We start from the raw sequence: 63,885 nt of genomic DNA on the forward strand, positions 1-63,885 counted from the left end.
CAAGAAAAAAATTTTTTACCATACATTTCAGACGTTTGACATACAAATTCAACTTGTGACCTTTGACATACAAATTTAACTAGTCAGGCCAATCATGAATAGACTAAATATAATCGTCATAACATGGTTATTACATACCAATTAGTAGTACAAACAGTAATTGGTTAATACAGAATTTACACTGAAAGTGTTATGATTGAATATATATCAGATATTTGTATAATTTTTTATTTCATTTTGTCTGTGTGAACCCGGAGATGGGGGTGGGGAGAGGTGGCATTCATCCAGTTCCTGCTTCTAGCAACAGAGCAGAGAGAAAGAGAAGATCTTGCATTCTGCATGGGACTACAATCTATCCTTGTAGCCAATTGTTGTGCAGAATGTCTTGCGCCATTTAGTCCACACTGCGTCTATTCAGACTTAAGCAAGAGTGAATTAGCCAGTGCTGAGAGTCGAAGGAAGCTATCGACAAGCAGGACTACGCTGGAATAAACTCACCCATGCTTCCACCCGAAAACTTCTCAAGCAGGTTTACACTGTATCCACTGCTCTTTTGACGTTATCATATTTTTCCTGCAAAGACATGAACCGAACAATGGAACTTTATTGCCTCGAGCCGAACAAAGTCGTGAGAGCCCAAATTGACCACACCATTCTATTTGATGAAAGAGTATTGCAAAGTCTGCTGAACATTGAAGACAGGTTTCTACCGCAGTGTTCGTATTTTAAATGTGTCCAGAAGGATATTCAGCCATATATGAGACGTATGGTTGCAGAGTGGATGCACGAGGTTTGTGAGCCTTTTTAATTTTTACAAATGCATTGGTTAGGCATATGCATGTTTGTAAGAGTGCAATTCAATCTACTGAAAATGGTATGCATACTAAGATTATATTTAAAACCAAAGTAGCCCGTTGTTGTGTAGCCTACGTGGTTCTGTGTTAACTTTGCAATATGCTCATATGGAGCATGTTCAAAAGCCTAACTAATGTTTGGTTTATTTAGATAGTTTTTAAAAGTAATGGCGTGTATTTTCTTTTAGCTGACATGCGAACATTTTGAAAATTCAATAGATTATACGAAATGACTCATTCAAGGCGTGTGGGCCCTAGGAAGTTCCACCATGCTAGCTAAACTCATTACCATGTATGCTTTTTTAGTTCGGTAAATGTCAACATACTGTATTTTACTGGTTCTGGAACTTGTGAAATAAAAGAAGACATTTTAAGCTTTTTTTTCATGTTAAATGTATCAGTTTTGTCCGTTCTGAATATTTATGATAAATTTTCGAAAATATTTTTTTTAGTTTCCACATCCACATTCGGTTTACACAATGGCTACTTTCGTTTATGTAATTTTAGAGGTTTATGAAAGACATTTTAATCTTGCAATTGTCGGGAATGGTTAATGAATGGCTAATGGACATTACGCATAAAGTTACCCTATAGCAGATGTATTCATATATTTTTATTTTCTTGAAAATATGACGAACATGACGAAATGAGCAGCGTGGGTGTTGTTTTTTGCTTGACTTCCTACTTAGGCTTGATTGTGAGTTAGCTTTGATATTAAAGCTTTAAAAATATGCGGGGCCACGGAATATTCACAATACATTACTTATTTTTTGCCTTCCTGAAAATGTGCTATTTCACTTCTTTATTGTAGATAAATAATGTCAATATTTATAACCGACATAGGTTTCTGTTTCTCTGCCACCAGGTTTGTGAAGTGGAGAAGTGTGAGGAAGATGTTTTCCCCCTGGCTATTAATTATTTGGATAGATTTTTAGCAATACAGCACACCAAAAAGAGTGTTTTGCAACTTCTGGGAGCTGTGTGTATGTTCCTTGCATCAAAACTAAAGGGGAGTTTTCCATTAACTGTAGAAAAGCTGTGCATGTACACAGACAACACCTTCACACCAAGGGAGCTGCTGGTAAGAAACACGTTTTTTCTTTGCCTATGAAAAGGTTTACAATTACATTTAAGACATTATATAGTATTTTATTCTAATTGAACTCTTATATTCATTAATGTAGTTCTGGAGCCCAGTGACATTATATTTTTTATTCAATAAAGTTTAGTGATATGCTAAGGAATTTCTAGAGGTTTATTTGGTTGTCCCAATATGGGAAATATTTGTTGGTTCCTGATATAAGCCTATTGGGTTTTATTCAGAGCACTGTTCTCAAAGGGTTAAACAGAGAACCCAAAAAGGCTGTTGGAATCTTTTGGTTCCTTGTAACAACCCATTTGTTTTCCTTGTAGAATTCAGATTTTGCCTGGATCCCAAAATAACTTAACATGGAACCAAAATAAACATTTCCCAATGAGTTTTTGATCTTAGCTAGCTAACACAGCTGTTTCCCTACATATCGAAATCAATGCTATCTTGATTAGAACTCACCCTACTTATTTGTCACTTGAACATTGGCTGCAGTATGTATGTGAGAGTGCCTGATCAAGTTTGAACTGAAGTGGCCTGTGTTGCCATCTAGTGGCAATTATTCATAAGGATTTCAACATATTATGATTTTGTCATAATGATTAATCAGGAGTTAAGTGAAGACCTGATCGAAGGCAGTGATTCTGGTGCATTGTGGACAATTTCAACTTGACAAGTATAGAGCCATGTAGACTTACATTAAGTAGAACTGAAGTAAAAGCACACTTGTAAGGCATAGCAACACAAACCTCACTTCTATTCATGAGAATCAGAATAAACGTCTCAATGGGAGGCGTTTCCTCACCCAGTCTTTTTGAGAATACGCCGCCTTTGAATTTTGCGAGTGAAGTTGACTTCTCATGTTTCCTTGGAATTCTGCCTACTTTACAAGATCTTTGTCAAACATCTTTCTTAATCAGTTTGTAGCGACTGCTATTTGAGTGTAATAAAAACCTGATAAAACGTCAGAATGTCACCCCCTTGTATCAGATAAGATATTCTTCTCTGCCATAAATGAATGTTTCTGGAGTACACTGCATGTTCCACCCTTGTTGCTCAAGAGGCAATAAATGAGTCATTAACCATTAAAGAGCTACACAAATGTGTCCTTTTTGTCTGTTACCACATTTTGTGATTTTTTTGTTGTTGCTTTATATAAAATCTAAAGCTGTTGTTCACATATGGCTATTTGGCTTAAAGTATACATTTTCAAGCAGATTTCCTTCAATGCTACTAATTCCGGGTCCTGGCTGGGGTTGCGTCATCACACAACCCTTGGGTCGAAAATTTCCTCGGAAAAAAGTAAAGGGTACTTGAAGGAAAAGACTAGTCTGTTTCAAATGTGCTCGGGCCTCCTTGCCAATTTTGTCATAGTCCTGCCAAGTCATGCAAGACTGCAGGAACGGACCTGGTGCCGAGCCGAGTGGAGACATGGTGTCAGCCGGGTTGGAGAGGGGAACTCAGGGGGTTCCTGCACAGGGCAGCTGTCCAGGAAGTGAGCGCAGCAGTGATAACGGAACACAGATCTCCCCCCTGCACTCTATGTTCTCCCTGGGTTTATCGTTGTGTCAACAGTTGTATGTGTGGCTCTTGCGCTGCTAACATGCACTATTAGTGGATGAATGTGTAGCCGACACTTTCCCTTCCCTGCCCGTGTTACCTGAGTGAGAGGGAGGGAGAGTGTCACATGGGGCTGCCCCTGTCTCCACTGACAGAGGGGTTTCTGTGAATGCGGGCGTTAACAGCTAGCTTGGGTTGACACATCATCTCAAAAGGAAATTGTCAGGGGGGACCAGCTAAATTAGTCACACTGGCTGTTTTCTCTCTTCCTCTTAGGCTGTGGCTTGCTTTTAATATGAAAGCTCCCAGCAGCTTGCTAACCAACTGGGTGCAGATCAGAGACGTTAGGCTTGTTGCTGGCTTTCTGGCTGGGGCTGCAATCAGGGGCGAGGCACAGCACGCTATATGGAAGATGAATGAGAGAAGCGAGCAGACAAATCTTCAAAGGGAAAGTGTGAGAAAAAGAAGAAAATTTTGATCTGTTATGGAATGGTATCCACTCTGAAATGAGACAGATGTGTACAGAAAGTATCTCAAGGCAAACGAAGAGTGACTGGATCACCAATCCTCAATTATTTCCTAAATTCCAAGTGTCAGCAGTTTATTGATCCTGCTCACAGATTCTAATATAGAGGTGAATGATTTGTAATGGCTCACAAGTCATTACAATTATTTTTCTACTTCTACTACTGTTTTATTCTTTCCATCTCTATCTTCCAGGAGTGGGAGCTGGTGGTCCTAGGGAAGTTGAAGTGGAACATGGCAGCGGTCATTCCCAATGACTTTGTAGATCACATCCTACGCAGACTGGCCCTGCCCAAAGAGAAGCTATCTGTGGTTCGCAAACACACGCAAACATTCATCGCCCTGTGTGCCACAGGTAATAACAGGAAATAACCACAGACCTTCTGCTTCCTGAAAGGACAGTCTCCAGTCTCACTTCTTCACTCCTGCTATTTTCTGTCACTAACTTTGTCATGTTTTAGGCCTGAAAGCACAAACACACATCTACTGGCTGCTGTCCTGAATCCCACTCTGGCACCGGAACAGTGCTCTTAGCCTCATCTTTACATTAGCACAGCCGCTGAAAGCAGATGCAAGCTGTATCAGGGCCCTTTGAGTGTGCACGTGATTACTAGTATGGTCAAAGAAGGCTGGGAGAATCTCCCTAGTGCTGATAGTGTTTAGTTTGGCCATTGCCTGTAATGACAGTGGGTGGATGAGCCTCCTCACCTGCTGTTAGGCTCACAAACCACCTCCTCTGCTGTGAATGAGGATGACTCAGATGTAGCAGCTGGGGTACTTTTGCTCTCTCTCTCTCTCTCTCTCTCACTCTCTGTACTGTTTTTGACAGAGGCTTTTCCAGGTTTTATTAGTCAGAACTGGCAGCCAGGGGTCTTCCTTCCTCATATCCTTCCCTCAAATCAACTCTAAAATAAACAATGCCAGGATTTTTACCTTCTGTCTCTTCGATTTTATCTGGCCCATATGTCAATTTTTACAGCAATATGGTATTGGTGCCATAGGCTGTTTCAATGTCTGTGGCTGTTTAGCGCCATTGTCGTGTTGCATTTTTATTTGGGTGTGTTTCAGCGGTCTACCCACTATTCATAAGCAGCCTGTTTATGTCCCAAGTGGAAAACTGACGCAATAAAAAGTCAGATGTGGTTTAGCATTTTTTATTTTTTTTATGTACTGCTCTAAATGTTGTTCCCGTGACTGAGCAGTTCTTTAGCTTGTGGACAGCTGGCCTCTTGAGGAGGAGAGTGTACGTTGGTTTGGACATCTTCTAGGCCGAGTATCTGCCTATTTAGCTTACATTCCGCTCCCTGTAGTCCGTGTCACATGCCAAAGAGTAGGACAATTACCCTCCAATCACGACAACTATGTAAATAGTGGATAATATTGCCATGCCTTGATAACAGGTGCCTGTCTGTTTTTGACTTGTTGCTTATAATTCCTATTATATTTTCATATGTTGTCACAGAAAGTTTTTTCCCAACAAACATTGAGCAACTCTGCTGAAAAATTCACGTGTTGAATTTTGAGATTGTCGAATGTCCAGGCTCTTTGGAAATGTGTGAGGAAGAAAGTGAATATTAGCTAGAGAGATTACTCTCTTGAGTTGAAAATATGTAAAAAATATATATAATAATAATGTTTTTCAGACGTAGTTCCAAAGTATGCAAAATTACATTGGAAATTCATTGTTTTACTACTCCATTACTGTATTGTACTGTACTCTTGTATTGTACTTTACTCTACTCCTGTATTGTACTGTTCTCTACTACTGTATTTGACTTTACTCCTGTGTTGTGCTGGACTTTTCTGGTCAAACAGGTGTCTGAAATCAAAGTAGTGTATAATTGGTTCTGATTTGGTCATGTCCAGACTGGGCTATGAATGGTCCAGATCAGTCTCCATAAATGGTGGTCTTCAGGACCAAACATGGACATGTCCTTCAGTAAATGAGTCGCATCCTCATTTTGTGAATAGAGAGAAGCCACTTGGGCTTTGCTGGACTGTTTTCTGGGGCTGTGTTGGAACTAGAGCTGGAGCTAAAGCTCGTCATTTGGGACATTTCCTTTCCTCCAGGCCTGTTCCCTCCAGCCAGCCGGCAGGGCTGTTGTCGCTCAGAGCTCTGGGCCTGCTTGATGGAGGACCAAAGGGAGTAGTTCCTGGAACTCATTGCTCACTGAGTAGGAGGATTCCTACTCTGTTTTCCTAATCATAGCTGAGGCAGAGTAAGGGAAACCACACAGGTTCCACAACGGCCATGCTGGACATGTTAGACTGTGGGAAAGTTGGGTTAAGCTCTGTAAGAGCTAAGAGAAGAGATTATCAAGATGCCTGAACATCTTCAAATGCTCCACTCCCATACTTTCTTAGGCCTGGACACCTGGACTTGATAGTGCAACTTGAAAATGTTTGTTCTTTAGTCAGTGAGAAGTTATTCTACACTCATTTCATAAGGATCTAACCCTCTTCCTCCCACGCTGCGTTTGGAATACACATTGACTATAATAGGAAAGAAACATTCTTGTTATTCACGTCTTGCTTGACTTTTGCTGAGTTCAGCGAGTTTTGTGAACTCGCTGATGTCCAACAGGGGACTGATCTGGTTGTCTGTTGTCCTCAGATTTCAGCTTGGCCATGAACCCCCCCTCCATGATCGCCACAGGCAGTGTGGGGGCAGCTGTCTGTGGCCTACAGCTGGACCAATCAGACCCGGCCCTGAGTCGAGACCATCTGACTGACCTGCTGGCCAAGATCACTAGCACTGAGGTGGTAAGTGAGGTCTGAAGCCTGATCCCAGATCTGTTAGTGTTGTTTGGACTGTTCTTTGTTTTGGTGCTGAATGACAAGGAGTTGGCAAGACATCTGAAGTCAGGTGGTATACCGCAGACATTTTAAGAGCACAATCAGGTCATGTTGAAGAGCTGGTGATATCAGTGTTTGTTGTGCATATGGCACAAAACGCTAGATGTGTTCCAACATTGGGCACTGACATTCTCTTAACCCTTCGGTCAGACGTAGGTTTTTCATCACCATTTTCTAGGCCGGGCGCATCAGAAACAGTCCTAGTAATACCAAAACTATGCCTCCAGTAGTTGCACATTGAAACTATTTACTTTCATGGAGAGTGGGAGCCTGTGGGTCTTGGCTCCGGATCCAGACTGTAGCTATAAAGAGCAGCGACGAGGGAATGTCTTCTTAGAACCCAGGGCCCACATTCTTGTGGTAGGACACAGGCAGGCAGTTCCTTAGCATGGCTCTCAGTAATGCTCCCAGTAAAATGTGTTTCTAATGCTTAACAGAGACACCATCTTTCCAGTGGAAAGGGCAGCACAGAAACCAGCACCGATTTACTATCTCTTTTAGATGACATAAATCAAAGAATCATTAGATACAAAGAGTCAATCATTTTACGTGAGATTAAATCGCGGATTGTAGACGAAGATCTTTGTCAGTCTGAGACTTTGCCCTTGGCTTGCCACAAAGGAACCTGAGGCCAGTTCAGAAGCACTCAGGGACTCGGGGGACACTGTCAGTCTGAGTCTACAATCAACCCAGCAGCTCTCCATAGACTTGTGGTTATTATGCAGCCATGACAACGTGGGCACCAAGAAGCCGTCACAACAGGCGCTCAGACTGCGGCCCATCAGGTTTTAATTATGCGTACATTTCAAAGGAATGTTGGCCTCTTTGCGAGCTGTGTGCATTCTTTGGGGCCCTCACTTTCGGCCCCGTAGAGTCAGACCTCCCACATCAGTCGTCTCCTTTGGACCTGCGGAGGGGAATGAGGAGAGAATACCTTTTTTCACGTAAGGTCTGCAGGGCATCTTTAGAAACGTCAATAACATTTCGCGCCCCCAGTAGGATAGATCAAAGCTGCTTCCTCTGTGCCCCAATGGATCTGGCCAGAGGTCTGATAATAGTCCACAATCTTACTCTAGAAGTGGGTTACATGTCACAATGGGTGAAACTACAAACTAATTCCCTCAGTTCCCTTATGTCTTCTTAAAACGTCAGAGAAAAGCAAGAAGACCATTCATTGAGACAGGCTAAGAAGACGAGCTTCCCTCTGAACACGAGGAGGACTCAAAGAGAAAGGAATCAAGGAAATAACTTTTGCAACAGTTTCTTCTGAATTTAAGAGAAAGGACCGGAAATTAAGGGAAAGGTTTCTCTGATCTTAAAGCTGCGGTGTTCCGCTCAGCAATCTTTCGAGCCCAGATTGAGAAAGTGCGCTATTAAAGGAAAATGTTGCCATTTGTCTCAGCGAGTCCATCCAACCTGTTATTCACTTTAGGACTGTTAGGAATGTTTTCTCCACAGCCCATGTGTGTTCCAGAGTGTTCAAGTGCCTGTTCAATCACCTCACTCTCTGCCTGGTCTCCTGTTGTTCTAGTGATAAGGTCATAAAACCGACTGGACCACCCATCACATGACTCATAATCCCCACCCGGTCCGACCTGTCAAGCATGTGACCATAACTGTGAAATATTGAACACGTAACTGTGTTGGTCGGTTTACCGTTTGGTCTGCAGGTTTCTGAGGTAAAGCGGGAGTGTGTGTTGGTTGGTGTATTGACGTGACCGTGTGTTGCAGGACTGCCTGAAGGAGTGTCAGGAGCAGATAGAGAGGGTGTTGATCAGTAGCCTGCGGCAGGGGCAGCATCAGCAGGAGGCCGGAGGCAGGGCAGGCAGCAAGGCCACAGAGCAGCAAGACCAGTCAAGCACCCCGACAGACGTGTCCAGCACCCCGACAGATGTTCGCGAAGTCAACCTATGAGCTTTCCACCACCACCATCTACAAGACTGACGTCAACCAGCAAGCTCCAATTACTCACCTCGCTCCCATCTACAGGGTCTGACCGCGTTTGCGGCGTGATTCGTTAAGCTGCCACAGCACATACGGAGTCGGTTAATGAGACCCCGCCAGTTAATGCCATGCCAACCTATGAATTGCCACCCTGGGGTGTAAAGTCAACCCATGAGGTCAGGATGACAATCTATGAGCTGCCAACAGAGTCAAGCTGGAATTATCAAATGATAAGATCTTTTAGAGTTAATTTAGAGAGTAGGTAAATAACTGTTGTTTCAGGTTTTGTTTTCGACCCCTGTCTACGTTAAGCATGTCACATATTGACATATGTGCCATAATAAATCTATTTTAGAAGCAAATCGATTTTAAAACTTGATAGTGCCTAAGGTTTGCAGAAAGAAATAGATTTGCGTACTTGAATTATGAAATTTTTTGAAATATTCATTTTTACTTGATACAAATAAAATATAGTTTTAAAGACAAAGCTAGCAAAAACATTTGGTTATAATTCATATATTTGTATTCTAAATATTATTATTGTATTTGTATACTTATTTCAAATATACCGTAATAGCATTTCATGATAGTTACAATTGTTATTACCATAATTATTAAGCATGTATTAATTTCACAGTAAGTGGGTATGTCTCATAGTTGTGACCATCTATTCTGTTTCTGATACAGGAAGCCCATATAATACTGTGTGTGTGTTACATTACATGCTGGTTTTGTTCTGCACAGTGTTTATACACTTACATTATGGAGAAGCTACAACAGGTTGAGGAGAACTGCTTCTCCTACCTGCTGTAGTGTGCACCTGTAGCACTGCTTCTTATTTATGCTTGTATATTCTAGCCAGGAGAGGGCTGGGCCCACTCACAGAACAGAGAGAGGGGGTGGAGAGACAGCTAAGCCCCAATGCTGTATTTTTACTGCCCCCTAAGGTTGAGAGTGTGGAGGACAGAACAACTATCAGCTGTTGCGGTCTTTAATCGATTGCCAAGTTAATGCCTAGCCAATATTTACTTTTTGAAATGAACAAGGTCGATATGTGATTTTGTTGTATGTTATGTTATTGGATCGAGATTGAGGATAATAGTTTTTATAGAGGGTACTGTTGTAGTTTGTTAGGAAAGTTGACTTAAAGACAAGTTTTTGTTTTGTATCAGCCAAGCCAATACTAGTGAAAGGAGACATGTGCATGTTGGTAGAAAGTTTATAGCCTAGAGAGGAGCAAGATTTGTTTGGTTAGTGTCAAATGGATTAGTAAAATGTTTCGAAAAGGTGGAGTAGTCTATTGGAGAATGAGAGGAGATGGTAAATTGAAGGTTTTGAGAATGGAATGAGGGGAGACATGGTGCTATAAAATTAAGTACTGCTGTTAGTTAAAATGACAGGAAAATGGATGAAGGTGCATCATAATTTGGTAGCTGATGGGTAAAATACCTTCCAGTCATTGTAAGATCTGTCAAGGGTCTATGTTTGATTAAAGGAACAAAACGTAGCCCAAATGCTCTCCAGAGGGTCACCAGAACAAGACCATTTCTTTAATAAAAATAGTACAGTCAGTTGTCATTGTTGATAATGAGGGAGGAGTTTGGTATGCTGGAATATTTCTTTAAAGGCCTCCTTTTGTTAAATCTTTACTAGATATTTAAGTAATGGTCAAAGACTTTGTCAAGGTCGTGGATTAACCTAAATGCACTTTTTGAACATGTTCCTCAAAAGTTGAAAGGGATGGTAATTAAATAGGGTAAGTGGGGTTGTAGGTTTTTTTTTAATTTTTTTTAAGTTATTTCATCTTCTCTGGGCTGGATTCCCACTTTCAATGCATGTTGTGGTGATGCACGTTGACAACAAAGCATTTTCTGACCAGTGAATAAGACGTAGGGTTTAGGAACATGGAACTATGGAATTAATTGCTATGCAAACCTAGGAAAGGAAAAGAAAAAGAATAATCACATCTAGACTTGATTCATTGATTGATTATATCCATTTAACTTGAAGTGAAATTTGGCCTGCGTCATAATGAAATCCATTGGATGGTCCTAAGATAGGGTTCCATAGCATATATTTTTTTTTCATCTAATTCATTTATTTAGCATTTTGTTCAGCTTGTTTGTCAGGAAGAAAAAAGGTATCTTTCTATGGTAAGTCATGTCTTTAAACCTAAGGACCAAAACTTTGCTCTTCACTTTTGAACAGATATTTAACAATGCAGATCAAATGAAGAAACTTTTTGCCCCCCCCCCTCCCCCACATGACAAGTAAGCCTTTATTTGCTATAAACTGATAAATTATGTGGGTAAACATTAGTTTTGTTTGTTTGTTAATTAAATTAATTTCTTCATTATAAAAGCCAAAATAGATCTGTTTTTGTTTGAAATCTTTCTGTTGCTGCTATTAAGCTTTTTGTTTTTCAGTCTTATAATATTGATATTCAGTGTGCTGCTATATTATGGACTTTAAAGTATAATGTTATTGTTTCCTTGCTTTTTCCTTTTTGTATGTATAGTTGAGAAATTAGTTAAGGAGAGAGTGAAAGTATTGTACTGGAAATACCTTGTGCATTTTTCTCAAATAGCATGTTCTACGCTCTTCTTACAATTTATTTTGTGTTCTGCCATTTTCTTACTGCATTCTTCCATTTTAATGTTTGTGTACCTCAGGTTCATTGGACAATACCTCACAACTCAGCAGCATTTCAGGGAGTTAGTGGAAAAAACTCTGACTCTGTATTTTGACATGTTACAGGTCATTTTCTGGATGAGAGTCAGGAGAACCAATATTCCACCCCTCTCTTTGGACAGCAAAATGTCATTCCATTCCATAATATTCCATTGATTTATGGTGAAGGACCATCTGTGTTGTATCATTCCAGGTGCTGAATATGGAACAGGGCTCTATAAAATATATATTTGAAAAACAAGAACCATTATGCATTTCTAACCTTTTTTTCCCTACTTATAATTTAGAATTGTATTGGCTCATTTAGGATCAGGTGAATACATATTGTGAGGTACCATTCGTTTTTTATATGAAAAAAAAAAATGTAACTGTTAAATTGTGGAAAACTTTGTTTTCAATCAATTCTGACCACCCCCCATCCCCGCTGTTAACCAGATTGTGTGGCTCAGAAGTGTCTAATCCACATCTTCTGTTCAATAAATTCAACCAAAACAATGTTTTTTCAGTCTGGTTAATGGGACATGAAATGTGTGCAGTAATTGTGAAGCAACTTGATTTTGACCAGTTTTATACGTATTTCCTGAGAGTCAACTGAATAATGTGACAGGTGAATTTAATAGTTACAGAGAGTATACAGTTACAAGTATCCCAGAAAGACGTTCTTAAGAGATTTGAGATTTTGCCAGAGCGAATAGACATGCAGAGATGAGGCAAGAGAGAGCCTTTCCACTACCTGCTCTGGATTATATCATCAAACTAAAGTTGTGGGGGTTAATTAAATATAGGTTATTTACAAACTATTGACCAACTTTTATTTTGATAATGTCTTAAATCTATTGACCCGGAAGGGTTTTTTGTTTGACTGACACATACTTTGGGTGCGTTCCGCAGTGGAGTTTTAACGAGTTTAAAGCTATAAGCGTCATGAAGCCAACACTAGCGATTTGGGAGCAACAGTAAGAATTCCAGTTTCCGTATTCTGCCTTCAAAATAAAAACAGCAGTAAAACGATATATATAATTAATATTTTTGCAGCTCTGCATGGTGCATATTGGGGAAACATAGATAAATAAAAATATGAAGGAGGCCAATGGTATGGGTGATGTAAAAAGCCAGCTACATTTCAATAACACAGTGCCCAATGATTTGGTGCCATATTTTGACTCTGAACACTCTCCTGAGTATTTCCTAGTATACCTTTACTATGAAAAAGATCATTGTTTTTGCGCATTGAGCAAGTATGTATCCCATGTGCAGTGTATTGTGTTGTGGGCTAAGAAGATGTTGGAGAATATAGTGCTGCTGCATGTAATGCAAGTGTCAAAGTGTAACCTTTATTTTGAAATGTTCCAACATTCCGGAAGTGCCTTTTTAATGTTGCTCACATAACGTGGATCTGTCAGGTGCTTTCAAGACAACTGGCGGTGCTCTCGTGACAACTCAGCAGGAAAAACCGGAGGTCAAATCATGTCAGCGATCTGGTTCGAAAGTTGGTGCTTTAAGATCATCCTCAAGTTTCCGACTTCAGATGGCGGTTCAAATATATTTTTCCCTGTCTGATCTTTTCCAGTCTACATCTTCATCATTGATGCTGGTCTAAAATGCTTACATTTACCTTGACACTTGTTAGACAGTAAGTAAATGTCATCGCTTCTTTGTAAACTGTTTTTGATTATTTACTGTAATGTAATATTTCTTAAAATATGCATTGGCTATTACATGTCAGTTTGAACCGATTAGAGAGGCCAAGTTGCCCCTGCTAAGGCTTCTTCTGACTGCTAAGGCAATTGTCAAACTAAAGCACATATTTATTTTTCTGTTATATTAAAACAGTGTCACATATGCTAGCCGATTCTCTACCGTTAGCGCTTTTTGACATGGCTACCTTCTTTCCCAGGGTATTATAGTTTCAAGACCTAACGCTTGGTCTGAATGCACGGTTGGTAAGGACATTGGAAAATGTTGTCGACTGCAACCGTGATGAGGCCAAATAAAAAGTATGGGCCTACAGTAGTACTACGTTATAATCCAGCTATGTTTTACATTTGAGAAAATATTGTGATATTCTAGATCCACATCGATTGACGTTTAGGTGGCGTTTTTGGCTGTTGTGGCTCCCAGAGCCTGGCCATCTCTGAAATAATGTTTTGTCTTTAAACAGCCAGTCCAATACTGAACACATTATGGGAGAAAAGTAGTGGAGACAAATATCAGAACATGGCTGCTTATACGATGATAAAATCTTTAGGGACTAATTGTTAGCATTCTTTACAGATATGTGCATGCATTAAGTATTTTTTTTGTCACTTTTGTAGTGGGGAGACACAATACAACAAGGACAAGCTCCTACAAGGTATGTTCTAAAAGTATTTGAAATGTTGTAAAAATTTGAAAAATTACCAATATTGACATTGCACTTTAACCTTTTTAGCAATGAATAGAAACAATGGCATAAAACGTTACTTGAGTGAAAATGATACAAAAAGACACATTTTTAAGGTAAGCCAACTACAGACAGAACTTAAATAATTCATGCTGGTTCATCTGCAACAGCCGAAAGTTGGAGTGTGCTGTTGTTTTCTTAAAATTAGGCACATTAACATGGCAGTGTGGTCATTATTCATAAAAGCGTTTATTTATTATGTAAAAAAAAAAAAATCTCTAACCCCCATACCACACACAGCCTGAAATTGTGTGTAAACATGATGAATTTGTGAGAACGGTCTCCAATATCAGTAGATGATTGGTGGACAGGCTTCCTACCAAAATGTGCATGACTTCTGCAGCGTTGTTTTGCTGCATTTAACCACTGAAAATGCTGTTATCAAGATTATTTCCTTGTTAGTCATGGTCATAGGTCAGCACGTGGGAGGTACCAAATCTCAGTAAAGGTTGTCAAGTTTCCTACCAGTAATTACTATTTGGAGGGGTGTGGATATATCTGTGTTCCGTATGTTGTAAATACCACACTTGGTTACAAACACAGGATAAGTATGTGTTTCTGTCTTTTCAGGTCAGGGGGTAGACACTCCTCTGTCAGAGCCGGGGCAGCTGCAGGCACAGGCAGCAGGACTGTACCTTAGAGATATCAGGTTCTCCAATGTGTTTGTCAGTAACCTGCAGCGTGCAAGACAGGTAAGTTCTACTGAGTGACCACGGGCTACTGTTGACTGGGTGTACGGTTCTAACTGCTGGACGGACAGACTGACACCTAGGCTACAAATTCAGTAATCATTTTATGAGCCAAACAGCAGGATTGGTAGGGGAATCTTATTTACCATAAATTCCAAAAGGTCAAAATCTATTTTACTAGGGTAAAGCGGCCCAGTCAAACCTGTGTTATACTCATTCGATATGTTCTAGCTACTTTTCAGAGATGCATAATAATGATACATCATAATAATGCATTAACCATTACAAAAAATCCACAATTGTCACTGCCCTAGTGATTTGGTTTCTATTAATCTTGCCCAACCCGGTCGAGTCTGTTGTGATGTAGCCTAGCAATTAGGTGTGGTGACACCCACAGAGTCTTATTGGTTTGCACCTCACATGGTTGTGTTGTTGGCATGGCCACAAACATTCTGTACAACGCTGCAGACTTTGAACAAGGGCTTACACTGTCTAAATTAAACTGTAAGGGCTTGGAAATACAACAACATAGTTTTCTTCTTAACATTAACTTTAACAATGTTGCCATTATCTTCATATTGTTCTTCCCCTAAATTAACAAGCTAATTAACGTTATACAGCATCTAAAATCAGTTTGGTGCCATCACAATGATGAAAAACTATTTAGCTATTATTAGGGATCTTTAGAAACACATTGTTTTGTAACCTTATTTGGTTTTTCAAGCCTTAGCAATGGATTTTAAACCAAATATTCATCAGCTTGCATTGAGTATGCATTGAGTAGAATGCTCAGGTGGACATCAGCCCTAAAACAGATTTTCAAAAAAGTATTGTGAAGAAATGAAAGTCAAATTCTATCTTATTGTTTTTGGTGGGAAACACTCAGATAGGACATTGAAATTAGAACTAGACGTGCTGGGGCAGTACTACGCTCGTGATAGTCTATCAGCTGGTTTACTTCTGGCTGCAGATATTAAACCAGGGGTGTCAATGTATACAAATCCTTATTTTGTTTTTATCAGACTGCAGAAATAATTATGAGGAACAATATTCACTCCTCGGAGGTTGAGATGGTCTTCGATCCCTTACTCAGAGAGAGGGTAAGTCATACATACAGTATGTTTCCTCTTGTATACAGCCTTTTTTATCACAATAATAGTTTCAGATTCAAACACAGTTAATATAACGCTCATCTTAGTGATTCAACGATCTTGCAGGGTTTTGGGATCGCAGAGGGACGACCCAAGGAGGATCTGAAGAACATGGCCAACGCATCTGGACAGTCGTGTCGAGACTATACTCCCCCTGGAGGCGAGACCTTGGAACAGGTCAGTTTGGTCCTGCTGTTTGATTCATGCTCTGCTCAGAAAGTGGTGCTGGATTCTCTGTCCAACAGCGCCATGCTGTGGTTTAACTTAGAACTTCTGGCCGAAAGCTTAACACTTTGCTAACTCCTTTAAGGAGTTACATATTTTATCAGCCCTTCGGTATTTTAAATGTGTGTGTCTGTGTATCTATTTGCAGGTAAGGCTGCGATGCAAGAAGTTTCTAAAGGCCCTTTACCAGCGCATGGTAGACGACCACTGCAGCTCTGGGCAGGGTCATGCTGCTGTGGGAACAGAAGCCGGGGCGGGCGCAGCCGTGTCTGAGACAGATGTGCCCCCGGCTGGCCTGCCGGATGACGGGATGGAGGGCATCCATCTCCACGCCCTGGTGGTAAGCCACGGGGCCTACATCCGCGTAGCTGTGAGACATTTTGTGGAGGACCTGCAGTGTACTCTGCCCCAGGTGCAGAGGATGTCCCAAGTGTTTTCAGCCTGCCCCAACACGGGCATCAGCCGCTTCATCCTAACGCTGTCGCCCGGTGAGTCTGGCCCGGTGCCCTCGGCTGTCCGCTGTGTCTTCACTAACAGGAGGGATCACCTGACCTCTCGTGACATATGTTACATAAAACATTGAAGGGACATTTCACTTAATGGTGAATGTTTGTCAGATGGTTTCAGATCGTCCCCGAACTTAGGATGGGCAGATGTAGAACTATGTGTGTCAGTCCTAAATGAATGTAGACATTGAGTACTGTCTAATTTAAAGGCTGAACACTGTATTAGCTATCATAGATGTATACCTGAATCTGGTTTAATATGGACATTAGACGTCAGTGGTCTGAAAATGGGAAAATTATTCACCAATTGATATTTATACGCAAGCTAAACAAAGCATTTTTTGCACTGTTCAATTTTGCACTCTATGTTATTTACTCAGTCTGTTGTTAGATTTATTTTTTTGTTCATTATCTTAACTTAGACTGAAATTGTTACATTAATTTAAACATTCATTAGTAAGTAAATAAGATTGCAATGGTCCTGGCGGTTGTCAACTTCAGAGTAACTCAGTCATGGCAAAGCAATGTCATTACCATCATAAGAAACTATAGGCATTGAGTGTGTGATGGCTTCACAAATACTCCTGACTGGAACCAAAGCAGCCTGTTTTACCATTCAATGTTTTCTTGGTAAGCAACAGCCGTGTAGATTTGGTCTGATGCGCCTTGTCATAAATATCCTGCATACAAAATTACACTGATTGACCCAATAGTCTAGTAATGAACAGACATCCTTTAATTAGGATGTCTCAGCCACCACTAGCACGGTTTTGACCAAACTTGGGGAATGATGCACCTTGCCAAAGTGGTCCCACAACTACAGAACCATGCAGATTGGCCAAAAGGGAGTGATAAAGTAATGTTCTGAATGTTTGCTGGTGAGGATTTAGAATTGGCTTAACGGGAAACTGATATATCACAATTATATTGTGGAATAACTAAAATGTTATTGTCAGATTCTTCCTATCACCTTTATTAAAATCTGTAGATGATTTAAGATCACTTTCCTTCCTCTGCTGGCAACTTGGTAAGGAATGATGCCAGTATATCTATCATGATATGGTGTATTAATAAAGTATTTTAATTCCTTTATCATGCTTAAATTGATATTGAGTGTCTGAAAATATTTTTCACTTGGCAAATAAATATAGTGATTTGTGGCAAACAAAAATCACTATTATATAATTTTAAAGCAGAAAGATAAGAAGGCACTGTATTTGCAATCACGCTAAGTGGGAACTACCTCAGTTGTTATACTAGTGTATTTCTTGTGTGAGAAATACCTCAAGATGTAGAGGATAGAGACTCATAGAAATAGTGTAAATTATTTTCTCCTTAGCTCTCAATGGACAATTTTGTAGTTAAATTCATCTGTGTAAAAAGGGTATATAGTGAATATCCTGAGTGGATTTCCGGGTCTTCCATTATTTATGCATGTGATTTTCATGTGAAAAGAGAGAATTCCACACAATGCAATGTCTGGTTTGGAATTCATACACACAGTTTTAGTATGGATACTCTTTCATTTTTATCAACTTTAATGTAACTAAGCCCTAAGAGCTTAGGATGCTTTTGTTTGCTAGTTGATGTCATGTGTAGTTTTTGTCAGTATTGCTGTATTTCAGTGTAGTGATGCCTATATAAATGCTTGCAGCCTCATTGAGATGTCCTCGGGTTATTTTGTTTATTTAACATTTATCCAGAAAGACTTACAGCAGTGAGTGATTTTTTTTTTATGGCCCCCCCATGAGACCAGTCCCTCGCCATTGCAAATTTCTCTCTACCGACTGTGCTATATCCAAAGTATAGATTCAGTATAGTAGGCTAAAAAATAAAGGGTAAATAAAAGGAATGTTTTTCAGCCAACTGAAAAGTTTAGAGTGTTGTAAATTCAAGAAGGGCAAAGGTTAGATTGGATGAAAGGAAAGAAAAGAAAAGACTCATCGCACCACATGCCAGGTCTTAGCATACCGGGACCACCAAACTTTCAGGTGTTAAATTTGGTGAAAAATAAGATGGGACAAGGACCTTATTAAGACATAACAGGCAACTTATTGTACAAGCGTTTTCATTTATTCAGAGCAGTATTTCAGCCTGAGTTTGCAGGGTAGGAAAGGCCAGGTTCTATCCACTGAGGGCCAATTCAGTGTTACAGATGATCTCATAATTTCGACCTATTAGAAGTAGGCTATAATTGTTTCAGTGTACTGGTCGAGTGTAACAGGAACAACAAGAATGTAACAATTAGACTACAGCTACTGACCTGTGTCAAGAATATTCTAGGAGGTTACACAGAGTTGCATATAACAATATGCACTCAGTCTGTCAAAATCAGTGTTTGCGAATATCGTTCTTTTTTTAACTCACGTATTTTTTTTAAAATTATTATTATTTTTTACAGTATGTCATTCTCCAATAAGGAAATGTGTCTTTACCATGTGGTTTTTAAGGTTCCTCTCCAATATAACAGGTCAAAGTGATTTAACCTCAAAGCAAAACCGGACCAAAGTTAGCGGTCACCATAATGTGTCCCAAAGACTAAAATAACACCACAATGTTTTTCAGTAAGAGTGAAACAAAAACAGAACGTGGAAATGTTTATTTTTAGACAATGATGGTTTGGCAGCAATTCCTAAACTTGTATAACACTTTTCTCCTTAATGAGATGTAGAAGGAAGCGTAGGAGTCTCACCTGGAAGATCTGAATAAGTCAATGGACCGCCTGCTGACGCACTGAATGAGACACAGGGCCTTCCTTCAAATTAAACATTTCGTCCTAACCTATTTGCATCACACATACAATTTCAGGAGATAATAGCTGTATGAGTATTTAATTCTGAAGTTTCAAAGTTTCATAAATAGAATAAATATAAATAAATATTATATTTGTCAACACACATTTAACATTTTTTTCCTCCGATATACATCTCACCAACCTTTACACATGTATACAACATAGAGATTGTTTCTCTTTAAAGGGGATAGTTTGGATTATGACAATGAGACTACTATCTGCTTTCCCAGATTTAGTGGGACTCTTAGATACCATGTGTCCGCGTGCAGTTTTAGGGAAACCGCTATCTAAGGTTTGCCCAATTCCTAAATTGCGTATGGTAGTTAGCTGTTCATCTATTATTCCAATCGTAGTGTTAATGGTAGTTTGCTTTAGCTAGTAATACTACCGATAACTTTATAGTGGATACGGATACATTTAAATGGTATCAACAAGGGATTCAACAAACTTCTCAAACTATCCCTTTTACAGTAAATAATCCAGATAAATAGTATAAATAACAAATGAATGAATTTAAATAAAGAAATACTTTAAACTTTGTTAATGTCGGCTGTGCTGCTTGCCCTTGGTGGCCAGCACCTAATCGTGTCTGAAACATGTACAGTGGACCATGTTCTTTTTTCATTTTAAATGAAATGTGTCCCACAGGCATATTTAACATTGTAGTAATTTTAGATGCAATATGTTTCAGATCCTTTATGTTTTCTTCTTGCATAAAATTAATAAAATGACACTTTAATTCCCCGAAGGATCACAATATTTCGTACTTATGCATAATTCTCATACTGATCCTCTCTTTAAACGGAGCGCACTGTATACATCATTTTTGCTCGCATAAATTAGTTGCCTACAATGGTGTGAAAAATGAAAAACATTCCCAATATGGTCCTTTTTATACATATTTCAAATGTACTATTTAGGTTTCACTAAGCAATAATAAGGCTGTCAAGGTCTGTCACTAGTGTCAGATAACACTTGTGAACCACAATATGTGGTTAATTTATTTCCAGGCCAGCTGGAATTAAACAAAAGTGAACGAACAAAAAGCCTAAATTGGAATATTCTAGGTATGTGTGTATGTATTTAGCGAGTGACTCATATAAACCCAGGTGTACATCGTCTACTGTCAACTTATCCCACCATGACATTCATGATACGGGGGCTGGGAGGTGCGTTTAGGGATTGCACGTTCCATGGGTCGTCGAAGGTAGACTCCGGGGTCTCCCTAGAGATGTTTTGGCCTTCGGGGACTTCAGACTCTTGGTCAGTCTCCGCGTCATCCGTCTCCGGCATAGCCCGGGAGTCATCAGCTTCCTCGGTCTGCCCCAGCATGTTATGAGGATCAGAAGGGTCAACCACGCGGTTCCTCTTCTCCCGGTGATGAAGGCGCTCCAGCGGCACGGTGTTCTTCTCCGAAAGAAATAGGGAAGTTTGCGGTAGATTCTGACCTACACTATACACTTGCTTAGCCCCTTCCAAGTTGAGCAGAATACCAGTTCTGCAAGAGAAGTACACGTCGCGGTGGTTTTCCAATAACTTATGGTTAAAAAGACAGTCTTCCTTGTGGCAAATCGTCTGTAAACAGATACATTAATTAATACACTTAACACAGTCTGTCTTTCAAATATAAGAACACTGATTAATGTTAAAATGTACATGTTTTTTGATTGGATAAAAGTGACTTAAAATCAGTGCGTAAAAACGCGTTTTTAGAAGTCACTACGATAAAAAGCGCTCATATTTGGAAAGTGCCTTTCAGAAAGTGTCATTTAAAATGGTAGAAAACATTTAAATATAAGTACAAATTAGATCGGGTATTCAGACTTACAGAACTGAAAGGGTTTCCCATAGCATCCATGCACAGGTAGCGATTACTTTTGACACCAAGTATAGCAACGCGCTCTCTTGTTTCTGCCTTCAATAAAAGCACGCCTGTGAACAGAAATAACAGCGTAATAGTACAAATAACACAAAGGCAAACATTTGAAAAAACATTTAGTCAAAACACAATTCGAAAATGTAATAACTTACTGTATGAAGTTCGAATTTGAGTTTTGCGCACGTTGCCATTTGAACTGATCTCTAAGTAGAAATTGTTCACGTCGGAAGAAGTCTGCAGGTGTACGTATCTTTTCGGATTTCCCCAATTGGATCCCAGGAGAGGAGATGGGTTTGGAAGAGCACCCACAAGTCGAAAGCCCTGAAGCACGGCAAGTATGAGCGCAAGGATGGCTTTCCTCATTCTGAATATCTTAGTTATTCCAAGCTTTTACCCCAAAAGTACCGAAAATTGTTTCCAGAGGATTCGGATGTGGCTGTGAATTCAGCATTAAGCTATATGCCAACTTCAGATGAGCTGATGTTCCAAAGCATGGAGAATGGCTCTTTTTAAAGAGAACTGTCTGGAGGAGGAGCTGGCAATGGTTAAGTAAGGAGACACCCAACTTTGAGCCATTCTTTATTTTTTTGGAATGAAGGCAGACCAATCTGGTTTGCATAGTGCACACCTCTGCACTGAGGGGGTGCAGCAAAACAGTACCTCTTTCTGCCACATTTTTCTGTTAGAGACACTTGGTCCTGTCTTGCTCCAAAACAAGGTTTTTTGCTCCAGGGAAGGAAGGAGAAGGAAATGTTCATTATTAATGAGGGATATCTGGAGAAAGTTAGTATGCCTAAACTTAAATTGGAGTCTATTCCTTTCAGCAAAATATATTTACACATGGCCTGAACACTTGAAGAGGAGTGAACCTCCGCTATACTCAAAATAGTAAATAAACAGAGCCTTAATTTTAGAAACTATTCTAACACCTTACAACTGTTACATTTTAATTGCACAGCTCTGGGCCAGAAAGTTTGGGTTATCAATAAGCAAACACTGTTACCCTCAGTGGATTTTTGTGTTCACCAAAATGTTAGTGTCATGAAATGCATGCATCAGAACATGCTAAATTTGTCACCTAACTGTCAGCAAACTAGGCTATCTACATGCAGCAAAGTGCTCTAACTAGCTAGCTCTGCGCCTCCTTGGCAGAATGCAGAAAATTGGTGCAGAGCCCTCGGATTGGCTAAATACACCTTCTTCATTGCACAACCAAGGATTATACCTGTTAAATCTTCATAAAGCTCCAGCCAATATCATAAGTTGTAAAAATCTGATCAAACCGTGTTGTTTTAAGATTCAAAAACAATCTTAAGTGTGTTTTAAAATTCCTTATGAGTCTGATCTGGGCTTAAAACAAAAAATATATATTATCATCATTTTCACAAGTTCAGAGTGTTATTTCGGGGTCACACTCTACTTAGAGTCAGCAGTGATCCGACACACTACCTGCAGAAATACGATCTTCAGTAGCGTCATGTCACAGAACAGGAATGAGATTCTCCACACAAAAAGCACCCAATATTCTTTAAACCTGTCAGCTATTTACTTAGCCAGCAGTAGTAAACTGACAAGTGTGACATATTTAGGATATTTGTGTGCAAAGATTCCCATTCAGATTTTGGTGACCTGTCCCTGTCCGGAAGAATATCCTGTTTCTGCAGGTAGTATGACTGGTCACTGCTGACACAGAAACGGGTATGTGGGTGGGTGTGTGTGTGGGAGACAGTGGCAGAACATGGTATCTAATCAGACAGTGGTGTCTAATTTCCATATTATCACACAAATCTTCATGAGATTGCGCAAATGTTTTGTGTGTGTGAAGTAAAAAAAAGAACACAGGTTTAGGTTTAGATATTAAGTTGAAGGTTAGGTACTGAGTTTTGGATTAAGTCTAATATACATTATGATTTCTGGTGAACTTGTTTTTTGTGTGTCTGTTTATGTGTTAGGTTGCACAGTTTGAATTTACAAGGTTAATGGAGGACTCGTGCATCATATCATTGTTGGAGGTGTTGTAAAAGTTACACACACACACACGCATACACTCACACATTTCATCTTTGTCATTACCAATAATTACTATATACAGTGGGGAGAACAAGTATTTGATACACTCCAGATTCTGCAGGTTTTCCCATTTACAAAGCATGCAGAAGTCTGTAATTTTTATCATAGGTACTCTTCAACTGTGAGTGAATCTAAAACACATTTTATGATTTTTAAGTAATGAATTAGCATTTTATTGCATGACATAAGTATTTGATACATCAGAAAAGCAGAACTTAATATTTGGTACAGAAACCTTTGTTTGCAATTATAGAGATCATATGTTTCCTGTAGTTCTTGACCAGGTTTGCACACACTGCAGCAGGGATTTTGGCCCACTCCTCCATACAGACCTTCTCCAGATCCTTCAGGTTTCGGGGCTGTCGCTGGGCAATACGGACTTGCAGCTCCCTCCAAAGATTTTCTATTGGGTTCAGGTCTGGAGACTGGCTCGGCTACTCCAGGACCTTGAGATGCTTCTTACGGAGCCACTCCTTAGTTGCCCTGGCTGTGTGTTTCGTGTCATTGTCATGCTGGAAGACCCAGCCACAACTCATCTTCAATGCTCTTACTGAGGGAAGGAGGTTGTTGGCCAAGATCTCGCGATACATGGCTCCATCCATCCAGGACTACTGCACCATATTGAGGGGAGCCTCAATATGGTGCAGTAGTCCTGTCCCCTTTGCAGAAAAGCATCCCCAAAGAATGATGTTTCCACCTCCATGCTTCATGGTTGGGATGGTGTTCTTGGGGTTGTACTCATCCTTCTTCTTCCTCCAAACACGGCGAGTGGAGTTTAGACCAAAAAGCTCTATTTTTGTCTCATCAGACCACATGACCTTCTCACATTCCTCCTCTGGATCATCCAGATGGTCATTGGTAAATCTCTGACGGGCCTGGACATGCGCTGGCTTGAGCAGGGGGACCTTGCGTGCGCTGCAGGATTTTAATCCATGACGGCGTAGTGTGTTACTAATGGTTTTCTTTGAGATTGTTGTCCTTGCTCTCTTCAGGTCATTGACCAGGTCCTGCCATGTAGTTCTGGGCTGATCCCTCAACTTCCTCATGATCATTGATGCCCCACGAGGTGAGATCTTGCATGGAGCCCCAGGCAGAGGGAAATTGACCGTCATCTTGAACCTCTTCCATTTTCTAATAATTGCGCCAATTATTAACAGTTGTTGCCTTCTCACCAAGCTGCTTGCTTATTGTCCTGTAGCCCATCCAACCTTGTGCAGGTCTACAATTTTATCCCTGATGTCCTTACACAGCTCTCTGGTCTTGGCCATTGTGGAGAGGTTGGAGTCTGTTTGATTGAGTGTGTGGACAGATGTCTTTTATACAGGTATTTACAGGTAATGAGTGGAGAACAGGAGGGCTTCTTGAAGAAAAACTAACCTCTGAATTTGTCCTGTAGTATCTGGTACCAAGACATTAGCAGCAGATTCTTCAAGTCCTGTGAGTTGTGAGGTGGAGCCACCTTTGTTGCCCTCCCACATCCCTGATCCAGGCTCATTGGTGCCCAACACCCTGTCGCTGGTTTGTGGTTTGTCCCTCCACAGACCACTGTTGTTAGGTACTCACCATTGCTGACCGGGAGCACCCCACTAGCCTTTGGCTATAGCAATTTGGCCCATGTTCAAGTAGTTTAGGTCTTTACTACTGCCCATTTCTCCTGCATCCAACATATTTATTACGAGAACAATTACGAGATTGTTCACCTACCATCTAATCTACCCAGACCTTGACACATGCCTTTGTTTGGAGATGATCAACGTTATTCGCTTCACCTGTGAGTGGTCATAATGTTTTGGCTAATCAGTGTACGAGACTTACTGTACATGATACAATCCCTCACATGCCTGTCTCTTTCTTTCCCCTGCATGGAGGTAGAGGGCAGCGAAGGTTGTTTGTTTATTCAAACTGAAGTCTTCCATTGCATTGTCACTCACTGGATATTTCAGAAGGTTTGATTGTCTTTTGCATCCTCAGAGAGTTGTTCAGACAACTCGGGGGAGAAGACACTATTCGTGGGGGGTAGCATAGCATTTGGCTGGTGCAAGGAGCTTGGGTGTCCAGACAAGGCAAAGTGTTTGAACAGAGGAGGCTGAAATTTGAGTTGGACGATGGATAGAGCCTGAGTCTGCTAAATAGAGAACGCCCTGATTGCTATAGATCAGGAAGAGGACTCCCTCTTCAGTGTGTCGCCAAGTACATGGACACTCAGTCACGTGCAATTGTTTCTAATCACTGCAATCCACAGCAGAATTTTGGCATTACATACTTCAAAGCAGCACACAGTAAGATTACTAACTGTAAAATGTAGAGTCGGCTTACTTAATATTATAATACAAAATCATATTTTGGTAGTCTTAACAACATTTTTTTATGATTCATATAATTACATAGATTACATACAGTATGTAACCTATGATCTCTTTAGGCCCAATAGGTCTGTCAGCCCAAATATTTGACAAAAACAATGTTAGATGATTTAGAGCAGCACCAACCAATGAGCTGAGATCCAGCATATCAGCCTCTGTTGTTTTTGTAGTGTCTATAACTAGCAATGAATCAAGGACCTATTTTTCAGTGAACAGACTCAGCGGAAACCCTTAACTCTTAAGTCTTGTTCCTGCATAATTACTTCATGTATTTCTCTATCATTTATTCCTCTGTCATTTGGGGTAGGTATAGAGTTTTTTTCAGTTTTTTTCCCCTGCTGCAATAAAAGGGTGACTGTTATCCAATCATGATGATTATTTGATTGCCAATGACTTGTACTCCTACAGGCTGTCCAATTATGCAAATTTGTCCAAAGAAATAATATCCGTATCCAGATGTTGCACTGTGAACCTGCAGTTATTGGAAAAGAAATAGATTTCTGTAACAAAAAGGCCCAACGCATTGTACGTCATCCCATCTGACTAATCTGCATTATCTTGTTCTTGTAGAACCATAGCATCACTTTAAGGGTTAAACAACTGATGAATCCTGATCAAGTAGCCCACCAGATGTTTAAATCTAATGCATCAGTTTACCTAAAAAAAATTGAAACATTTCTGGGGTAACGAATTGTCTCTGAATGCAAAGAAGAAAAGTAAATGGGTCTATGACTCAGCTTTTCCATATGAAAAGTAGCCTCCATGCACAGGGGTATGATTGTGCCACTCTGGCTACATCCTTGGAGAAGCTCAGTTATTCAGCTTTCGCTCAGCAGAAGGAATGGGAGGCAAAGTGTATAGATTTTTTAAGTATAGCTTCAAAAACATATAGTAGTAATAATATTAAAAATAATAATCATATTCATTACACCTTTTTCCTCATTTGTCCCCTATCCTTTTTCAACTCCCAACTGGTGAAGGAGAGTCAAAGATAAGACAAACTCTCCTGGCTGAATGTGTTGCCAAATTTCGGACATTTCTGAATCTGTATCTCTCAGCACTGGGATGCAGCAAGGATGTGTGCTCTAACCACACCTCTATTTGCGCTATATCAACAATTGTACTTCTGATAATATGTCTGTCAAGCTACTCAAGTTTCCAGATAACACCCTTCTGCTCGATTTCATCACTGACATCAACGAGTCAAGTTGGACTGGCTGGTGGCCGGGTGCAGTCAGAATAACCAGGAACCCACCAAACTGTTTAGGTTGACGTCAGGAAACACCTACCACTTTCAGCCCTTGATATTGAGGCCTTAGCAGTTCTTCAAACTCCAAGGGACCATAATATCCTACCACAATACTGCGGCGAAGGTAGCGAGTGTACTTCTTGCAGCAGCTAAAAAAAACCTCAGCCCATGGTCACATCCTCCATCACTGTCTGTTTTGGGTCTGCTACAGGGATAAACAAAGCATACAGTCCACAAAAATGATCATTGGCTGCCCGCAGTCCTGCATTAAGTCTACATGACTCCAGGGCAAGGAAGTGTGCATGATCAAGCCAACCCCTGTAAAGAAATTAAATAAATAAATGTTTTATCTTTTGGCATGTGAAGGGCATGTTGGCAGTACAGGTTAATCTTAACCAGAAATCATGCCGCCTGAGCTGTTTCTTTCGCTGTGTTGTGGCCCTCAAGAACTGTCCGTCTATCCCACAGAGACTATGGTAATATCCCGTTTAAAAAACGGGACTTATGCATGGATTTGTAAAATGTTTCTCAACCCCAGAGGTTAATTCATGGGTGCAGCTGAAACACAAGTTTACATTTTTAAAACCGTTTCCACCGGCAACGCCCCACAGATGTTTAATATTCATGTACAATGAATGTATGAGTCACAATTCTCCGGGCAAATGCGTTTTATATATGGGTGCAATTCAATCTCAGGTTTGTATACACACAAAGCTAGGAACTTAACGGTGCGGTTTATACACAGTGCAGGTTATAAACTGAGAATTATGGTAACAGGACAATTCACTTCACATTAAGCCACTTCTGAGCTGTTAACTATTAACTTAACAGGAATAAAGATGATTCTGTAGTGGTCATCTTGTAGTTAGCCCAGGCTCCAATTAATCTAGACCCGTGGCAAAGACCTTTCACAAAATCTGGTGAAATTGACAGAAAATTTGCAATGTAAGACAGCATCATAGATAAACATTTCACCATTTAAATGCACTGATCTACTTGAGTGGAGTATTTATATTTAATTATCTTTCCAATATATAAACATAAATCTATGCCTCATGAAAATAAATGTCAAAATTACATTTGTATTATGGTGACTGGCTGTTGGTTCTAACTTTGCAACATTTGACCAGCAGAGGGAACCACAATGTAATTTATGCCACACTAGATTGTTCTGGTGTGGGACCAAATTAAACTAAAATGTCCAATTGTAACTATATTATTTGCTCTCCTCATGCCATGACTTCTGTACAGAAACTGCAGTTTGGCCTTGTCATTGGACCTTCAAAACCAGTTCTGTTCGACATTACATTAACAGGGGGTTCAGGGGTCACATTTAAGGGAGCATTTCTACAGAACCTTAAAATGGTAGACTAATTTTTAAAGCATTACAATAGGCTATAGGGGGCATAGTGAACTGGTCATGTGTTCATAATTTTCTTTCTAAGGAAAGATATAGTTGATCTCATTTCTAGTTGATATGTACCTTCTTCTCTGTCATCTTTGACAAAACCATAGGGCTCAACAAAACAGCCTACCACATGTATGAAACAAACTTTTATTGGTATCTCAGGAATACAGTAAACTGCTGTGCTCAGCACATACGTACAAAAATAAAAGGAAAAACATTTTTCTATATATTCATTCTTACGTAGCGTCATTAGTTTTTCAGAAAAAAATGATTGCAGAAGGACGTTGTTTCTTACTATTTTACAATCGTCGTAATAAATCCAAACTAAGGCAGAAGGTGAGGTATAGTATGTTAGCAGAGAGGAGGGGATAGGTGGAAGCTCACTCCCCTTAGTGCAGGGCTGGAAACCAAGAGAGAGGATGTGCTGCCATTCCAGGAAAACATGTTCAGACCCATACAACTTTTGGTACACTGAGCATGGTAATAAGATGTCTTCTTTGAAATGAATAAACACATGAAATGTCACCAATATTTTTCAAAACAAACTAGAGTTTTAGTTTTACGTTTTTGGTCAAGGCTGATACAGAACAGAATAAGAACCTGTAATATTTAGCCTTCCAGTGTACAATTACCACAGCCCTGTTACCAAGCTCAGGAAATACAGCATTTTATACAGTAGGTTTAGCTAATGTTAAGAATGCAAACACTCTTAATAAATAGCTCTACTTTCAACATTTTTAAGGTCTTTGATAAGGTGCACCTTTGGACATGATATACGTTGTTGACTTCAAGGAAGGGCAGGCAAGACACGCACACACAAATACACACAAAGGGTCAAGTCCACTTCAAATCCTGCTATGTTGACATGAGAATAGAGTTCTGCATTTCAAATGAGCTCGTGTGTATCCTAATAAATAAATATTTGCCTTACTTCTATCAGCACTGTGTTTCTGACGATCCTTTTGTTTTTACTTTGAGCACTGTCAATAACTATACCGTAAATGTTCAATATAATACCAGATGCAGGCACAATGGCAACAAGGCTTAATCTTCTCTATTTAGCCAATAGTCAGTCAGTGATTAACCTTCAGTGCATTCTTTCTCATTACCACAAATTATTAAAGGGAATTTTGATACACTCCTCCACACCGTGTGACTGGTTATTTCTATGGTCAAGAATCCTTCCTAAAAGTGAATTCCTGTGCCAAATCTTTAACACATGTACAGATAAACACTGCCATTAACAACCATAAATCCCCAAAATAACCTCAAGTTATATTTGAAACTGTGGAGAACCATTTCACAGTTACACTGGAATATGAAACTCCCCTGCAATACTCCAATAAGCCACAAAACGTCTTAAAATAACTGTCCAAAGACCTCTCTGTTAAGATCGCAAAAGTGTATGATAGGGGCTGTTGGAGGAGTGTTTGGAAACTGTCGTGCACAGTTTTTTGACACTGGAGACTTGGTTCTCAAAGCTAAATGATTCCTTTAGGGCAGATGGATGGTTGACGTCACAGAAGCCTAACGAGCCTGCCAGGCACAATGAACTGGTAGGAGAGTCATACACTGACTCAGCTCTTTGCCTCATGTACTGTATTAAGTCTGCAGAGGTCCCCGCCCCGGAAGCATTAGGATGTAGGCTTCGCACGCGTGTGTGAGAGAAGGGATATGAGAGGATCAAAAATGAATGAACTTTGATAAACTCAACTAACTGTAGATTTCAGACACATCCATTCTCAGCCAGGCAATTAAGTATGAAGAATTACAACTATATTTTTATACTTAAAGCAACAGCTGGTGACTTAATAAACAAACTGTTTACATGCCATCAGTTTTCGTAAACATCTGAGTGCTGTAGCAGCAAACAGAGGTATATATGCAAGAACTGATGATCTGACATACTAGATTTTTCAAAAACACTGGAGTAAAATAAGGTTTTAATGGGGTAAGACTCCAAAGGACAATCCAAATAGCAGACCACCCTGGACATAGACAGGGTCAACACCAATGATAACAGACCACCCTGGACATAGACAGGGTCAACACCGATGATAACAGACCACCCTGGACGTAGACAGGGTCAATACCGATGATAACAGACCACCCTGGACATAGACAGGGTCAACACCGATGATAACAGACCACCCTGGACATAGACAGGGTCAACACCAATGATAACAGACCACCCTGGACATAGACAACATCAACACGTGTGATAACAGACCACCCTGGACATAGACAGGGTCAACACCAATGATAACAGACCACCCTGGACATAGACAACATCAACACGTGTGATAACAGACCACCCTGGACATAGACAGGGTCAACACCAATGATAACAGACCACCCTGGACATAGACAGGGTCAACACCGATGATAACAGACCACCCTGAACATAGACAGGGTCAACACCAATGATAACAGACCACCCTGGACATAGACAGGGTCAACACCGATGATAACAGACCACCCTGGACATAGACAGGGTCAACACCGATGATAACAGACCAGCCTGAACACAAAATCAGAGTCAACACTGCTGGACATCACTTTGACCATATACTGAAAATGGACAGAAGAGGAAACTCCTTAGTTATTGCTAGAATCCTAAGAGGTAACTGACGGTGATGGTGGTACTGGTTAAATGTTGTATCTAACGCTGATGGTGGTACTGGCAAAATGTTGTATCTAACGCTGATGGTGGTACTGTTAAATGTTGTATCTAACGCTGATGGTGGTACTGTTAAAATGTTGTATCTAACCCTGAAGGTGGTACTGGTAAAATGTTGTATCTAACGCTGATGGTGGTACTGTTAAAATGTTGTATCTAACCCTGAAGGTGGTACTGGTAAATGTTGTATCTAACTATAATGGTGGTACTGGTAAAATGTTGTATCTAACGCTGATGGTGGTCCTGGTAAAAAAATGTATCTAACGCTGATGGTGGTACTGGTTAAATGTTGTATCTAACGCTGATGGTGGTACTGGCAAAATGTTGTATCTAACGCTGATGGTGGTATTGGTAAAATGTTGTATCTAACCCTGATGGTGGTACTGGTAAAATATTGTATCTAACTCTAATGGTGGTACTGGTAAAATGTTGTATCTAACCCTGATGGTGGTACTGGTAAAATGTTGTATCTAACGCTGATGGTGGTGCTGGTAAAATGTTGTATCTAATGCTGATTGTAGCACTGGTAATACATAAATGTTGGTATCAGTGCATGTGGTACTGGTACTAGTTTAAGATTGGTATCAGATGGTTAGGGGGTTACTGGTACTAGTTTAATATTGGTATCAGACAGTTAGGGGGTACTGATACTAGTTAAAGATTGGTAACAGATGGTTAGGGGGGTACTGGTACTGGTTAAGTTGCAAATATTGGGAGCAGCTTTAGGTACAGCAGGTTTGAAACAACAGAAACAGTAGGTAGGAAGCATCCCCAAGGTCTTTCCTAGGTTAAAATCGTCTTCCTTGTCTTTGGCTCCAGCAAAGAAAACATTCCTGGAGGGTGACTTCAATTTTCAAGTAAACAGCACTAGATCAAAGAATACTATCATCTATGAGGAATTGGCATGTTCTTCTGTCCGGTGCCAAAAACTGACTTTAGGACAGAGTTTCTGATGCACAAATTTAAAAACATCCAACTACTGCTTACAACAACTCTCTGCCACTGCATTGCAGTTGTGGAGCACACTGATCTAGGAGGATCACCTCAAAAGTAAACTCTATGGAAACTAAGAGTAAGCACAATAACAAACAAATAAATAACAATAAAACATGGGAACAATTCTCCCCGACAAAAGAAGACCTTAGGCACCATCACCGGTGGTCATTGTGCAACCTGAACTACGCAACTCCCAGCCGATTGAGATTCAAATAATATAAAGCTCCTGGTTCTCGTTTTTTCTATGTTTCACACTTGTCAATATTTACATTATTTGCCATTGGCCTACTACACTCTTATCTATGGCGATGCATAAAAGCTTGCGATTAGACATTTCACAAACTCACCCAAAGCCAAACGCTGAAGCTCTTGGGTACTTCAGCAGTATCCCAGTTTGTGAACAGATACAGGTTTTAGTGTATGCATTACTATGTTATTGCCTTTTCTTTCATTTCAAGCCATGATGCAAACAAGCTCTGAGCCAATGGCGGATTAAGTCCAGTCTGTAACGTATACTGCACCCAACCACCATGTTCAAATGACCTTGTGGGGAGAAGAGAGATCCAAATAGTGGATAAACTTCTAATTAAGGTCTGCAACTGAGTTTCTTTATCTCGCTCCCACACCACTAGTTGAGTCATTATTTTCAGAACTTTCTCCATACCAAAGCGTATATTAATCTAAATCTACCTAATAACACAAAAAGAAAATAAACCAGAGACTGTCCTGCCCCCTGAGGCCCTACTCAGCGTCAGCCCTATTTCTGACTCTGATGGGTGTCTCTTACATGCAGGTTTAGGGGTGACATGTGGGAACATCAAGGCACCTTCACATCGTGCAGCAAGGGAAGTGCATTTAAGTAGTGTTATTCTCAATTCCCCTTCTTGCTGGAGGAAAAACAATCTTTAAGACAGGGGAGTGAACCAGAAAGTGCTCCAAGATCTCAGAGAAAGGATAAACTATGGATTATTTTCAGCATACAGCAACTCCATGCATCCCTGTATCCAGTCAATTGGTTCTTTGATGCAATACAAAGTATCCATTTCCCTCCTAAGACGTGAGCACACGCTACTGTTACTTCAAGCACTGAAGTAAAAGTGAAGACACTGGCAACTCCTTAATCCATAATGACAAATAACGTAAGCAGCAAAGAATGGCATATATACATAAGTTCTAACACCTAGGTAGCGATCCAAATATACATATATAATGAGAATAAATACTAGTTTCGTTTTTGGAGTCCTTCTGTAGTGGTGTATATATATTGTGTAACCCTATATTACCTGGGCAAACATCCGCATGTGCAAATTAGTGAGTTATTGCCAGTTTTCATCATAATAATCGGGGGAGGAAGTGTGTGACAGTCATGGCGGTCGTGGCCTTGTTGCCTCTCTTCGGGCGGCCATATTTGCTGAGGGCGATGTAGGAGCCTTTGTAAACCGAAGACTCATAAGCATTGTAGTTGTTTGGCAGCAAGGTCTCCTTGAACTTGCACTCATCCCTGAAGGCTTTCTAAAAATGAACGATGGAGAGACAAGGTCAGGAAAAAGCACAAACACAACCACAGGAGGAACATCAAATTACAACTAGGCTTTTAAGAGGACCTTACTGTTACCTTCCAGAGATACATTCTGGCAAATGTATATATGTATTGTGTTCCAAATTGCATTAGTAATTATCATTATTACATGTCTTTGCAAGGTAGTGTAGAAGACAATAGGATGAAAATACACAAAATGAAACACAAATCACTTTAAGGAAAATCAAACCAAATAAGGTGTTTGATCATGTCTCATTATTTCCACTGACTTTTTAGCTGAAGTTAGCTAAAATATGATGTGGCCATTTATATTTGTCTTGCTTTAAGAGGGGTTGTATGTTTTTTTCTCCCTTGGGCACTGAGGGAGGGTAGTGTGCTTTTTAATCTGTTCTACATTAGACATTTTGGATTGACTATATTTAACTTTACAGTCCTAGACAAATTTACTCATCTGCATGTATGCAACTAAGTAAGGTGTACTCCTGTCACATGATCAATCAAGTTGCCACTCTTCTCTAAAAACCCACTGTGTGTACAATACTGCTATGACACCACTACGGCCAATGCCAATGTCTCAGGTCATCCACATGTGTTGACTGTGTGATCCTTTGCTACCAGTAACACTCAAGGGCCATTTTGCCTCCTCTACAATCCGAGTGTTTACTCTTCCAAAGTAATAATCAAAGCCACACTGGAAGATAATTCAATCCAGTGCAGCAAGTTGACAGCAGCTAGATAATAGTTTAGTGGTCGCATATCCAGAATAAGGACCCATGATTGCAATCACATCCATGGGACCCCTCTGTAAGTAGTCTTACTGTGCATGAATATAAATGTTAAATGGGGTGAGTCCAATAAATAACTACTCATGCCAATAGGCCAAACTACCATGCTTTCCTTTTCAAACCAACATTGGGTCATTAAATGCCAAAGCATAGTCATAAGTAAGCCTACTACCATAACCCGAGATTGATTGATTTAATATTTAGCTACACACATTCAACTCCCAAAGGCAATCAGATGCATATTGACGGAATTAATGAGTAGTGTTAAGTAAAATGTTATATTGTTTTAGTTTGGCTCATAGCCCATTCAACGGTAAATCCTGGATGTTAATAGCAATAATATTTTTGTTACAAAACCTTTTGCCATTAGGATACAAAGGCTGTAGAATGACCATACTGAAACAGGTTTACAATGGGCAGTTGGAATTTATCAATAATTTAAACAGTTTCGTGTCTCATTAATTCCATAATCAGTGATTTGTTTCACGGATGAAATAAGAAAGTAGAGGCTGAACAAATGCTTTAGAGATAACATTATTAGCAAAGCAATTTCCTTGTCTCAAACACATTTATTTAAAAAAAAAAATTGGCCAAAAACAGCATGCAGTAGAGTAAAGGGAAATAGATTTGCGCACACCTACCGTTCCATACAACCTTCCTCTGCTGTTCATCGCGACAAACAGCTCACTTCTTACTCCATACATACATATCACTCCTCTCTCCACGGTAGAGATCTCTATTAGACCTAGTCAAATAAAGCATGGCGTTACAAAGAGCAACCTTGTGAAATTGTCAGTGTGTCAATGCGTCTGATTGCAGGAACAAAGACGTGCACTATGCCGGCGGTGGGTGTACCCATGCAGGTGCGGACTCAGGATGCATTGTCTCTGTATGTCTCTATCATTTAGGAAGCAGTGCTGTTCATTTCCTATTACTCACACGAATATCTATCATAACTGTACTTTCTGACGTGCATGGCAATCTGGGCCTCAGCGCGAGTGTAAAAATAAGTTGGCGTCTATATTGGTCCAAGTATTCATGTAATGTTTTGGCCTGGGAAGATATTTAGCACTGACGGATACAAGGTTCTTTTATAGATTTGTCTTTGCTTTAAGATAGATTCAATGTTGCCGACCCCACCGATTAAATATCATGCAACACCGACAAGGAGATGCTGCTCTCAAGTCGCTTTTACTTGATCATTTTATACGCCTATGGCATTAGCCTACATTTCAGGATGCGACTCACTGTACTGGTTCTCATTATGTACACCATTTATCCTGCCGTCGGGAAGGATCTGCAGGTGAAACCCAATGCCCACGTTGCAGTAAAGTCGCCGCACTCTCTTGATGCCAAGCAAATAGTCGCTCTCCCAGTTCATGTCCGATTTCTCCCCCGAAATGCCCAGAACTGAGCGGGAGAAGAGGGTCTCCCATCTTTGCTCCAATAAAGTTGCATTAGTCCTGCTTGGAATCGGATATGATGACACAATCCCCCAAAAAGACCCCAAGAGTACAATTGCAGTCAACGTCCAGTGCGTGCGGGCTTCGTTGGACATACTGATGAGGAACCTTTGCGCAATGGTCATCCGGTTTACCTTCGGGGCACGTGGTCCAAGTTAATGGCCCTAAAAATACCACTCTTGTTTTTCTTCTTTCGCCATGGTGGTAAAGACTTATTTTTGGAAGGCAGATCAGGTCTTCGGACAAGAAACGATAGCCTGAGAGAAGAGGAGTAGAAAAAGGAGAGAGCGCGACAGAGCGTAAGGTTGTAGTGGTTGTGATTATCATCTTTTGCAGATCCGCGCCTCTCTCGATAGGCCGATAGTACCCAAAAACCCGATGTCACCTTGGCAGGCACATTGGATCCTTATATGACATCGCTCTAATGGGGTGGGGGGTGAGGGAGGGAGGGAGGGAGGGGAGGAGAAAGTTGGAACACAGCAAGAGTGCAGCAAGAGTTGAGCTGCAAGTCTGATAAGAGTATGGGCAGCTGCTTTCACCACACATGTAAGATGGAGCAGGGAGAGAGAAGTTTCATTGGATAGCGTTGGGCGCAATCATGGGATGTGATGGGTAGTTTGACGGAGCCCAAATTGGGACGGTGGTCATATGTCTGACAGGCAGTTTCCTTATTTAGAATGAAGGTGTAAAACAGTTCAGTGGTCACCGGAGAGCGATGGCAATCCTGTCAGCCACTTTCTTCTCCATTTGTTCAGGAAGTCTACACATCCACATATTTCGGAATGCCTTATTACAGAGAGAATGCATTTAGCATCAAAATATATAGAAAGTCTACGTGATAACTGTATAAGTGATATTTCCGTCTCGGGGTTCTCTTATTCCTCCCAACCATCAAATACTGTGAACACGCTGTGTTACTGTCAGCATTCTGAAAAGTACTGCATACTTGTAAAGTATGCATACGTTGTGGGGAATGCCCATACGTCAGAGAGTACCATGTTGCGTACCTCCCCAGGTGCTCTGATAGCCTACAGTAAAAGCATACCGTGGAAACCGAAGAGAGGGGCGCTGTTGCTAATACATAAACAACAATGTTAAGAAACCGTCGCTTGGCAAAATTCTCGATTTTAGAATCCAAATCATCTATCCTGGATATGAGTTGGATATTGAGACATTTCTTAAAATCTGAAAGTATATCCGTTTTTTCTGTTAGAAATAAAATAGTTAAACAACGAACTGATGGAAGGATTCCATTTTAATTGTACTCCTACTGTTTTATCCCTCAACCAATTGAAAACGATAGTTTGCCAACCAACACAGGTTTTTTGTAATCTTCACTCTAATCTATGGACACGGCGCTGTTCAATGGTAATGGTGCTGAATCTGCGATCTTCTGCTTCTTTGCGCTATTAGCAGTGCTGTCCATGGTGCTGACGTTTGGGGATGCTGGTTCTATTTAGTTCGCGCGGATCCTGGTAATGTCCGAGATGCAAACTTTGCACGCGACTACTTCGTGCTAATCAGGGTAGCCTATGCTGAATGTTGGATCCATGTCATGTCTTGCTGAAAGTTTTTGCAAATAAGTTTATCCCTAGTTCTACAGTTTGATTTGAAACCTAAAACATTTTTTAAATTTCAATGTATTTTCACCATAGTACATTTTGACGTTGCAGCTTGCCTTCATGCGGGACAGCGATTGTGCTGAAAAACACATTTACTGTTGGTCTAGGCATTTAACTTGCCGCAAATCCTGCAATCAGCGTCTGCATAGGATAAATAAAGGTGTAATTGACAAAGTAAACCTTAAATCAATTTTGAGAGGGCGGTGTTAATGAGACCCATGTGAAATTTGCCCTGACAGTGAAACTGCCCTTAAATCAATTCTGGAAGAGCGCTGTTAATGAGACGGGCCCAGACAGCACCACCACAACCTCCACTATTGCTACTACCATCATTACCACTACTACTTCCACCATCATTACTAAAACTATTCCTACTACCACCACCATTACAGCTAGTAGTATTAACACCAATACCACCACTACTACCACTACATCATCATCACTAATACTACTACTACCACTACTACTACTATTATGGCTTTGTTGCTGTGTTGCTGATCTGGATTAGGTTTTATAGACTCTGGACACAGGCCAAATGCATTTATTAACTTCTACTCTTAAAATGTTCACCCGCGACAGCAAGAAGAGGACTGGTCACCCTTCTGTGCCTGGTTTCTCTCTAGGTTTCTTTCGGCCCATCTTAGGGAGTTTTTCCCAGCCACTGTGCGTCAACACTCTTGTTGCTTGCTCCTCAGAGTTTCAGGCTGGGTGTTTTGTAAAAGCACTTTGTGACGACTGCTGATGTAAAAAGGGCTTTAGGAAATACATTTGATTGATATTATCACACCACCACCACTACTACTACTATAACCAACATATTCCCACAACTATTACCATCACCCCTACCACAATCACCCCCACCACCACATCTAATGTGCTACCAACACAATGGTTGAAAGTACTTGGTTTCGGGGTTGTTAATTGGATATGGTTGCCTTGCCTTGTTGAGCTCTAGCAACTCCTTATGGCGGCTTGGAGACAACTGTCAGGGTAGTTCCTCACAAAATACGAAAGGTTGCTCTTTTTTTTTAAACAGACGTTAGCTTTAACTTTTGCCATGCTAGCTAATAATCAATGTGTGAGCATGCTTATTATTTAATGGCCAAATTGTCTTCAAAAAAACAAATGACATTTTAACTGAATATGTTTTTGATTTTAGGTGAATAAGAGAATTAATTTCATAACATTTTTTACATGCTATTTTTATTTCTGATTAACGACAACTGCATTTTGGGTCGTAAACATCTATAAGGGTTAGGTAATGTTCCTTTACAGTTTTTGCCAACACACATTTCCTGAATGTGTACATTTTTCCAAAATTATAAACACACATCTTGAAAGTCACATCATATTCACTAAAGTCCAGACCTCTCACGCAAAATGAAATATTAAAGTTTTTCTCAATTCCTTGAGCACTTTTGTCCATGCAGAATCCCCATTTTCAAAACAGTTGACAAGTCCAATAACTCTGGCACAGATTTCATATAAAACTGTAGTTCTTTGTATTCCAACCTAAGGTTAACAGCTGGAACAGGAATGCATTAAAAGCCCCTTACTGTCATTTGATGACTGAGCTTTATATTGACACCAGTTGTGCCCATCAATTGACTTGACTTCACATTAAATGGTAATAGTGTGTGTGGAATTATTACAGACGGAACATAGAAACAGGACGTTACCCTGAGGGAAAGGTGCCAACAAGGTTTCTTTTGTTATTGGCAGGTCAGCTGTCTCTATGCCAATTACAGGGTCCTCTATTCAACACACACACAGACACACACAACCAGAATGGGCTGAAGGGTTTAGCCATACAAAAAGGCTTTGTTTAAATAGAAAGTGCAAGTAACTGGATATACTGGGATATCAAGATCTTTCAATTAGGCTTTTATTATTGTGGAGTTAGATGATATTGAAACAACAGCTGGGGAGACCCAATATGCATTGGAAGAGAATTGTTCTAGCATGACATCAGAATGACTATACCCTCAGAAGTGTTTTCAGCGATATGCAAGCAACAAGCACAGCTAGCGTTAGTCTAGCCTATTATGATGTGAATGTCAAGAGCCTTTATTTAACATAAGGTGCAATGAGAGACACTGTGATGAAAGTCAGTACAGTAAATCGTTGCATAGCTGAATGTCGGAACGACATAGCTGAAAGGAACTAGGGCAGGGCCATGGCTGAAAGGAACTAGGGCAGATTAGGTAAGAGAAAGACAGAATATAGGGTGGGGATTAGGGAATATTTTTTTGCTGATTCTGTGGATCCATAATTCAGCAGTAGAAGTTGAAGAATTGTTAGTATGCTTTTTCTATTTGGGTGTTTCAACAAAAACAGCATCTGGCTGTCCTGTAACCACATTTATTCTGATTGATGCTCATGCATATTATCCAAAATGAGTCGATCACCACGCTGACAGGATTTAATTTGGTCACGTTATTGTGTCGCCTGACTCCGTTATGTTTGTGCTAGTCACACTGTATTCAGCAAAATCTAGTTCCAGAAGAATACAATTTTGAGTACCGTGACGTCGCCCGGTATGGCGCAGCCGGGGCCCCACCCCGGAGCCAGGCCCGGGGTTGGGGCTCGAATGCGAGCGCCTGGTGGCCGGGCCTTCCCCCATGGGGCTCGGCCAGGCTCAGCCCGAACGGGTGACGTGGGGCCGCCCTCCCATGGGCTCACCACCCACAGGAGGGACCATAAGGGGCCGGTGCAAGGAGGATCGGGTGGCAGTCGAAGGCAGGGGCCTAGACAACCCGATCTCTGGACACGGAAACTGGCTCTAGGGACGTGGAATGTCACCTGGCTGGCGGGGAAGGAGCCTGAGTTAGTGCGTGAGGTTGAGAGGTTCCGATTAGAGGTAGTCGGGATCCCCTCTACGCACGGCTTGGGCTCTGGAACCACACTCCTTGAGAGAGGATGGACTCTTCACCACTCTGGAGTTGCCCATGGTGAGAGGCGGCGGGCTGGTGTGGGTTTGCTCATAGCTCCCCAGCTCTGCCGCCATGTGTTGGAGTTTACCCCGGTGAACGAGAGGGTCGTTTCCCTGCGCCTACGGGTCGGGGATAGGTCTCTCACTGTTGTTTGTGCCTACGGGCCGAACGGCAGTGCAGAGTACCCAACCTTCTTGGAGTCTCTGGGAGGGGTGCTGGAAAGTGCTCCGACTGGGGACTCTATTGTTCTACTGGGGGACTTCAACGCCCACGTGGGCAACGACAGTGACACCTGGAGGGGCGTGATTGGGAGGAACGGCCCCACTGATCTGAACCCGAGTGGTGTTCAGTTATTGGACTTCTGTGCTAGTCACAGTTTGTCCATAACGAACACCATGTTCAAGCATAAGGGTGTCCATCAGTGCACGTGGCACCAGGACACCCTAGGCCGCAGGTCGATGATCGACTTTGTTGTCGTCTCATCTGACCTGCGGCCGTATGTCTTGGACACTCGGGTGAAGAGAGGGGCGGAGCTGTCAACTGATCACCACCTGGTGGTGAGTTGGATCCGATGGCGGGGGAGGAAGCTGGACAGACTCGGCAGGCCCAAGCGTACTGTAAGGGTCTGCTGGGAACGTCTGGCCGAGTCTCCTGTCAGAGAGATCTTTAACTCCCACCTCCGGCAGAGCTTCGACTGGATCCCGAGGGAGGTTGGAGATATTGAGTCCGAGTGGACCATGTTCTCCACCGCCATTGTCGAAGCGGCCGCTCGGAGCTGTGGCCGTAAGGTCTCCGGTGCCTGTCGAGGCGGCAATCCCCGAACCCGGTGGTGGACACCGGAAGTAAGGGATGCCGTCAAGCTGAAGGAGTCCTATCAGGCCTGGTTGGCTTGTGGGACTCCTGAGACAGCTGACGGGTACCGACAGGCCAAGCGGGCTGCAGCCCGGGTGGTTGTGGAGGCAAAAACTCGGGCCTGGGAGGAGTTCGGTGAGGCCATGGAGAAGGACTATCGGCTGGCCTCGAAGAGATTCTGGCAAACCATCCGGCGCCTCAGGAGAGGGAAACAGTGCCCTACCAACGCTGTTTACAGTAGAGGTGGGCAGCTGTTGACCTCAACTGAGGATGTCGTCGGGCGGTGGAAGGAGTACTTCGAGGATCTCCTCAATCCCGCTGACATGTCTTCCATTGAGGAAGCAGAGGATGAGGGCTCAGAGGTGGACTCGTCCATCACCCGGGCTGAAGTCACAGAGGTGGTCAAGAAACTCCTCGGTGGCAAGGCACCGGGGGTGGATGAGATCCGCCCTGAGTACCTCAAATCTCTGGATGTTGTGGGGCTGTCTTGGTTGACACGCCTGTGCAACATCGCGTGGCGGTCGGGGACAGTGCCTCTGGGATGGCAGACCGGGGTGGTGGTCCCTCTTTTTAAGAAGGGGGACCGGAGGGTGTGTTCCAACTATAGGGGGATCACACTTCTCAGCCTGCCCGGGAAAGTCTATGCCAGGGTTCTGGAGAGGAGAATACGGCCGATAGTAGAACCTTGGATTCAGGAGGAACAGTGTGGTTTTCGTCCGGGCCGTGGAACACTGGACCAGCTCTATACCCTCTACGGGGTGTTGGAGGGTTCATGGGAGTTTGCCCAACCAATCCACATGTGTTTTGTGGATTTGGAGAAGGCATTCGACTGTGTCCCTCGCGGCATCTTGTGGAGGGTGCTTGGGGAATATGGGGTCCTGGGTCCTTTGCTAAGGGCTGTCAGGTCCCTATACAACCGAAGCAGGAGCTTGGTCCGCATTGCCGGCAGTAAGTCAGACTTGTTCCCAGTGCATGTTGGACTCCGGCAGGGCTGCCCTTTGTCACCGGTTCTGTTTGTAATTTTTATGGACAGAATTTCTAGGCGCAGCCAGGGGCCGGAGGGTGTCAGGTTTGGGGACCACACGATTTCGTCTCTGCTCTTTGCAGATGATGTTGTCGTGTTGGCCCCTTCTAACCAGGACCTTCAGCATGCACTGGGACGGTTTGCAGCCGAGTGTGAAGCGGTGGGGATGAAAATCAGTACCTCCAAATCCGAGGCCATGGTCCTCAGTCGGAAAAGGGTGGCTTGCCCACTTCAGGTTGGTGGAGAGTGCCTGCCTCAAGTGGAGGAGTTTAAGTATCTAGGGGTCTTGTTCACGAGTGAGGGAAGGATGGAACGGGAGATTGACAGACGGATCGGTGCAGCTTCTGCAGTAATGCAGTCGATGTATCGGTCTGTCGTGGTGAAGAAAGAGCTGAGCCGCAAGGCGAAGCTCTCGATTTACCAGTCAATCTACGTTCCTACTCTCACCTATGGTCATGAGCTTTGGGTCATGACCGAAAGGACAAGATCCCGGATACAGGCGGCCGAAATGAGTTTTCTCCGCAGGGTGGCTGGGCGATCCCTTAGAGATAGGGTGAGAAGCTCGGTCACCCGGGAGGAGCTCAGAGTAGAGCCACTGCTCCTCCACATCGAGAGGGGTCAGCTGAGGTGGCTTGGGCATCTTTTTCGGATGCCTCCGGAACGCCTTCCTGGGAAGGTGTTCCGGTCCCGTCCCACCGGGAGGAGACCCCGGGGAAGACCTAGGACACGCTGGAGGGACTATGTCTCCCGGCTGGCCTGGGAACGCCTCGGTGTCCCCCCGGAAGAGCTAGAGGAAGTGTCTGGGGAGAGGGAAGTCTGGGCATCCCTGCTTAGACTGCTGCCCCCGCGACCCGGCCCCGGATAAGCGGAAGAAGATGGATGGATGGATAGTTCTCCCTGGCAATATAAGCTATCATGGTAATTGCATTAACAAAATGCATAATTTGCGGTCTTTTTGCGGAGGTGGGGTGCCCTGGCAACACACAAATGTAACCATTTGTGACAGAAACGCATAACGTGCGGTCAGAGCAGGTTCTAGGCATAAGCAACATAAGGGGGTCCCGAGGGCTAAGGGAGGGGGCCCAAAATTAAATTTTGCTTAGGGCCCCCAAAAGGCAATATCTGGCCCTGCGTGTGGTATACATCAATCAAAAGATTAGAACCTTAGATTTACATTAGGCTAATCTGTCTGGAGTTTTCAGTGGTGGTTGTCTTGTCACATAGACTATCGCTATGACCAAATGGTTGGAGCAACAAACTCATAAGTAATTCCATTCAAATCAGGAGAGTCTCTGGAACGTGTGGATGTGTTTTGCTCTAAAACACCGACAAGTCATTCCCTAAATTTTACCAGTTGGAACATCTCTATTCAGAAGTCTGTGGAACAAAGAAGTGTATTTGTTTTTGCTCTAGGACACGCACAGGCTGATCTACAGTGGGAAGGTTTAGCACAGTACATTGTGATAAAATGAACAATAAGGGAAGAAAATAATATACAAAATAAAATTTTGGATACAAAATGTAGTAAATAATTCAAACACATTTTATGGAAAACATTGTACATGTTGTAGAATCTGCAGTTAAAAACACTGAAGGCACTTTAATTGTCATATCAAATAGTTTTCCATTATTTCTTCAGGAACGCTACATAGGTCCTACAACTCTGTATCAATAACTCAAAATGATCTACGCAAAATTTGTCTTGAAACAATTGCATGTGAACTTTGCACAGAATTTAATACCTTGGACCTTTATTAATACAGTTGCCTACAGTACAGTCCCTATGCATAGTGTTTATTCAGAAATGTGAATAATAGCCATGGCAATGTATTGTGGTTAACGTGTGCATATTTCACCTTCCAACAGGAAGCGCATACGAAAAAGACTAAGCTTTATGGACAAGATTGTGTGGAAGCTCCCATGGGGCAATGAGCATGCTATACAACATTATAGCCTATACAAAAACAGATCGACCTGAACAGAGAAGCTTCCACAGAGGGAACACAATGTAATCAATAACTACTAAAACTGGGAAAAGTGCTCAGTGCACAAACGGACAAATTTCCCAGCGCAACGTTTTGACAGCATTAGGATGTGTAAGTATAGCTTGGCAGACTGGAGTGTTCAAAGTTTTCAAAGGTTTTCAAGGATGCAGTCTCTGCCGAGAGAGGAGCATCTGGTACTGACGAAGCTATCGGGGGTGCAGGGGGTGTGGCTGCACCAGGGCCCGTGGTGTGTGGAGGGCCTGCGGTGGGTGGGGGGGCCGGGGTGGCCCGTGCTTGGCCTCTATGCTAAATATTTTTGTGCGTTTCTATTCTATGTTGTGTTGTTCTATGTGGCTGTCTTAGACATCGGCTCTGAGATGGGAATAGGTCACCATGGCGAGACCTTTGGACAGGTGACCTTTCTGGCGGTCTACAATCAAAGATGACACTGCAAATATAATTAACATTTTACAATTACAATTTGACCAAAATCTCAATCGATATTAATCTCAGCTGCTGGGTGTACCTTCAGTAGCTACCAGAGTTTTGTAGCTGTATTGTAAATACAACACAATATGTAAGATGACAACGTAACCCACTGCCAATGAATTGCAAATCAAACCAAATTGTGCAACCAGCTATACTAAGTTGTTTCAAAAGCAGAATCCTACATAATAGTATACTCTCATAATGCTCACAAGGTTGTAAATTAGAAGGAAATATTGGATTGTACGCTTTCTTTAATACACTGCCAACATTTTCTTGAGTATATAAAAAGCAATTTCAGTCAAGTCATCACTTGTAGTCTAACTAATAGATAGTCTTTCCCTCCAAATGACAACAGGATGCCTCTAACACCCAGGACATTGATTTACCTTTAAGCTAAGTAATCACATCATATCCACCTGGGAGGAGACAGGAACAGCAACGCCTCTTCAACAAGACATGATCAATCAGTAGGCCTTACATGGCAACATTGTTCACACGTGTTCTTTCCAGTGTGTTGGCTCAGCTCTGATAACCCCGCTTCTGTGCAGGGCAGGTCATGCCCAAACACCCAATTTGGGTTCAGGGACTGCGTGGTGGAGGTCAAAGAAAAGTCGGCCTCGATGAAAGATTTCTGTCAAATTCATCCCGTTTAGTATTCGGATGAGGGGGTTCTACGGATGGGCTAGAGATCAGAGGAGGTGTCAGCTGCCGAGTCGCCTCCCTATTGGCCTTGCTGTTCTTCCCTTCCCCCTAGGAACCCAACACCTCCCCAGGCCTCCCCAGGCCTATCCCAGGAATGACAGGCATTCTGTGACACATTCACCGACCGCTTCGCACGTTCTCACCCCACCCCCCCCCCCACCCCCCCGCAGGACGTAAATTGTGCCACCGGCTTTGAGCGCGGTGTGAGGGTGTGACCGCCGCGCCCTCCTCCGCGGGGTGGCCTGTGATGGGGGGTGAGGTGGACGGAGACTCAGGCATCGATAGGGGTGATTAGGGCGGATGGAGAATCTCAGGGATTGACATGAAACACCACCTGTGACCAACTATATACCAGTGCTGTGCCAGCAGACCGACATGTACATAATCTATGTCTATCTCAGGCATTTCTACACTAAAATCAGGAACAAATATAATCAATGAGGGCGATGCAATAGAAAGACCATTTTAACAATCTTTTGAGTGAGATGGCTCTTCAAAGATTGATACAGAAATGTTTTGGCGCAATGGGACATCGATTAAATGTTTGTGCTAAATGGGTTCAGGCTTTATTTTTATATTTCCCTGGGTGCCCCACGAAAGTAATTTTAGAGGATGAATCCTAACCCCCACCCACCATTTTTGTGTTCATGCACGGATGCTGGCTTCAGAACAAAGTGCTGTCCGGACACCCACTGCAATAGTGCTCACATGCTCCTGGCACCCACTGCAATAGTGCTCACATGCTCCTGGCACCCACTGCAATAGTGCTCACATGCTCCTGGCACCCACTGTAATAGTGCTCACATGCTCCTGGCACCCACTGCAATAGTGCTCACACACTCCACACACACTGCAATAGTGCTCATATGCTCCTGGCACCCACTGCAATAGTGCTCACATGCTCCTGGCACCCACTGCAATTGTGCTCACATGCTCCTGGCACCCACTGCAATAAGCAATAAGCTTTGCATTCCCTTTCCAAGATTCAGGTTCGGGAGGTAAAAACAGCCTTACACATTTTCACATTTTCCACATATACAATTCAATAAAATTGCTTGTTTACTCTTAGAAGTCAAGTGGCTAGCCTGCACAATGGGATCACTTTCGGTTATGATTAGCCCTTTGCATGTTTCTGGTATGTTTTTCTGGCTGGCGTTGGTGAAATCATATCATTTACCTTGGAGTAGATTATCGGCTCTTCAAGTCAGCTTGTGGTTTTGATATGCTGAGATCAAATTTAAATCAGGAGGGCACTAAACTGTACTTTGATTTTTCTTTTTAGGGTATTGTAAAGATTCATTTATACTTGTTACTCAAATTATATTTTGTATTTGTTACTTGAAGAACCATATGAACAACCTGTTATCAAACCTGTTAAGACATCTACTCCAACAGGTCCTTCAAATAAAGTATTCTTGGAAAAACCTATAAGAGTTTCAGTGTGAAGAACTGCTTAAGGACCCTCCAATAACCTTGTCTATATGGAGTGTATTAATTATATTTCCCAGCATTTAGTTGTCATGATAACATTTAGTTGTCATGATAACATTTAGTTGTCATGTCAGCTGACTGTTGTGCACGTCGCCCTCTGGTGTGGAACTGGTGAAAAGACAACAGAACACTAAATAATTCACTGCAATGCAGCACTCATTGGGACGTCACCAGAATACAGCTAGACTAATACAATTTTTATTTTAATTGTACATCTGCTTTTCACAGCCAAACTTTCCTTAATTAGAACAAGACCTTGTGCATATTTACTATCTATTTACATTGTGCATTGTTTTAGTATGACACCGGAATAATGTATCTACCCCTGCATTGCAGGCAGTGAGTCTCAGTGGAATAGAAAAAAGCACTTGACCAGCACCTTTTACTTTTATGTGGAACTAGACGGAGACACATTAGGCCTACATCTTTTCAACATGTTACATTGCTGTGTGAAATCACGGGGAATCGATGTAGAGGTTGTACCTGTGAAATTGATTGTGACTGCGAATAATCAATTGAAAATAAGTTAGTGGGTGGGATTGGCTTCATCGAGGAACCAACTTCCTTGATTACACGGGAAGCAATGTGCGCTCAGTACGTGGGTTTGTGGGGACTTACTGGTGTGCCAGCTAGTTTTGGTCATCCCTACGTCAGCACAGAGGAACAGAGTCTGAGGCGAAAGATGACAGGGAGAGGCTGACACAGACTGTGGCAGCAGTACATCAACGTCAAACCAAGCAGATATATTACTTGCTGCTTACACTTCAACAGTCATCGGTAAATGTGTACACATTGTGCTCGCACACGCACACACACACACACACACGCACCTGCACAAAAATACAATACACCTATCAAACAAGATGTGTTATTATAAAACCTATATAATATTGTTTATATGTTATTAGAATATTTATCAGATTTCTATGACTTATGGGTTTGAAAGTGATCTCGTCTCTTTTGGCACTAGCAATCAATTAGTCTGGGTTAAGGTAATTAGGAAAGTGAATAATAAGTGTGGCAAGGTCTCTAGTTAAATGCTCTGGATAATTTCCCATACCACTCCCATACCACAGTTGACTTCTATTCAGGAAAGCTGGTTATTGAGATTGTTAGTGCTTGTTGTCTTTCAGCCAGCCACTTCCCCTGGAGGGTACATAGTCCTAATAAATTAGACTGGTCTCCCTGGTCATGTCCCAGGGGTGTTAGGATTATGCAAAAGTACATTTCCGTTCCACTCGAAAAACACTTACACAGCACTCGCACGTGTGTGTGTGTGTGTGTGAAAAAGGACAAATATAATCATCCCGCATTTGACCTTTGAAAACAATGCTGCTTTAAAGATGCTATTCTGAGGGGTGTCAGAGTGTAAGACTGGCAGTGCCGAGTGCTGCGAGCCCCTTTGATGCTGTTTATACTCCCTTAGTCTGTCAACACGTGTGATCCCACTGCAGGCGGCTGGAACAGGACCTGCCTCTGGCAGCATCCCCCTTCCCTGGCACCCAAGGGCCAAAAGTCCTCCCCAAGAAGGATTCAACACATGAATTAAACAACAGCATTTATGTTTTATTCATGGACGCTTTTCTGATACTTCTCCATCATTACAGCAGGACTCTGTATTGTCGTAATATTTTCTTCGGGGATATTTCGGTGCAAGGATCTGTGCAGATTTTCCCGATTTTTCACTGCTGATGTATTGTATGGTTGCATCAGAATTCTGTGTTTTTGACATATGTGCGTACATTCAAAGTAGCCATTTTCTTTACAGAACAATTACAACCCCAATACAATATTGTCGATGCCAGTTGTAATCCAATGCGGCAGACCCCCTGTCAGTTATAGCACAGATGTTAACTAAACGGTTGGCTCAGCTGGACCGGAACAGGCCTACCTCGTACAGAGTGGCACAGAGACTGTTTCTATACTGCTTCACATCCCCCCAGCAATTAGCATTGTGGCTGCCTGGTGTGTGCGCAAAAAAGTATCCGAGAGCATACACTCATGAAGAGGAGTCTAAGAAAACAAACTCCGGAACATGCTGATGAAGTGACTGGCCCACTCTGGTCCGCCAGAGGGCTGGAGCGGTGGCTGCTGTGGTCTGGCTGTGGTCAGAACTGTTTGGTACCCCGAAGACATCATGCCTAAGGCCATTTCTGGGTTACATTACACCGCAATGACACAATCTCGGCAACAGCGGATATCCGGAACAAGTCCAATCCATATTTAGCCGAGGGTTGCGTGTATATTTAATCAGCGCCACCTATAGCTTGCAAATAGCACTATCCGGTTCAGCAGTACAGGATTTATTCACGAACAAACAAATGAATTCAATCATACTAAAATAAAATAAAAAATATAAGTGTGATTGCCTTTGCTACCTTAATGTGACTTTTTTTACGGTGCAAACCTCTGGACAAGAATCCTTTTGCAAATAAAAATGCAGGAACTTTTGATTTCCAAAGACCCCCTCAATGTGAAAGAAATACATGCACTGGATGCACATGTTTGACAAATGTGGCTGGTGACCCTTATGAAAGAATCTTCCTGTTGTCTGAGCCCTTATTCAATGCGAGAAATTAATGCAGAACCCAAGGTATGCATGGTCAGACTGGCTAATTCCATGTAAAATTATGTTCCATTACACAATAATGTTATAAATATCTAGCAACAGATCTAGATATTGAAATATCAGTATGTTTTCTAGTTTGGGAACGTGGCTGCTTAATTCACTTCAGTCCAATTTGAGCTTGTCGACATTGACCCAGCTTTGATCTATAAACATTAAACAAGCATGATCTGAGGCTTTTAGAAGCGCAATACATTTTTGTCCAACCAATGATTCTGAAAAAGAGTACAATCTGCAGCCATAGCCATCATCCAATGTAAATTATGTGAATAGTTTTTTAGGGGTTAGAAAAAATGCCTTCAAGGCTGTGAAACATCCCTATAAGGACAGCCTGTCTACACTAAGAGCCAAGTGATACACAGTAGTCCTATACATAATTATAACAGTTATGTTAGTGGCTTTAATGAGAAAACAATTTGTCCACATTGTCTACTACATGCTCAAATTAAGTCGCACAACAATGACCTCACTGCTTCAGTGTCAAGTAAATAAACACTCTCTCATAAATCGTTTTTGTGTCTGTTAATACCCTACCTCGGGAGACAATTCACCAAGTGGTGACACAGGCAGGTCATTCATTCAATTTAAACTTCATGTTTGAATGGGGAATTACAAATTAAATCTATTCAATGGATATTCCCCTTAAAAAGGAGAGTACATTGCGTTTAATTCCCTTAACATTGATCTATTCATTAAATAGTCAATGTAGTTCCATACAGTGTATTTATTTGCAAAAACATTGGCTGTGTGCCGTGCCGAAAAGAACATTGATGGTTTCTCTTACAGTCCAAAATATTATGATCATGTGATATTGTTTGGGTACATATAGTGGTCAAGGAAGTGCTATTTCTCGTTTTATATTCACCAGAAGGATTTCCTGTACTGAGTTAAATAGAGCTATAGGACTACAGTATATGGAAAAGAACCAATGCAAAAACAGCCAATTTCAGTGCCTTAGATCTATTTATTATACTGTTCTCTGACTATCCTCATATGGTTTTGTCGTGGCATTACACCAACTCTCAAAGTATTACAGTCTGTACCCTATTGAAACACCTTTACGTGTAACAGAAAAGTTGGTGTTGTCACCACAAAATAACCCAGGTTGATATTTTTGTCTAAACTGTAGGCAGTGCTGTGGGAGTTGAGGAATGTGACCACAAGCCCATAAGCCCAATGCCTGCGATCCTTCCGTCCTAAGTCTGGACCCAGGGACACGGACCATCACTAGACAGGTCCGCTGCGTGACAGACCACACCCGACTGCCACCCACCCACTAACTAGAAAATGACAGCCCTTGAGAGCGGCCCTTGTTCAGAAGTCTCACTATAAGAGAAAAATGAGTGAGCTGGGATTGGTTCCAGCCTGAGTGTGGGCGGGCTGGGGACGTGTCACATTCATGTCACTAGTCAGGTGACCGGGCCGTCTGAAACGTATCCAGTAGGATCAGTCACACAGTGCCATCTGCTGCACTACTGTCCTCTGCGGAATTCTGGCCACTTATACTGGGCCTGCAAAACTGATGTGATCGAAGATGTAAATTACAATGATCCTAAAGTCTTTACAAATGGTTCTCATAAAACATTTATATTCCAATGAATAGGGGAGTAAATAGTTATAGAGATACCTTACTTTACGGTTGATACTTATATCAACCGTAAAGCATGGAGGTGGCATTATGGTCTGCCTTTATAACAGAAATACTTTATATCAACCGTAAAGCATGGAGGTGGCATTATGGTCTGCCTTCATAACAGAGATACCTTATATCAACCAAAAAGCATGGAAGTGGCATTAGGGTCTGCCTACATAACAGAGATACCTTATATCAACAGTAAAGCATGGAAGTGGCATTACTGTCTGCTTTTATAACAGACACACCTTATATCAACCGTAAAGCATGGAGGTGGCATTATGGTCTGCCTTTATAACAGACACACCTTATATCAACCGTAAAGCATGGAGGTGGCATTATGGTCTGCCTTTATAACAGACACACCTTATATCAACCGTAAAGCATGGAGGTGGCATTATGGTCTGCCTTTATAACAGACACACCTTATATCAACCGTAAAGCATGGAGGTGGCATTATGGTCTAAGACTGCTGCTTCAGGACCTGGGAAACTTGCCATCATTGAGTTAACCATGAACTCTATATTTCCATATTTTACCAAAGAACTTTTGAGGAGAATGTGAGCCCATCTGTCAAAAATTTGAAGCTATACCAAAGATGGATCTTTCAACAGGACAATGATCGAAAACATAAAGGCCAAGCTACAACATACAACAGAATGTTCAAATAGAAGAAATGGAGGGTTATGGAATGTGCATGCAAGAAAGCAACAGTTTAAATATGATGCTGTTGAAGTAGTACTGTAAAGAAGATTTGGCAAAATGTCCTCCCAGTCACTGTAAAACTCTAATAGTAATTATTTCAGCCAATGGGGGCAACACCAGCTATTGAACAAACTATTGAACTTAGGGTTAGGGTTTGGGATTAATAAATGATTGCAAAAAATAATCCTTCAGAATAATTTGGTAAATTAGGTTACATTCTTCTGTCAATAGTGTTGAAGTGAACATTTTGTATCCAAATGCTGAAATAAAGAACATGCCAGGGGGTGTACTGTACTCAGTTTTTCACCACACAGCAAACCCTGAGGTTCATGATTCACCAATGAGGATGATAGTGTATGAGCTCCCTCTAGTGTAAGTCATTTAACACATGCAAGATAAATTACATGTCAATACAGATGATAATGTATTGTCTTCTCTTGAAACAAATTTTTAGAAAATAATTCAGGTTAACTTGATAGTGAAGCTGTTCAAAGTAGAACTGAACAGTTTTTATGCATCTTTATTCTTTCTCATCCTAAAGGTAAGGTGGCAACATTTACTGTTATTACTGGTACAGTTTTTAACAGACATTACTAACTTCAACTATTAAATATTAAATAACTTACATTTAAATATGTAAGTATAATTTATGTGATGGGGGCAGGGCGTGCTTTGTTTTATGGAGAACTTTTAGCCCTGTGCTCATATTTCTCATCCAATTTTACAACTTTCATTATTTAATCCACCATTGTATAAAAATAAACCATTAGACCACTATTAAAAATAAACGACTTTCGAAATAGTTCTGCACCGATGGTTCTCTGGCTGAACCATTGCTGAACGCAGCTCTGTGGTTACAGATTCGAGAAACTTTATCACCAAAAACAGGAAAAAGCTAGAATTGACGAATCATCGAATCTCAAACGTCAGATTTGTAATCACTATTCGGGCGGGCTGATTTAATATTTTGTTGACTAGTGTCAGTGACAACGATTTCAATCTGTATGTCTACTTTTATGATAAGGTCAGTGAAGCATTTGAGCAATAATATAATTTTGACCATCGGTAAAGAAAAGAAAACTGGTATGGAGCGACCATCAAGGTTTGTAACCAAAGCCAATGCTTAACTTATTTATTTGCTAACGTCGTTATGCGCTCTCTTGCGCTATCCATCAAAGTTTGTATGAATGAACAGATATGACTAGCTAGATGAAGTTTAATTATAATTAATTGTAATAATGATTTGCTTAAATCACGAAATCCTAGACCAACACTTGTACATTGTTGCTATTTTAATTATTGGCTTATACGACTGTGTCTGTTTGGTGTTGACAGGAAGACTAAACTTGTCAACTATTCAGATTTCATGGACTTGGATGATGGTATGTCAGATCTACAGTATTTATTTTATTTGAGGTCTAGATAGTAAGGTGTAGCGTTTCCATTTTTTTAACCCTTCTCTTTCTGTTACACACCGTTTATGTTCTGGGTCGGTTTGACCCACAGTAAGTCACGTTACATCAAAGATGAATTACTTTAACCCTCCCAGTGAAATTGAAGTAAATAATAAGGAAAGGTTTGAGGGTCTTTTATCATGTGTCCCACTGTTTTTAATCACTTCAATTAGATGAGGATTTTGCCTCTGTGAAAGCACCACCCAACAAAAAGGCAAAGGAAAGTGTGAAAGCACCCACTCAGGAGAAGAACAAGAAACCTTCTAGCAAGTTGTCCATTCAGGAGACTGTTTCTGAGCCCACAGGCTGCAAAGACAGGATGGAAGTGGTCTCTGAAGCGAGAGACAAAAGGTAGGCAGAAAATCAGATGGGTCAAATGCTTTTGTCAGGCAAACTTGCCATGCCACAGATCAACAAAGCAGTTTATTTTCCTATTTTCTATATAAGTAGTTTTTACCCCATTTTCCACCCCTTTCAATTTTGTGATGTTCATTCCAACTTATGGACATACAGCAGGATTGCCTGAGGTTTTACACATGCATCCTCCAATGTGCATTTTGGCATGTTCTGCTTCGTATCACACTGCCCTGCTCAACCAGGAAGTACAAGAAGTTATACACTTGACAACTATTAGACAATTGTTTGTAGTACTAGGTATTCATGAATGCTTATGATTGGTGAATTATTTTAATGAGGGTCGAGGTAAAATTGAATTTCGTTCCATGGAATTCTCGTTGCATCATATTTTACTTTTAGTTGATAGAATTTTAACTGGAGCTGAGTTCAATGTACACGTTGTCATCTTGTTGCACTTGTCGTATTTCCTTTTAGAGAGCCTTTTAATGTATGGTAATATCAGAAATGTACCTGTTTTCCAGAAAACCATTGGAAAGCAAGCTGTATGAGAGAGATTTGGAAGCAGCTCTCACCTTGTCGTTGCTTCAGACTGCTCAGATCAATGTGGAACAACGTCCTAAGGAACCAGGTTTACATTGGAATTTTGATTCCAACTGTGTTGGAAATAAAGTAAAAAACTTCCAAATTGCAGTTGGTTTTCCATTGGGAAATATATCAAATTCAATATTATATTCTCTCACTTGCTATCAGTAACATCTGCAATAAAATTTTGTTCCATTTCTTTGAAGAAAACGATGTCAAGAATCAACCGCAAAAGGATGGGGAATATCTGGATTCGTCAATACATCTTTCCAACTGCAGTGTGGACATCAACCTTTTGGGTATTTTTTTAGTTTTTTTTGTTTAGGCTGTGGATCTCTTCCTGTGAAGATCCAGAAGATTCTGGGCATGTGCAGATTATTGTCCGCACATACTTCTTCTCTGAATGCTATTGAGGTCCATTACTAACGGTTTTGTTTTGATGCTATGGTGTTACATCGCATCTCTTCCTCTAGGTCTTGACCAGATCACCAATGACCAGGGACCCCCTGGTCCCCCCTCCAGACAGAGAAAGACTGCATCCAAGATGACAAAGCATCCCAGCAGCATGCTGAAGGATGACAGTGAGGACTATCATCCCAAAGAGACATCAGGTTGTTATCGCAACATACTGGCAAAAGGTTGGCTCTTTGGGTTTCTAGATTCCAGGTGTTTACTGACACACATTTGCTGTGTTTTTATTTGTATTTAGATTCAGAGAGTGATGCTGATTTCAGTGATCCAGACGAAACTGATGATGAGTTCACATTAAAGAAACCAGAGAAGAAGAACATTTCCAAGAAACGGGCCGAGAAGGAGCAACCTAAAGCGAAACCACAGGCGGCCTCAGAGAAAGAAAGGCAGCCATCAAAAACTGAACAACATTTGACTGGTACTTAAATCTTTAAAAAAAACTATGTGGGAATGTAATTCTTATAACTAAATCTCTTCATGTCGCCTAAGTTTCAGTGAGACCTGTGTTTTCTGCCTTGCAGGGAATCCTACTCTAAACACGCCTACATTAGGCAGAAGTCCGACTGCTGCCAAGTCTGGTACTGTGCCCAAGAAGCCTCCTGCCACTCCTCCTGTCTCCAAACCTGCAGTCTCTGGCAGTCCAGCAGGTGGCAGAATACCTAAGTGGAATCCTCCAGGTAAGACTAGCTGAAAGATCAAAGGTCATCATTGATCCTAAACAGTGACGTAAGGCTACGTGTTTGAAAACAAGGTTGTGCATTGTCAGGCATTTTAATGCCCAGCTTACACATGGTTATATGTCGCTATCAGGACAGGTTGGAAGAAGTCCTGGCTCATCACCGAGTACCCAGGTGAAGTCTCCTGGACAAGGTCTAAGACTTGGACTGTCTCGTATGGTGCGGGTCAAACCCCTGCACCCTGGTCTACCTATTCTCTGACCTCGCTTGGCATTCACCTGTCATAGGGTTTCCGTGAGTTGGTGCGCAGTTGACAGTCGACCTTAAGGACTTGTAATCCTATAAATATGTGTATTCAAACAAGATATTGAAATGATCAATGTTTTTTTATTATTGGCCAGGTGTTATATTTTGGCTGTTGGACAATTTGCCTGAAAAGTTCACTTTAGTGTAACCAAATCTCTGTTTCTGATGTAATTGGCTCGTTAGAATGTGCACAAACACTTTGTTGCAATACATACTCCCCCACACCTCACCTCCCCAGTGATATTCTCCCTTGTGCTAATTCAGTGTTGAAGAGGCATATGATAACATACAAACAAATGATCCAAAAACACCCAGATATGTCCTTACAATTTATATTCTACCTTGTTGTGTAGCTTGTGCTTATAAATCACAAAGGTTTACTGATTACATTAACAGGTGGATAATAACAGGTGGAAGGAAATGTTTGTGCTCTGACAATGTAGTCGAGATAAATTCAGTATTTAAATATGTATATGTGGTGATTGTACAGGATATAAATATAGTATGTATAGCAGTATACATGTGAGATGAGATTACGTCATGGAAAAGTGTTGCACGCCTTACCACCGAGCACATACACAGTAGCTTTCTGACTAAGGATCACTTCAGCAATTAACAGGAGAGATAACTGTCTCAGGATGTATTGTGAAGTTCTATATCATCATTTACAAAATAATGTTTTACTCCCAAGTGTTAATAGGCGTAGAGTAATGTCTTTCATTTTAAATGCTTTTATATTTTCACATAGAGTTTGTTTTCATACTGAAAGAGATAACGGACATGGTTCCCTAGTACACTGCTGTATATTGGTAGAACTTTAGCTGGTGCTTCATGAAACACCTAATGATCCCTGTGAAATAACATTTGCTCTTGGTTTTATGCAAACTCCGTAGAATAGAAAATTTGTCTTGTGTTTTTTGTGTGTTTTATCTTTGGTAACAGCTTTGTAAAATTGTAAAAATATAAACATTAAATATTCAGTAAAAATATGGCTAAAGTAAACATGTTGTTCTCCACTAATGATGCATCTGCACTTTACTCTTGCTCTCTGGTCATGTGTTGTTGCTTTCTTGCTCTTGTAAAAGATTATAGAAATGGCAGACAAAGCGGCGTAGGAGGCTGCTCAGATGCCTCTTATTGCTGCTGTAACTTGCTCTGCTACTAGACGTCAATCTGTGTCCACGTTTCACTGTTGACCATATCCATCACCTGCAGACCTCTGTCGCCGAGGCTGACAAACAAACCTGGGTGTCAGCCGGCTGTGCAGCTGGTACCAACGGGATCTTTAGAGACCTGTCCGGTAAACCCGTTTCACCAGTCTCACTTCTGCCCAGCCTTTCCGATCTGTGCCCAGCACTAGGCACTCACCTGAACTATGTAATAATATAGGCGATACAAATGAACTGAACTGCACTCTCCTCCTGGCTCACCGACTCACTTGAGATGACAGTCGCTTTGGGTTGCTTTCCCTTTCCAATTGGAGAACTCAGTGTGCACGAAATGAAATTGTCCTCCCTGGACAATCTGGACAATCTAAATTGTGAATCACGACCAAGACTCCCTTTTCAGTTAAGAATCAACTGGCGCAATTGTGTGTTTGTGCTTTGTCCAAACTAACATTTAACTGCAAGCCTGCTTCTTCTTTAACTTCTTTTGTGGCTATTTGTTTTGTTTGTCATGTATGTCTGGATGGTCAGGGATTCTCCCGTTACCTCCAAGTTTATGGCTTTAAATAATTCGAAGTGAGTAGATGGTACAGTGAGAAGAACAAGTATTTGAAACACTGCCGATTATGCAGGTTTCCCCACTTACAAAGCATGTAGAAGTCTGTAATTTCTATCATAGGTAATCTTTAACTGTGAGTGACGGAATCTAAAACAAAAATCCAGAAAATCACACTGTATGATTTTTAAGTAATTAATTTGCATTTTATTGCATGAGATAAGTATTTGATACATCAGAAAAGCAGAACTTAATATTTGGTACAGAAACCTTTGTTTGCAATTACAGAGATCATACATTTTCTGTAGTTCTTGACCAGGTTTGCACACACTGCAGCAGGGATTTTGGCCCACTCCTCCATACAGACCTTCTCCAGATCCTTCAGGTTTCTGGGCTGTTGCTGGGCAGTACGGACTTTCAGCTCTCTCCAAAGATTTTCTATTGGGTTCAGGTCTGGAGACTGGCAAGGCCACTCCATGACCTTGAGATGCTTCTTACGGAGCCACTCCTTAGTTGCCCTGGCTGTGTGTTTCGGGTCGTTGTCATGCTGGAAGACCCAGCCATGACCCATCTTCAATGCTCTTACTGAGGGAAATAGGTTGTTGGCCAAGCTCTCGCGATACATGGCCCCATCCATCCTCCCCTCAATATGGTGCAGTCGTCCTGTCCCCTTTGCAGAAAAACATCCCCAAAGAATGATGTTTCCACCTCCTTGCTTCACGGTTGGGATGGTGTTCTTGGGGTTGTACTCATCCTTCTTCCTCCAAACACAGCGAGTGGAGTTTAGACCAAAAATCTCTATTTTTGTTTCATCAGAACGCATGACCTTCTCCCATTCCTCCTCTGGATCATCCAGATGGTCAATGGCAAACTTCAGACGGGCCTGGACATGCGCTGGCTTGAGCAGGAGGACCTGGTGTGCGCTGCAGGATTTTTAATCCATGACGGCGTAGTGTGTTACTAATGGTTTTCTTTGAGACTGTGGTCCCAGCTCTCTTCAGGTCATTGACCAGGTCCTGTCGTGTAGTTCTGGGCTGATCCCTCACCTTCCTCATGATCATTGGTACCCCACGAGGTGAGATCTTTGCAAGGAGCCCCAGACCGAGGGAGATTGACCGTCATCTTGAGCTTCTTCGATTTTCTAATAATTGCACCAACAGTTGTTGCCTTTTTACCAAGCTGCTTGCCTAACCTTGTGCAGGTCTACAATTCTATCCCTGATGTCCTTACACAGCTCTCTGGACTTGGCCATTGTGGTGAGGTTGGAGTCTGATTGAGTGTGTGGACAGGTGTCTTTTATATAGGTAGAAAGTTCAAACAGGTGCAGTTTATACAGTGGAGAACAGGAGGGCTTCTTAAAAAAAAAAAATAACCCTTCTGTGAGAGCCGGAATTCTTACTGGTTGGTAGATAATAAAATACTTTTGTAATGCAATAAAATGCTAATTATTTATTTAAAAATCATACAATGTGATTTTCTGGATTTTTGTTTTAGTTTCCGGCTCTCACAGTTGAAGTGTAACTATGATAAAAATTAGAGACCTCTACATTCTTTGTAAGTAGGAAAACCAGCAAAATACTCCCAATTGTACGTGCTACGTTCATGGTGACATTTGCAGAATGGTTTTTCCCGATTTAAGCTGGACGTTGTTCATAATGACAATTGGTTGTTCCCAATTTAGGCTATATATCTTCTACTAGTCACTATACATAAAACATTTAAATAAAGAATAAATAAACACTAATGGTGGGCTGCATCCCAACACACATAACATTTTTATTTTTTTGCAATGTAGAATCCATTGGAATGTGATAAATATTTGGCCAATGCATGTAACTTAATTCTAAATGCATCTTTCAGTTATGAATGGCAACCTTTTATGTATTTCACCATTTATTCTGATGTATATTCCACACGCTTATTTTTTTTTTAACATAAGTTATTTCATATTATGCCCATCCTTAGAGACCTCAGGTTTTAGTGGATTGATCCTGGCAAGGACTGTGGGGTTCCTTAGGTGTAACCCAGGAATTTGGGTTTTTGCTGAAATCTTATATTACAGCCAACAATAGGACAATTTCCGAATTTTCTAAACAAACGCAGCCAACTTGTCCTCACACAGCGAATATACAAACAACACTTTCAAAATGTTCAATCAATAATTCTCGATGTATTAATTACATTCTCTTTAATACATTAATTGGCCAATTCTGTTAATTGTTTCCCAGATATGTCAAAAAAATATAAATATATATATATATTTAAGGTGTATTTGTTTTTGGTGTTGGGAGGTGGTGGCAATATACCAGATCCCACTCACCATTGATTTGTTGATCTGCTTTATTTAAATGCTTCTATGATTACATTTTGGTTTATGAATCACCAGAGTTTTTTGCTGGTTTCCTGGCCCACCAAAAGTGACAAAGTATTGTTAGAATGAGCGGATGGCCTTATTAGAAGGAACACAGTCTTAAGAAGCAGTATGTGGTTCTCTCTGTGGTGAAGCAGTATGTGGTTCTCTCTGTGGTGAGGTCCTTGTCAATCCAACATTGGAGGCACTACAGAGATTGTGAAGTTCCCTATTTAACCATATTGGTGTCGCCACAATCGATCCATGCATTTGGTTAAACTCTCTAAAAGCAAGGACAGTCGTCCTTATACGTTGACGTATACATTGTTACCATAGTGATAACCTTCCCATAACCCGAATGTTACAGTAGTTAAATTCAACATCCTCACGAATGCTGTTGGGTTAGATCCGCTGTTTTTTATGGAAAACACTAGTTAGATCCCCAGATGGGACCTATGTATAGTAACAATTTCTGTCTCCCCTCAGTGTCGAGAGAGTGGTGTCCAAGGACATAAGTTGAATAGGGTAAGAAAAGGGGGAGAAGGACTTTGTTAGCTGAAAGGTGGAGTAGAATACGGACTTCTATGATAAAATTAAGCATTTGTGAGATATCTATTTGGGTGATCCATCCTTATTGGCTGTTTGTATTAGGAGAAGTATAAAGCAGGTCAAGGAGCAAGCTAGCATTAATCATTTAATCATTTAGCATTAATCCCACTACTGTCATATTGCTTTCACCAGTACTGAGAGACAAAAATAAAACCTCTCCACCTATTCTCAACTTTCTTTATGACCCAGCCTTGTTCAGAGCCTCTGTTTTTTGTTCTTTTAGAGATCGTATTTTATTTACACATTCAGGTTTCGGTTTTAGACAGAGCACTGGGAAGGATTAGTGTAGCCCCTAACAGTAAACACTTAGACTAGTATCAGTAAGAGATAGGAGCCAGAATTCAGGCCTATGAACCTTTTCATTTGTCATTATGAAGTACATTTTGTTTCTGTTTTAGTACACTGTTGGAGGAATTGTTGCCTTAGAGTGGTGCCGATATTCTTCTTCTTATTATTTAGGGAAGACAAATACATGAGCTTTAATTTCAGTGTTAGCCTATTTAGCATTTTTTTCCCTAGTTCTTAATTCCTAGTTGTTACAAACTGGGCCATGTTATTCCCTTTATAATTAAAATAAATAAATTAATCAAGATTCTAACTTTGTGTTGTGCGAGATTCCTTTTTTTCCCCACAAAGTAGGAGTCCTGAATCCTGAATCACTGATAGACCTGATACACCTTGTCCACTGATACCTGTGGCCAAGATCATTCCAGGGCCAAACCAAGCCCAGACCTATGAGACTGACTTGGGCTCAGTAAGAGTGGCGAGTCAGCCAGGACACTGACTGTTCCCGCTTCACCAAAACCAAGGAGAGGTGAGGGACAGACTGTCATGTACAACAGACTAATTTGAGATGTCTGTGAAATAGCGCTTTGTAAAGCACTACCACTATATCACCAAAAGATCAGTCTTTACTCACCTTAATCACCTACTCATAATTCATAGTTGTTTTTAAGTTGGTGTGACTTGTGATCTTTTCACAAGACAGAATTTTGTTTCTGACATTTAAGTAATGGTCCCACCATCTCTTTAATAGTTCAGTGTCATTTTTAGTCTTGTTGTAGCCTGTTTGCTGGGGCCCAGGAGAATAATTAAACTGATGCAGTGTTTGTCTTATAAGGACGGTGTGGCAGACCTCTAGCTCAATGCATGGAGACAAACTGGGAACAATAATGTGATGTGAAACCTCCTGCTTTTGTTTGGGGAAAGGCGGAAGGCCTGGCCTCATCTCAAATCCAACGGTGAGACAGAACAACACATGAAATTGAACCTTGAGCCTTGTGCCCAACAGCAACAGATCTGAGGCACAGAGTCGCTTACCACAGAAGAAGATGAGACTGTGTACAGCATCGAGACTGAGGCAAAGAGGCCTTTTGGGTCAATATCAGTGGACGAGGACAACAAAAGAACAATGTGCCAGGTAAAGGGAGAGGACTGGCGAGTAACTTCACACTTAAATTTAGACTTTGACATGTATTGGGATAGAGGTTGTGCTATAATCAGGTCAAAATGGAGCGGGGTGTCAAAACTTGTAAATAGAATGTACTAGCTACATTCAAATCCAATGGGAGTGAAGTTAAAATCGGGATGGGTAAAGACACACTGAATGGCTGAAACGAAGAAAATGGAACGCTCGGTGGGAAAGCCCAAAGAATTCCCGCCAACCAGGAAAACAGCAAAGGAAGCTGATCAACTGTTTGACAATAGGCCTTAGCAGTTGGCCCCAATGAACAACACGACAGCTCAACATCTTACGAAAGGACACATGGATCCAGGCCAACCTCTGCTGACCAGGCCACGACCCTCCAGCACAGGAGGACATGCATCATGAGTCCAGCCTGGACTCAAACAAGGACAAAACTGGCAGACAATCAGGTGACTTCCTCCTCTGCTGCCTCGGTACGATCGCTGCAACCCTGGTCAGCCCACTGGGGATTTCTGTGGAGTCTAGAATCCACAGGGACAGCCAAGGGCGGGCCTGGAAATTGACTCTGACGGTGGAACCGAACGATCAAAGAGACCAGATGTCACCATAAGTAAACGCACTTACACTGCACCCTTACACTGCACACTTACACTGCACCCTTACACTGCACCCTTACACTGTACCCTTACACTGTACCTCAACACATCCACCACTCACCCACACACTCCAAGAACACATTTTGAGGAAAGCAATGTCCAAATGGGGGAAGAATAGACCTAGCAGGGACAGAAATCTCTGGCTCCCACAGGGTCTCCCCAAAACAGGTCTTTGTCAGAACATACTCATATATATTCTCCACACCAATTATTAGGGAAAATGGGGGCTCTCTCACCTATACACTACAATTACACGACAGTCTAAATATCCCTAACAGGTTTTACACTGTTTGCATCTTTCATCATTTCAACCCCAAAAAGGGAGTTAATCAGGAGCAGGTGCTCTCATTGGTCGAGGTATCCAGGTGCGATGGTCCACCATCTGCAGGGCACAGGTGGCCCATAGGAGAAAAGGGAGGACCAACTCTTGTCCCGCCCTTGACCCAATTCACGACCCAGTTTAGACCAGAGGTTAGAAACAGACTCTCTCTCCTCCATTAGTGAACCATACTGTTTGTAGGGGGGACAGAATAGCCCATATAGAATGTCTGTTGGCACCAGGGTCCTAAGACCACAGTAAGTCTTATCTCTGCCTCACCAAAATCATCTGCCCGAATGTGTACAACAGCCTCATGGGACCAGAAGAAAGCAGCCATAGTAGGTAACAACTGCCCAGGAAAAGTAACGATAACCCATTTGCTCGTGAGATACGAAGTTAGAATTTTATTCTCTGTAATTAACCCATCCATATTAATCAATGGAACTGTGTTCTACTTTACTCTTTCTACTCCTGAAGGTGCTCAAAACAGGAGTGTCAGGTGATACGCCAGGCCATCAGGTGGTAGTCTGTTCCAATTTCTAACTGTGCTTTATTGTAGCCAGGGATACACATGTGACCTATCCTGGCTGACCCATAAGCAGACCTGGGGCACTTGAACGATTGGCATGCTATTGCCCATGTTTGGTGTGATGCAGCCCTTGGATCAGGTGCGTGATTCAGATTTGGAAGTAGAACATTTAGCTAATGTGACCTCTAGGACCAGTAATTTGATCTCAGAGGAGCTGGGAGCTGTATGCTTGCTTGCTCTCCAGAGCAGGGCAGCCTTAGACTATACTGGATTGGTATAGTCATTATAGTCATAGTGGCCATAGGCCTGTTAGTACTCCTCCTACGTGCCAGTTGTCGAGTGGCCCTGAATGCATTGTGTTACAATAATAATCAATTTAGCATAGAGCTAAAAGACATGCATTAGTCTAAGACATCCCAATGTTTAGAATTGATCTACTGATACTGATTTACTGATGCTCACATATACTGACTGCCTCACAAGCCAATGCTTAGGTAAATATTCACATAGTTAACCTGGAGTTGTCACAATGGTATACATCAAACCCAGAAGGGGCCTTGGCCCAGTGTGGTTAACCACAGGACGACTACGGTGATGGACCCTC

General features: G+C 41.5%; 5 protein-coding genes across 6 annotated transcripts; 3 read left to right on the plus strand and 2 right to left on the minus strand.

The window, feature by feature from the left end:
• Window positions 1-299: 299 nt before the first annotated feature.
• On the plus strand, window positions 300-12,012 carry LOC105020240 (G1/S-specific cyclin-D2). Its single transcript, XM_010887101.5, has 5 exons — window positions 300-790; window positions 1,720-1,935; window positions 4,225-4,384; window positions 6,644-6,792; window positions 8,617-12,012. Exons 1-5 carry the CDS (start codon window positions 584-586, stop codon window positions 8,797-8,799), a joined length of 915 nt encoding a protein of 304 aa, XP_010885403.1. The 5' UTR covers window positions 300-583; the 3' UTR covers window positions 8,800-12,012.
• Window positions 12,013-12,928: 916 nt separating this feature from the next.
• On the plus strand, window positions 12,929-18,193 carry tigarb (TP53 induced glycolysis regulatory phosphatase b). 2 transcript variants are annotated; one of them, XM_010887102.3, is made up of 7 exons: window positions 12,929-13,153; window positions 13,418-13,517; window positions 13,836-13,873; window positions 14,534-14,655; window positions 15,675-15,752; window positions 15,870-15,980; window positions 16,177-18,193. In XM_010887102.3, the coding sequence occupies exons 2-7, from the start codon at window positions 13,480-13,482 to the stop codon at window positions 16,609-16,611; spliced, it is 822 nt and encodes a 273-aa protein (XP_010885404.2). In that variant the 5' UTR covers window positions 12,929-13,153; window positions 13,418-13,479; the 3' UTR covers window positions 16,612-18,193. The 2 variants fall into 2 exon arrangements, with proteins under 2 accessions (XP_010885404.2, XP_010885405.2); XM_010887103.3 differs by lacking the exon at window positions 13,418-13,517.
• Window positions 18,194-19,435: 1,242 nt separating this feature from the next.
• On the minus strand, window positions 19,436-21,882 carry fgf23 (fibroblast growth factor 23). Its single transcript, XM_010887104.3, has 4 exons — window positions 21,868-21,882; window positions 21,360-21,594; window positions 21,157-21,260; window positions 19,436-20,903 (listed from the first exon to the last, which is right to left on the minus strand). The coding sequence occupies exons 1-4, from the start codon at window positions 21,880-21,882 to the stop codon at window positions 20,460-20,462; spliced, it is 798 nt and encodes a 265-aa protein (XP_010885406.2). The 3' UTR covers window positions 19,436-20,459.
• A 6,501-nt stretch (window positions 21,883-28,383) lies between these two features.
• Window positions 28,384-36,076, minus strand: LOC105020244 (fibroblast growth factor 4B-like). The gene is made up of 3 exons (XM_010887105.4): window positions 35,547-36,076; window positions 34,940-35,043; window positions 28,384-33,485 (listed from the first exon to the last, which is right to left on the minus strand). The coding sequence occupies exons 1-3, from the start codon at window positions 35,884-35,886 to the stop codon at window positions 33,306-33,308; spliced, it is 624 nt and encodes a 207-aa protein (XP_010885407.1). The 5' UTR covers window positions 35,887-36,076; the 3' UTR covers window positions 28,384-33,305.
• Window positions 36,077-52,721: 16,645 nt separating this feature from the next.
• Window positions 52,722-56,635, plus strand: rad51ap1 (RAD51 associated protein 1). Its single transcript, XM_010887107.5, has 9 exons — window positions 52,722-52,925; window positions 53,159-53,205; window positions 53,451-53,628; window positions 54,156-54,262; window positions 54,423-54,515; window positions 54,690-54,827; window positions 54,926-55,105; window positions 55,209-55,364; window positions 55,498-56,635. Exons 1-9 carry the CDS (start codon window positions 52,828-52,830, stop codon window positions 55,623-55,625), a joined length of 1,125 nt encoding a protein of 374 aa, XP_010885409.2. The 5' UTR covers window positions 52,722-52,827; the 3' UTR covers window positions 55,626-56,635.
• The last annotated feature ends 7,250 nt before the right edge of the window (window positions 56,636-63,885 follow it).

The sequence above is a fragment of the Esox lucius genome, chromosome 23, assembly GCF_011004845.1.
Source record: "Esox lucius isolate fEsoLuc1 chromosome 23, fEsoLuc1.pri, whole genome shotgun sequence".
Lineage (NCBI taxonomy): Eukaryota > Metazoa > Chordata > Actinopteri > Esociformes > Esocidae > Esox > Esox lucius.

What these genes read in the sequence shown, in the direction of transcription:
- LOC105020240 (XM_010887101.5), top strand. Translation starts at nt 584, where the DNA reads ATGAACCGAACAATGGAACTTTATTGCCTCGAGCCGAACAAAGTCGTG. An exon ending in TTGCAGAGTGGATGCACGAG is followed by an intron (nt 791 to 1,719) that starts GTTTGTGAGCCT and finishes CTCTGCCACCAG; the next exon opens with GTTTGTGAAGTGGAGAAGTG. An exon ending in CATCGCCCTGTGTGCCACAG is followed by an intron (nt 4,385 to 6,643) that starts GTAATAACAGGA and finishes TGTTGTCCTCAG; the next exon opens with ATTTCAGCTTGGCCATGAAC.
- tigarb (XM_010887102.3), top strand. Translation starts at nt 13,480, where the DNA reads ATGTTGTCGACTGCAACCGTGATGAGGCCAAATAAAAA. An exon ending in GTGATGAGGCCAAATAAAAA is followed by an intron (nt 13,518 to 13,835) that starts GTATGGGCCTAC and finishes TCACTTTTGTAG; the next exon opens with TGGGGAGACACAATACAACA. An exon ending in CAAGGACAAGCTCCTACAAG is followed by an intron (nt 13,874 to 14,533) that starts GTATGTTCTAAA and finishes CTGTCTTTTCAG; the next exon opens with GTCAGGGGGTAGACACTCCT.
- fgf23 (XM_010887104.3), bottom strand. An exon ending in TCAAATTCGAACTTCATACA is followed by an intron (nt 21,261 to 21,359) that starts GTAAGTTATTAC and finishes TTCTGTTCACAG; the next exon opens with GCGTGCTTTTATTGAAGGCA. An exon ending in TGGGAAACCCTTTCAGTTCT is followed by an intron (nt 20,904 to 21,156) that starts GTAAGTCTGAAT and finishes ATCTGTTTACAG; the next exon opens with ACGATTTGCCACAAGGAAGA.
- LOC105020244 (XM_010887105.4), bottom strand. Translation starts at nt 35,886, where the DNA reads ATGACCATTGCGCAAAGGTTCCTCATCAGTATGTCCAACGAAGCCCGC. An exon ending in ACATAATGAGAACCAGTACA is followed by an intron (nt 35,044 to 35,546) that starts GTGAGTCGCATC and finishes TTATTTGACTAG; the next exon opens with GTCTAATAGAGATCTCTACC. An exon ending in GAGGAAGGTTGTATGGAACG is followed by an intron (nt 33,486 to 34,939) that starts GTAGGTGTGCGC and finishes GTTCATTTTTAG; the next exon opens with AAAGCCTTCAGGGATGAGTG.
- rad51ap1 (XM_010887107.5), top strand. Translation starts at nt 52,828, where the DNA reads ATGTCTACTTTTATGATAAGGTCAGTGAAGCATTTGAGCAATAATATA. An exon ending in ACAACGTCCTAAGGAACCAG is followed by an intron (nt 54,263 to 54,422) that starts GTTTACATTGGA and finishes ATTTCTTTGAAG; the next exon opens with AAAACGATGTCAAGAATCAA. An exon ending in TGTGGACATCAACCTTTTGG is followed by an intron (nt 54,516 to 54,689) that starts GTATTTTTTTAG and finishes CTCTTCCTCTAG; the next exon opens with GTCTTGACCAGATCACCAAT.